The sequence below is a fragment of the Ixodes scapularis genome, unplaced genomic scaffold (assembly GCF_016920785.2).
Source record: "Ixodes scapularis isolate PalLabHiFi unplaced genomic scaffold, ASM1692078v2 PGA_scaffold5__190_contigs__length_132052651, whole genome shotgun sequence".
Classification (NCBI taxonomy): Eukaryota; Metazoa; Arthropoda; class Arachnida; order Ixodida; family Ixodidae; genus Ixodes; species Ixodes scapularis.
In genome coordinates this window covers 89158227-89230315 of record NW_024609880.1, presented here as the reverse complement: position 1 = coordinate 89230315, position 72089 = coordinate 89158227, and the positions used below count along the sequence as shown (strand labels likewise).

At 47.1% G+C, this 72089-nt stretch overlaps 1 protein-coding gene across 1 annotated transcript; it reads left to right on the top strand.

The window, feature by feature from the left end:
• The first annotated feature begins 14126 nt into the window (after positions 1-14126).
• Positions 14127-29537, top strand: LOC120841147. Its single transcript, XM_040211999.1, has 6 exons — positions 14127-14264; positions 15446-15597; positions 15669-15748; positions 16876-16917; positions 18267-18356; positions 29398-29537. The coding sequence occupies exons 1-6, from the start codon at positions 14127-14129 to the stop codon at positions 29535-29537; spliced, it is 642 nt and encodes a 213-aa protein (XP_040067933.1).
• The last annotated feature ends 42552 nt before the right edge of the window (positions 29538-72089 follow it).

Below are 72089 nucleotides of genomic sequence, written 5' to 3'. Positions count from 1 at the left end.
GCAATATGTATTCTTTTGAATTTACTCATTAGGTATGCAATTGAGTTTGGTCATAAGAAACTCAATATCGATCCTATTGAATTTACTCATTAAGAATGCAATTGAGTTTGATCAGAAGAAACTCAATATCGATTCTATTGAATTTACTTACTATGAATGTAATTAAGTTTGGTCGTTTGTGGATTACTGCACCGAAAAATTATTGCTTATACCAATGTTTTTCAATTATTCTATTAAGTGATAGAGTCCAATGACGTTGAAACACTGTTTATCATTTATGAGACTTCCAAGGAGGAAATACCAAACTGGGAACCTTGATAAACGCTGATGTGGTCACCGGCCAAATGAATACCTTTTTTTTTTTTTTTTGTAGCGTATATGAGGCGGTGGGTGGTAGTCAAGGGGAGTACGATTAGTCGGTTAAGAGTGCTCAGTTATGATATTTGTGTTCGTTTCCTCCATGTGATTTGTTTCCTTCATGTTGCTTGCTTTAAGGAATTATACAAAAAAAAATCTCAACTAGTAGCAAATTTTGTTTAAACGCTGTTTTAATAGATTCTATTGAAACGCGTTGCAAAAATTTAAATGAGACTCAATTGCACTATTTTTATTGAAACTCAATAGCAAAAGTTCTATTGAAACGCTATTGCAAAATTCAATTGTAATGCAATTGCTAAAAATTCAATTAAGACTCAGTGGCCAATACCCTGGTACGGTTCAATAGGGACTCATTAGAAAAATTCATTGGAGTTTCAACTGAGACTGAATGCGGTCTATTGAGTGAGTACAATACACTTTCAAATAAAACTCAATTCATTCTTTCTTTTTTTTTTTTTTTTTGTAAGGGGATTTAGTGGGGAAACTTTTCCGCTAGATTTTGCGGGGAAATTTTTCCGCTAGGTCTAGCAGGGAAATTTTTCCGCTACATTTAGCGGGGAATTTTTTTCGCGAGATTTAGCGAGGAAATTTTTCCGCTACATTTAGCGAGGAAAGTTATCCGCTAAATTTTTCCGTGCACATTGTATCTCTCGGTGACGGCAAATACTGCGTTTTTATTTTATCGTTTCATGCTTTTGCTGCCTATACTTCGAGCAGCAATGGCTCTCGTTGGAGAGACAAATCGTGTTGTGGAACCACAAGGCTGAGCAGGACAACATACGAACTACGAACCACGTAGAGGGTTGGTACAGCTCCCTGAGCGCGAGATTTCCGTGCCAGCCAAGAATGCCTTTAGGCAAATTCATGGTCGACTTCCAGAGGAACATCCACCATACGACACAGGTAAAAAAAAGTTATTCATAAGCGTCAACTTAGAAGTGATTGGCTATAAAGCGTGTACGTCATCCCGAGCAAGGCCCTTCGTGAGTTCAGGGCCGACGCCGAGGTGGAGCGCATGCTCTTTTTTTTTTTTTCTGCCAACAACGAAGCTTGCAGTTCTCCGCCCCTGCCCATTTCTATCTGGATGAGTATCGTAGCGACGTGCGTTCGTGAAATCATTACTGCGTGGTGCACATCAGAGACCCCAGGTTAGCGGTCGTACTTCGCTGGCTTATTTTCTCATCTAAAGCGTGAAATTGTGTTGCCACATCTCAAAGGGAGGCAGACCTCATCTTGTGTAAAACCTAACCTGAAATTTTCTTTACGCGTTTCTGAACTTTGAGGCGTCCAACAAAATATTGTAGGAATGCGCACAAGAGGTCACCAGTGGAGTGGTTTATATCATCAGAATTGCTTTGGGGTGTGACGTTCTGAGCGGGTAATTTATTTTAGTGATTATGTTATCTATTTTCAACATATTTACCCCTTCTAGGTCAGAATATGACCACTCCGCAACGGAGAGGTGCCAAACACGAGCAGGCCAAGGTACCCGGCAAACAGCGACACCATCAGCACGCACAAGGCGAACCTGGAGCGACAGTGGAGCTCCATGAGCGCCGCAGCAGGAATGGGAGCGGCCGCCAGGTCGAACCTAGAGCACAAGTTCGCAGACGACATGAACGCCTTCCTTGATGGGGTGTCCTGGCTGCTGGGGCTACACAGCTAAACAAAAAAAAATAATAATAAACTTAAAAGCCTTTTTTTTTTTCATGGCGTTTATGTTTTTACTATTTCTTAGCCTGAATGCATCTTCCTTCAGCGTTTCGCTGTACAAGAAATTAAAAATGAAATTTATGAAATCAACCTCACTTTCGTAGCCGCCCGGCAGAATCAGACATAACTATTTTAGTTGAAAAGCAGAAAATTGAAAAGACGTAATAAATTTTTCACTGAGCTCTTAACAATTAGATGATTATTTGAATAAAGGAATGTTGTACCAAAAAGGCGCCCTAAATTCATTGCATTTATTTGGAAATGCGTGCGTGCGTGCGCGCTTGCGTGCGTGTGTCTGCGTACATGATTCAAATACGCAGATGAAAGAACTACTGATCAAACGAACAAGAATTATAAAGCGCAGAAAATGCAAATAAAAATGTGAAACATTCGGCTAGGCGAGGCCGGCGTACCGGCTGGTGCCGGCCGTGAAGGGTTAAAACAAACTCGAAACAGCAGTATTCGCAGTCACCGACAGATACAACTGTTAAAAATGCCCATACGTCTACTTTTCCGCAGAACACTCGGAGCGCCAATCATTGCGATCTGCGAAGAGACCTCGGCGAATGACGAGACTGAAAGGATATTAAGCTTAAACCTGAGTTGTGATACTGAGAATGACGTTTAATCCGTCATGCTCAGTGTGGCGCCACCGAAGGCGCGTGGGTATGATTAACGTTGGCGGCATAGGATAGGCACCAGGCAGGGATGGGCAAAATACATGCAAATATGTATCGAAATACAAATACAAAATACTTCGTCAAAAATGTATTTAATTACAAATCTAATTACATTTCCAAAAAAAAGCATTTAAGTACAAGATACAAATACAACCAAATGTATTTGGTCTCCTCCAAATACTTTTTCAAATACATTCCTGAAAATTTGCGTCAGCGACTTCAGAGCACCTGCAACGGTTTTCTGGGTATCTCATTTTAATTTTGCATCGCGCACTCGGGAGTTAGTGTGCGAGGCCCTAGTAACGAAATAGAAATATAATCACAAAAAAAATGTAATCAGCTTGGACGTAATAGGTGAAAAAAGTAAAGAGCTTCAAGCAGCTTTTTTTTTTTTTTTTTTTGTCCATTACATTTTGGTATAGACCAACAAAGATCCGAGACGACCAAAACGCGCAGCACTAGCTAGGGAATTTTTTATTGTTGCAACTCGCAGCAGTTACGAACATCTGGACGACCAGCGCATTTAGAATGTTCCAGGCAAAAATAGGGATGGAAATCAGGCTGGAAAGCATCACACGTTGTCACAGGCACTTATTTAGCCAGTCTGCCAGCGAACGTCGATTTCGTCACTATTCTTGCTTTGGACTAACATCGTAATCACAAAGTCACTAAACGCTTGTGCTTGATTGAGAGACACTGCATTCGGTGCAGAACGTGGTTTGCTTCCTGCTCTGGACAGTGACAATAAATTTGAGGGATGTATTTTCGCCCACAAAATTGTATTTAATTACAATTGTATTGAAACATCCACGTTTTAGTATTTAAATACACACTTCAAATGCATTACCCAATTTGTAATTAAATACAAATGCAAAATACACAAAGTATTTAAAATACGTATTTCAAATACTTGTATTTGAAATACTGCCCATCCCTGGCACCAGGTCACGTGGCCGCTTGTTTTGGCCCCCAATTGAGGGAATAAACGATGCTCAAATTTCTGCTTTTTTTGTTGTTGTTTTTTTTGCCTAAAAAGAAATTTTAAGGCAAAATTGTTCAGTTATTAACGTTAGGGAGGGACTCTAAGTAATATTTAGCGAAAGCAGGAAAATCGTTTCGTGACTCCTTTAATGGTAATATATACTTTTTTCTATTTTTTTTTTTTTTTTGTTTTCTTTTTCTTTTTTTCAGGCGAGAAGCTTGAGCTTGGAGCATTAACTTTGGCAGTTGCTTTTGTTGATCGAGAGTTCGCGCCGCCGAGATCCATCCTTCAACGAATAGCTTAATTACGCTTGAATTAGAAAGATCTGGGAAGCAAAAAATAAGGCAAAACAAAGGGCAAATGAACACGAATAAGTATGAACTATGTGGATACGTTAAAAGAGCACAGCTACGTTTCGACAGAAATTGAATCGGCGAGATGAGATCGCTAGGGCGTATGCCATTTCTAGCACTCGAGATATGGAAACCCGGAGTCGTAGCCAGCTGGGCCTGCGGGCCGCATGCGATTCGCGAGCCAGGTGTTTCAGATCCCCTGCTGTGGAATAACTTGCTTAGAAACAGTAAAATCTTCCATTGCGGAGTTCTTCCACCGCCGGAGGTGCGGTGGCTGGGTGCATTCACGCTTCGCAGCTTGAAAGTTATTTACAAAATATTCCGGGATGCATACTCAGGCGTTCGATTTCGTTTGTTGTATTGTCACTCCTTCTCAATGTCAAGTTTAAAGTAAAAAAAAGCTCTACGAAAATTTAAAGAGACAAATGCTGGAATGAGTTGCTACGGCGTCCTGCGTTTTCACTGTAGTTGTACAATTTAGCTTGTGCAGTACAACAGTTGACTGGGGCCTTAAACATGCATCGGGCAATTGTGGTTACGCTTCCGCAAGCCGGCACGATGCCTATTCAAATCAAAACGCGCAGCGGCAGGACAACCAGACTTGCGCCTATCTCAAATACTCTAGTCAAGATACTGTGTTTCAAATACCTCTTGAAGTATCTTGGTATCTTGCAAATACCTTTGATCGAGACTATTGAATACTCTATTTTAATTACTTGTACTCATTATCTTAAATACATTTTTGACATTCTTTCATTTTCCGAATTTTTCGATGTGAAGTTGCGTGGGCGTAGCACGAGCAAACGTAAACATTCTTTCGAGCAACTAAATTTTGTTACTAGCTCCGATTAGCTACGGTGACTTTGATTGAGCTCGTGAAAGCATCGCTTTTTTGCCGATTGTGACTCATAGTTCAGCCCAAAGTTCGTACAATGAAGGTTCTACCCTCACCTTCCCAAAAGGCGCCTTCTGTTTCCATTGAGTTTCCCTCAAAAAAATTCGCAAACAAAAGGTATGGTTTTTCGGAAGTAAAGATGCCACCCTGAGGAGCAACACAGACTGGGAAACGACCTATGACAAAAAATGCAGACTTGAGTATCATGAAAATAACAAATAGAAGAGAATAAAAAAAATGTGCATACTCAGAAAAAAAATACATTTCTGTTTTGTTTTTTGTATATTTAACCCCGCTAGGCAAAAAAGCCAAGGGTTTTCTTCTTATTTCTTTTCTTTATGTCGTCAGTCCGGCACTTACTGCACTCGCGAACACTGTCTTGCAAACATTGATAAGCAGAGAACAGGACAGGAAACGAGCGCTGAGTGCCTTTCTGAACGCAACCTACTTGAAGAAGTGCGACCACTGTCGCGGATATTATGTGGGTTCTCTTTGTTATCCATTCACTCATATCCGTATCCCAAGTTCGTTTATAGTGAATTCCCCATATAGGAAATGTGGATTGCGTCTAAAATACGCTGTAGGACGTGATATTCAGCGATGTCAATATTGGCGAGGCGCTCTGACCCGTTTGTCACCCCCACACCTTGGTGTTTACCCAACACAAGGCCTGTGCGCATGCCCACAGGCCTTTTGGGCATGTTTATGTCATCTTTTTTCAATAGACTATTTCCATAAAGCCCTGCATGCGACACGGCGCGCGTTGCACTCTGGGAACTAGTTGGCCAGGGAGGAGGGTGGCATGGTTTCGGTTTCGATCGACACGTCGACCAGAGATTGTTTTCTGGTCCCGAGAGCGTCATTCGTGGTCTCTAAACTAACCTAAATGGTCAGACCTCGAAGCTTTAGCACAAGCCCGAGACGTATAGCTTGTCTTAACACATGATTGTTGTATTTTAGTACTTGAGCCTTCCTGTTAGCGTTCCAATCGAGGTATGTGGACGAGCCAGTGCTGGGAGTCTCGACGCTGCGAAGCTCGAGGATCTTGCTTGTGTACAAATCAACAAGCTGTAGCAAACAATAAGTATGCATGCATCGAGCTCACGCCTTTACATTAGTGTTGTTGATCAAGAAGTTTGTTTGTTTCGTGCGTTCATAGGCAAAATGTCACTTTTTGCAATTACTGTTTTTCTTAATGTGCCTGAGTATGCGAGGTAAAACTCGGAGGCGCCATTAAAAAGCTGAATTTTATCACACTTCTTATCTCTTATCTGTACTGACCCGCAGTACTGCACGAAGTGAAGTCCCCACCCGCTTGCATTCCACTAATATTCAACATCGCGTATGCGCATAAAGTTATCCTACAATCATATAGGCAAATTCACGCATACAGACCGTTTTAAGAATGCAAAAGTCGAGCTCTTGTGTGAAGCATGTCGCACCGTTCGCCGGAAGTGCGTCAGACGGACATGAACCCCTATGCGCACCGCATTGGGGTTCATGCCCGTCCGGCGCACGGTGCGACATTCTTCACAGAAGTGCTCGAACGAATTCAAAGCGCCTTTGACGGTTGCTAATGGCCATAATATTTGTTATGTGTTTGCTTTCTTCCTGCCTGAGTATGCCGAGATAATTTCAGACACACCGTTCCCGGCGCAGATCTCGGGCGTTAGTAAAAGCTCGTCCAAAAAGGCTTAGCGAGGAGTAGGGGACGCTTGTTAGGGCCTCCGTCGTAGCTAGCCGATCTCGGCGTTTGCGGAAAGTTAATCTTCTATCACCATAAAATTTGAGTGGGAGATATATGATGACACGAGGAAGACACCATAGTAATTTGTGTGCAGTAGTGAGGTTAAATTTATTGCGTTTCCTTAAAAGTTCATGCGTAAACGCTGGGCTCAACTTTGATACCGTGTGAGGATGCGGCTTGCTTTTCACCCAATGAAGTAATAAGAAGCGGATGTTTGGCAAACAAAATACGTGTAAGGCTGCAGACGAACAAATTTCAGTTGTAGTTCACTGGTACTAGACGGGATTGCTGACATTGAGCTCAAAGATGCACTCGTCGGGTGAGGTGACTAAGCCACGACTTACTACGTTCGCATACGCACGCACAATATCCGGTGTATCGGGAACCAAGGAAAGTGCCCCGGTCTTCGTTTTGTATCGCTCGAGAATGAGTGTATTGTACGTTCGTGAAAAGTCAGATAATCGAAAACTCAAGCACCGCGTTCGGTCGCAGCGTGATAGCATGAGATGAAGCTGCTCAGTCGAAACCGAAACTGAGTGGCCAACTAGTTCCCAGAGTGCACTGCGTGGTATTTCGCCGCAATGGGGCGCGTCGGTTTTGGAAGAAGTCCATTGTGCGCGGGGCAAAGTGTAATGAAAAAATACCACCAATTAGTTAAGTGACGCTAAGTGCCGGATCTCTCCCGAAAGCAGTCGTCAGAGGATGGGAGGTTGACCCACTTGGGCTTTTGTGCTGGGCTGGGCACCGTGCATGCTGCATTGTTCATGCACGCCGGAGTGGCAGCAAAAGAGCCCCTCCTCCCCCTCACCGGAGAACATGAACTCCAGCCGAACGCTGACGCCGCGTTCGGTGAAGCTAGCCGAGCGCTGAGCCATTGTATGTGTTGTCCCCATCCATCTAGTTCTAAAGTTAACCGCTTGGGGCGCCAAGGTCTGATCTCCTCCCCAATAACTAAAGCGACCTCTTTCTTGTTGTCCCATAAACATTTTGTAACATCATCTATCATTTATATTGCCACGCAAGTTTCCCGGCAAGCGCGTGGCCCAATGGTTACCGCGCTTGGCTCTCGCGCTTGGCTCTCGCGCGGAGGCTCCAGGTTCGATTCCAGGGGGCAGACTTCTCTTTTATTTGTTCTTTCAACTTGACATTCTCGTAAGTTCTAAAACTTTGTCGTCTGATCGACTTAAGAATGTTCTGCGTGCCGAACTTTCTACGCTGAATGTTCCAGAAACACACGCGGGTACAAAAGGTGCTCCGAGTGGCGGTCTGGAGTCAGTCTCGCCCTAGCGCTCGATCCTGCTGTTTCGCCGACATCCGACCCCTGCCACGCTAGCCTTTCTCTATCTTGTATTGGGCACAAGTTCGCATCATTAAACCTTTAGTTTCTTCAGTTATTCGCCGCCTCATCATTTGCCATTCGTGACAATATTTTGCTCCTTATAGTTGGACTGCATAAAATAGTACGATACTTTTTCCCCCGTTTTGTGTTGTTGCCTGCTAATAAACCTTTTTGGTAAACCATATTTGCGCAGCTGTATAATTGTCGTTGTCACTGACGTCGATACAAATTACGCAATGCGGAAGTATCTTCAAAAGTAATTGAATTACATTTCTAAGTATTTGTACTCTACTCAAGATACTTTAGAGCGGAACTTAGTTGAGTAGTATTTTAAATACTTTATGAAGCAGGTATTTAGTAACTTAACTTAAATACTTCTATCGAGTATTTTTTCCAAAACTGAGGAGAGCAGACTTGGGAATTATGCGTGAGTTCAGTATCGCGCGCTTTCGCTCCACGTGCTCCGAGTTGCGGCGCGCTTATGCACTCGGTAATCTAAATTGCGTTTGGCGTTTCAGGCTGCCGCACCGTACAACAACATAGCTGTTCGTATGAATTGCCGCAAAGTACTCCATTTTCATTGCAAGGCTGTTCTTCGGCCTCTAAAAGAACTGCACCATATATGACATTCGTCCCTTACGAAACTTCATCTCCTGGTTTCCATTTTTGCTGTCAACCCTAATCAAACAAATAGTTATCCTTTACAGTAATTTAATTGCACTAAAACTAATATCCGCTGATCTCAGTTTCTAAGTTTCCGGCTGCAAGAAATATTTGCGATGACAACCAGGCGTGTGAACATAATCCCGCTCCGATGTGTTTTCTAGTTGTTTTGGCTTCAGCGTAGTGGGCCTCTACCAGCTCGCCGCCGCACTCACCTGATTGCACACTTGGCGCTTGTGCGTCCGCCAGAAATGGGCCATGAATTATTTATTCGCTCCTATAAACAATATTGATGATTGTGGAATCCACCTGAGCGGGGACACGAGTTTTTTCCCTGGGCGGTTACACGTCAGATCGTGCAATGATGGCCCGGCCGGGACATATTTTTTGTGTTATCTAAAAATATATGTTAAAGTAATGCGCTTTTGGAGAAGCATTCACCTATATGCGAATGCCGCAGCTAATGTTTATCCGGAGGTATAAAATTTCGAATTTTGAGGCGCGGAGGTTGCCCAGCCTTTCGCTATGATAATTTGCACCACCGTGAATTTTACATTGAATCATGCACATAGTAATACTTTTTTCTTCTTATTTTATGAACGGTATACGACATTAAACAAAATATTAAAAATTACAGTACCGATTTTCTTTGCAAAAAAAAAAAAAGAAAAGTTGGGTACACGTCAAATAAGAACATTTTAAAGAAGCATCCACATATTTTTTACAAATAGCCTTTTTCATATAAAACGGCGCAAAATGCATCAAAATGATCATTTTTAAATTCCTTTTGCGCATATAAAAAATATGCTAAGCCTGTATTGTAGTTTTCATATTATTGTATCAACTAAATATGGCAAAATTGCATGTCGATATTAAACAAAACTTAAATTTAAGGTATTTGAACACTTTTTAACCGTTTACAGTCACTTGAACTAGCTTGTGATGGCATAACATTGAGTAACGCATAACATTATTTAGATAAAAACGGCAACTAACCTTCACTCATTATGAACTAGCTTGTCTTTGTTATAGGGACTCTGCCCCACGACGTCGGCTCCAAGGAGATATTTTCTAGAACCTACCTTCCAAAACTGCCTTCCAAGACGCTATAGCTACTGGAATAGCAAAAACTTACTTCCGCGGTTGTGTTCAGCTACCGGGAAATACATTCGGTATCGCGTAAGTTTTAAGCGACGCAAGCGCTTGCTAGACAATGGCTGCGATACTCTTCAGGTAATAGCAATACCGTAATTACAATAAGAAACGTCTAAACATTCCAAGACACCATATTGTCGTCCTGCCCTTTACCTTAGGGGAGGAATCATGAGAGAAAGGTTGCTTTTACTTTGTAGGAACGTGTCATAAAGTAAATTGCGTCAGGGAATCAAACACAAAACTCGAAATATCCTTCCGTCATGCGTGCTCCTCTAGAGCTACCACCGAAGTTATCCATGTTTTGAAGAAATCGCCTAAACACTATAAAGGTTTATTGGAACCAGTTATTCACCTCTTCATACCCCTACACAAAAATTTCACTCCTGTTTTGAGCAAATAGTTTAGGGACTCCGTATTTCAAAGAAACTGCTGAAAATTTTAAATATAAGTGCTAAACTATAGAGGTCGGCTAGATGGTTCAACATATTGAACCAACTAGCCCACTTCATCCTTTATCTTTCTTCTTCCTTCAAAGTCGTGTTGAAATAATGATAACAGTTATATTTTCATGTTCCGCACTGGCTAAATTGTATATCTACAGCTGAGACACCAGACGCCCACTGAGGCAGACTTTATAATTTCAATAAATTCAAATATAAGGTTTGGCAACATCCAACGCGCAAAGCCGAACTTAGTGGGTAATGGTTTCTGACCGATGACTCTGTCAAACCCTAATATAATCTTTAACTGAATGCATAAATCTCGAGGGGTTTCTTTGTCCCCGGAAATAGGGAAGATCTTTACCCCTACCAAAAAGAATCCACAGTCCTTAGGAAACTATGTCACAGAATGCTCGGTCATGCCAACATCAAAATAATTGATCAAACTTCTTTCAACTTAATCAAATAAATTTGATGAACTACACTCACGGTGAAGACGTGATATCAGTTGTCTATGTTGCCGCTGATCGCTTAACTGCGCGTGTCTCCAAAAAAATATAGTGATCTTTAATTGTTTTTATATTTAAAAAAAAGGATTAAGAGATTTTTTCTTTTCTTTTTGGAAAAGATTGATTTTTTTTTAAATAAACAATAACAAAGTGAGCATTTAAAATTGACATGAGGGGTCCTTAGGAATTTGAAGCAGAGGGAGGGTGGGGGCAGTATCGGCGAAGCTTTACCCCATCGGTTATGTCAGCCTAATACCAGGGGTGATCAATACGTTTTGCCTCCTATGATATAAGTTTGTTTTTCAGCGATAGAATAGCGAGATGCTATATTCTAATTGATGTCTGGATTCTCCTCTTTCCCAAACGTGACTGATTAATAGAGACCCACGGGCGGCGATGCACTTTTGATATCGGTGCACTACCGTCCGCATGAAGTCGTAGACGATTGAGAGAGACAGTTAAAAACACCAACGGCGCACTGCATCGGCAAACTCGTCATTGGACGAAAGCCGTGTACTCTTCGAATATTCCTTTATTTGAGGAAAACAGCCTAAAAGTCTGATAGTCAAAGATCCGTGGGCTGTAAGGTGAAATAGGCAAAACATTTGGAACTCCAGTCTCTCTAGCGCTGCGTTAGAGTCGTCAACAACGGCACTCAATCGCCTGCGACGGCATGCCGAGAGTAATGCACCGATAGGGAAGGCGCATCGCCGCCGGTACGTACTATATTGAAAAGCAACAAACACCTACGAAAGTATTCATCATTTTCAATAGACTGTAGCCCCTTTCGAATCCATCACTGAATAAAAAAAGTTACAGCACAGGAGACAAAAACTTACTAATCATCCTCATATTTAAAACTTCGCCAAAAACTAGACATTTCATACGAAAAAAAGGCTGGGGTGTGTGTGGCTTTCTAAAAAAAGAAAAATGAGACGTTTACAAATCGCTGTAATACGAAATTAGAGCGCAGCTTTTGTAAAGGAGAAGGAGGAGGGGCTATGTCCCTCCTCCTCCTCCTCCGTACACTCCCCTCCCCTCCGCTTCTTCTGCTCCCCTCCCCCTCCGTAGCCCCCCCCCCCCCTCTCCTCCCACAGTTGCTTCGCTAAATTTAGGTGGAAACTTGACGCCACGTAACCTTAACACCAATTCATTTCCCCGCTAAATTTAGCGAGGAAGCTGAATTGTTGCTGAGGTCATGTGACGTCAGTTTTATCACTAAATTTAGCGGGGAAACTAAATGTGCAGTATTGCATTATGGAACGTCACAGACCTACACACCAATTCAGTCTAAAAATATACGAGTCAGACGAAGAGGACGTACAGGACAAACATCACGAAAGATGTTTGTCATGTCCGTCCTCTACTCTTTCCTAGATTTTTGAATTTATTACCAACGCGCTCAATCCAAGTTTATCAATTCAGTTTGTTCGTTAAATTTAGCGAGAAATTGAATCGGTGCATAAGTCTGTGGCGTCCCATCATGCAACGCGCGCGGTTACGCCGACGGCTATTCCGCGAAGCCCGGGAACGAGCGCCTAAGCGCTGGGCTCTAAGAGTGGCCCTTGGGGGGATCTAGGGGGAAGGAAGGGAGGGGGTGGGGGCCTCACCCTACCCCACATCCCTGAAATCCGCCTTGATTTGAAACAATTAAAATATCGACGAACATATTGGTACCGTTTATATTCATCGTTAAACAAATGGGAGGATAGGCTATGTCAGATCCGTCTAAACTAAGAGTGAAATCGGTTTTAGATATAATTGGCCGGGTTAACTTTAATCCACATTGAAAGCATGCTGGCGAAAATCGAAGTGGTCGTTGGAGGCTTACATAGCGGCAGGTTTTTTCTGTCCTCGTGGCATGACCGCAGGCGTTTGGCAGCAGATGAGAAATTTAGCCAGCGCTTATGGACTTCCAAGTTGATATTTTTAACGCGCATCGGCGCAGAACGATAAGGGAGTTTCAGAATAGCGCAGGCTAAAGCTTTGCGTACGCAAAGAATTTCATCATCGCCACTGCACCTGCGCCGAACGCTAACCACGTTTTGCGCTTTGTGTGCGCTATGTTAACGTTTCTAATGTTCGGAAATTGCGTGCGTATACGCAAAGAGTCTTTGCGCTCCTCCAATGAGGATTCCTGATAAGAAGTTGGTTAAAGCCAAGACGAGCACAGTTAAAAAATGGCGGCTGCCGGGATCATGGCTGCGGCCTCTTTGGCGGCGTCGTGAGCCCCCCATCGGCGACATCCTCGCGACTTCAAGTGCCAATAAGGGACGACGTTCCACTCGGTTTGGAAAACCCAGTAAGGTGGGCAACGATCACCGGAAATTTGGTGTTTTAGACGCGCGAACATTCCTCGGCGAAGGTCAGTATACACGAGACCTCTCTTGTCGAGGCGACGCAAGCGGACATGACCGGTCAACCGCTTGCGTCATATCCTCATGTTTAAACAAATCTAAAATGTTACTCTGAACAAAAAGAAAAAAGAACTTGCGTTTTCTCAAGTTACAGCATTTCGTGTGTGAAATAAAAATGGTGACTGTATTCTGGAGGCGTTGCAAGTGCGAGATGCTCGGGCTTTTGCTTCGCGTCTGAGAAACGCTATTCTAAAACACTCTTACGTCGTGCCCTAACGCAAGTGCTAAACTTAGCGCTAGCGTGCGCTAAAATTGCGTGCGTTATTCTAAAACTCCCTATAATTTCACAACACACGAATGCACGACGCACAATTTAATCAAAACATGCAGATGCGGAGACCGAAATGGGTTTCTTGGTAGAAAGCAAAAAGAAAGAGTGCAGTGCACCTGCTAACTCAGTATTTTTAAGGCGCGTTATGCAGTAGCGATTACGAAAACGCACGCGGGTGCAAAAGCCAATACGCGTCGTAAACAACAAAGTGATATTTCAAATCGCGACGATGGAGTGTGCAGCCTGCGCTTTCGTTCCATGTGCCGCCGAAATGCAGCGGATTATCACATTTGGCCACAGTATTCTTCATAATTAACTTGAAAGAATGCGATGATGTGGGAGCGTTCGGTACCCTGGAACAAGAATGTTTCCATCTGTTCATTCGAGGCCTTTTTTATAATACTTTGTTTATTAATCCTTTGACGGGAATTTGACTGACGTTCGGCAGAAGACAATAGCTCACTTACCAATAAAAACTCTCAAACGTTCTTTTTTTTACGTTACATCTACGTAGTCAATGTTTCTAAGAACGTACAAAAAGGGCGATATTTTAGGCGATATACGAATTACGTTCGAAACATAAAATGTCTCTCTTTTTGATTGCACTAGCAACCTTCCTCGTGGCAACCAGCCAGCAATTTGGGCTTTCGACCACTGTGAGCGCCCAAAAAACGCCTTACGAGGATGATCCAAACAATTTTGAACACCAACATGCAACTGAGGTAAGTAACTATTAAAAGTTCTTGTAAGAAACCGCATTCTGGCCTATATGTTGTAACCACCGGGAATTACTGGGAAACATGATTAGAAAGAACTAGAATTTGTGTTGCTTTAGGTGGGAGCAGTGGGGATCGGTGGCCGAGAGGCTAGCGCACACCGGCTCGGAGCACATGAAGCGAAAGCTCAGGCTGCAGCACCCAGCATCCTAAGTTCAATTCCCACCCCTGCCCGTTTCGATCTGGATGAGCATCGTACCGGTGTGCTGTCGTGTAACACTATTTTGTGATGCACGTTCAAGACCTTAGGTTCGCGGTTGTACCGCACTGGCTAAATTGCTTATCTACAGCTGAGAAACCAGATGCCCCCTAAGGTAGTCTAACTTCCGGCTGTATAAACATATACACAACAATTTCCTTTTTTAGGTGGGAGCATGCGATACCAGCTATTGCCGTTTGCGCGTTTCTAAAATAATATTTTGTTTAAAGGGGCGCCTTAAGGACGCTTCTGCTTTCGATTATTGTCTTTGTCTTGGCTATAAAAATGATTGGAAGGAAACTGTGGTCTTTCTCAGAATTTATTAAACTCTTCTTTAATAAACTGCTCCCTCCTCTACAGTCATGCCCCTAAGCCTTATGGATTTGTGTTCAGATTGAACAAATGGGCATTTACTTTTCTGTTTTTCTTTTTTCATGTTGCAAACACAAACATAGCAATGCTACCAGTTTCTAAAATGCGCAGGGGTTAAACATATGCATGTCACCGCTTACGTCGAGAGAACACACACCAGCGCAATCTAGAAGGTACTCGAAGAACGCTTACGACCTGCGTATAACTACTGACCGAAGGTGTTGTCTTATTGGCGACATTAAATCTACGCTCTATCGATGAAAAAAGATTGCCTATAACAATGGCCAAATTATTTGAAGCCCACAGTGGTCATTAAAAGATTCGGAAATATAGACGCAGACGGGGAATGTCTCTGGGACACCGTGTATATTGACGGTGCAAAAGTGTTATTTGGTTTGGAGCAGTCATATTTCACGCACGCATACTTCCCTCAGATATTCAGTAGGCTCTTTCATATAGATGTTCTGCGTGAAAAAGCAAGTTGGTGAGCATGCTGCGTGATTGTGTGCGTGAGAATATATTTACGTGTTAGTAAGTTAATCATATTTATTTGCAGCTCCTGTGTAGCCGTTACACGTACTACATGTTGAGTCACACATATACACCACAGGCTCAAATTGAATGCGTATCCGTGAAAGTTACGTCGGGACTTCGTAACGGAACGTATCAGGTTCTTCTCAGCCACCGCTTTACCGGCTCAGAAAAAATGTAAGCGTAAAATATTATTAGTACTTCTAAAATGGAAAACGCGACATTGATATCTTATTCCAAAATTCTAGGTACAGCTTCCACGCAACGGTTCATCCATTCACCTCCGGATCACACACTGAGGACAATGCGCTTTTCTTCACCTTTCCAAGTAGTAAGTATTCATAAAAAAATCATAACGTTTCCTCACTTTTAATAGGCCAAACAGAAAGTTATCAAAATCATTAAAAAAGAGCCTTAGTGTTACCTCAAGAAGCAAGGGCTAATGTCGCATCAGTAAACAAATCAGGCTTTCTCAATTATATTTATCTTCCGCAACAAAACGAGTTGTATTTTCTTTTTCGTATGAAAGGGTTCGAAATTGGATTTAATTTCGTTTCAGTTTAAAAGAAAGCTAAATTTCTTTAAAAAAATGTGGTTAGGAACTAACTTTTATAGCTTTTTGTCACGTCAATTCAGTTATCGCACTTATGTCCGCCAAAAGTAACCCTAAAACGCATTTATTGTGAAAAATTAGTGCAGCGATTGCCGGCGGGCGTGCGACGATTCTTTCTGCCGCCTATTATCTGTCCAACGCGTCGTGACCTCATCGTCGCCAACCAGCTTAGTGGCGAGCAAGGGTACCCGGCTGGTGACGTCGCATTGGCTAGTTTTTCTCTGCGTCCTCACGCTTTCCTACCCTCGGCGCGCCGCAACCGGCGGTTCTACGCATCTACGTCGAACGTTTAATTTGCTATTACGACTCCCCTACTAATGAGATCGAAAAAAACTCAAGACACGTCATTTTTTAACTGTATACAGTACAACTGCTACTGGTTGTTTGAATTCAAGGACCTTTTTAACTCAAGTCCAGACGGAGCTGGCACTACGAACTGATCGGAGCAATCAGACAGCGTCGAAAGCGTACCATCGTGGTGTTCATCAAGTCTCTGTACGTGTTCCATCATCGCTGAGCGATTCATAAACGAAAAAGGTTCAGTGACTTGCGTTTTTGACGCTTTTTGATTGGTCCGATTAGCTCGTTGCGTCGGCTGCGCCTGGACGTAAGATGAAACGAAGTATGGCCGTAGGATCGTCGTGAAGGACAAATTAACTGTTGTTTCGTAGATGATTGGGTACAACAAATAGCAGAACTGGCCCTTGGGAGCCGTAGTTGCGACAATACCTCGTTTCCTATTGTGTAGAGTCCGGCGTGTCGTTATTTATCGCGGTTGAGGGCGGTTCTCTTGAGATTGCAAAAAAAAGCTTCTGCAAGTTTGGGTCGTCGTTGCTCAACAGTGAAACCCGACGTGGTTGCTGAAGCAAGAACGGCAATGGAAGGTGTAGGGTCGCCTGGACCTGCCGAAATAGGATTGCAAGATGAGAAGTCAGGTACGTAGTATCAGCTGTGTCTCGACTTCAGCTGAAACAAAAGAATAGTTGGCAATGAATCATCAAATTTTATAATGAAAACATTTACGATATGTGTTTCTCTTTCGTTTTTTTGTTCTTTTTGGGCATTCACGTGAATGGCGGCATAAAAAACCCTGGCCGTATCCTATTTTGTTCGCGCTTGTCGCTTCCTGATTCATTGTTCGGCGGTCTTATCGCCTAATGGTGCAATCTGTTTGGATAAGGAGCGGTAAAAAGTTGTTCAGGAAACGTAATGCCCTGAGTTCTTCGTGCTGCCAAGGAATAGAACTTCAATTAACTGGACCGAGTTTATATTCTGTCTTTTGCAAATACTCAAGTCCTCGCATGCACCCATTTATTAACTGACGATTATAACAGTAAACCTTGTTAACAGTGTCAAGCGGTGTACGTTTCACCCACTAGGCTAACCATGGAAGATTTTTTCGTCCTCAGCATTACAAAATGCTACTGCAAAAGAGGTGGTAAGACTAAGGCCCCAGTGAAGATCACTTTTAGAGCACTTTGCCTTTATTTCTTGACGCTCCTTTACCACAGACACTGCGTCGATCAATTCATTTTATTTTTCAGTGGCAAAGTTTTATAATGAAGTTTGGATATTTCTGCCTTTATAGAGAAGGTACTTTCAGCAAGCGGAGTATCGACGTTAAAAGCGAAAGATAATATAAGTGTTTTTCAGTAACAATTTGACTCAAAATTTCACTGAGGCAAAACGCAGTGAATTGGCGTGACGTATTACAGTGCCCAACCGTCCGTCTTAAAGACCGACGACCAGACTCGAGATTCTGCAAGGCAGAAGATCCTCCTCGCCATGGGGAGGAGGAAACACGCAACGCTGGACAGGGTAGAAGGGGGAGAGGAAGAAGCGAGGGAAAAGTGGAAAGCGCGAAGTGGTCGTTAGTTTTTAAGCGCATCAGTTTTGTTGTTTTTGTTGTTTTTTTTTTGGGGGGAGGGAGGGAGGAGGACAAATAAATGTTTGTCTTTACTCTATAGCCTTCCGCTGCAAGAGGTATATAGAAAGACTAAAAGAAAATATACGCACATGCGTCGCAGCATTCCGCGTAGACACAATTTAAAGATCTAAACGATGTGTGTGATAAACAGTTTACGATTTATGTTGGTTCGTTGTATACACTCCTCTGGGTTCAAGTAACCCCAAGCAACTAAATACATTTTACTCGTTTCTTCGGATTAACTTCCACTTAAAGTTATTAGTTTTATGCACTATTTAACAATCTTTTTTTTTTTTTCGTATTTAGGTCCTCAGCCGCCATTGTATAAATTTTTGTACATCAACTCAGACAAGACGTGTGCTGTTCTGCGCGCAACGCATGAAGAAGATGGGACAGGTAAGGAAAAGTTTACTACCTTTCATGGTATCCTTCATTTTCAAAAAATATACTTTTTACCTAAACGTATTTAAAACACTACAGAAGCTTTCGTTCATTCTCCAGGTAACCCCTTCCATGTCCTGCAAGTGCGTAATGTTTGTTTAAAAGGCAGGAGTGACAAATATATTGAAAGTGAAACGCGAAATATCTTATGATTCAGGCTAATCTGGCGGATATAAGTCTTACAAACAAATATTTTTTCGTTGGCATAGACGTGCCGAGAAATTTTACAAAAACTATACGTTTATCTTGTAATTATCACCTGGACTTTCGCCATAGACCTCCTTCGTCTAGACAGCCCAGATTCTCCAAAGAGAAAAGGCGAAGGCAAACGATCGCGGGTAGTTTGATGCGGCCCTAAAAAAGCCACCGACTACTCAGTTTTAATTCCGTTTTCAAAATTAACTTCTACAAAATGCGTTCTTTATGGGAACGATAAAAGGAAAGCGTACTTTTTAATTAACTAATTTCTATCAATATATTTCTGTCACCACGAGTTCAAATAGTATGGCTTACGATTAACCGGCTAACGATTAAAAAAGGCAGAGAACCACCCCAGTATTTTCGGATAAATCCAAAGAAATATCCGTGAAAATTTTTGTTAAACATTTTGCCTCGTTTTTTTTTTCTTTTTTTTCTTTCGAAAGGTCAATTTTTTTGTTTCCTACTTTTTATAATAATTGATTTCACATTTGCATTACTCAAACACTCGAATGTATGCCAACGCCCGCTTCAGAAAAATCAATTTAACGTCGCTGCAAACATAGTGATAGTGAGCAAAAAACTAAAAAGAAAACGCCTAAAGAAAAACAAAAAGATGCACCCCCACATTGCCCTTTTGTCCCTGCAACTCTTCTTTTTGTCCTCAGTATTTTTAGCGTTCTTCTACCATTTCATTATTATGTACCAACAGACGAACGTAATGTTTCCGCGGAATTTTAGACCAGTAGTATTTGGCTCACGCCTTTATTAACATAAATATTGGGTCGTCTGTGACAACAGTTTGAAAACCGCGAAGTCAGGATGCGTCCCTGGATTATATAAAATATTTTTTATATCTTTGTTTGACATTCAACAAATATTGATGGGACGTTCCAAGTATACGTTTTACTCATTACCGGCTATTCATTAACTAATAAGCATGCATGAAAAGGCTGACACTGCTAATATGCTGATCGGCTGTTTCGTAAAAACAAATAATACAAATAACAACGTAAGTTTACACTAAACGAAGAAATAACATCACGTTTACCCACACAGGCTCAGACAAGGACCACGATAACAATATTATGTTGTTTTTGATGCACTTGTAAGCTTGTAAAGCATATCTGAAAAGTTGCGAACAGAAAGGTCCTTTTTTTCGTCTCTAGGCTTTCGTGAATATCATTATTCCTATTGGACTTGTGACAAAAACACATTTAGAGTAAAGACAATGTTTTTTTAATTGGCCGATAAACTGCAGTAGCATGTCGCTTTTTTTTTTCCTTTAGAATGGCTAAGCATTGGCAAGACAAGAGATAACAATATTAGGGGCGAAGCTCCTTAGGGTCTACCCTTGTCCGACCGTCCGTCCGTCCGTCCGTCCGGCCGGCGTCCGTGCCCACATGAAAAGAAAAAACGTTTGCGCAGTCGACAGGATTCCAACCTGTGCGGGGAGACCCCAATGGAATTCTAGTCTATCGCCTTAACCACTCGGCCACGACTGCGGGACGAGTAGGGGGCTCTGAGATGGGGTATACCCCGAAACAACCCGTTCACGTTTGAACCCCTCCCGTTTTGACCCATTCCCGAAACGACCTTCCAGTTTGAACCCGTCCCCTTTCGACCCATTCCCGAAACGACCTTCCCGTTTGAACCTGTCCCGTTTCAACCCGTTCCCGAATCGCCCTTCATATTTGAACCCGTAGCCAAGACATATTTTACGTTTGAATTCGTCCTGTTTGAACCCGTTGGTATAAAGCCCGCACATCTCAACCTCTCCGCGAAAAGTGTCCATCGTTCTAATCCTGGTTTGCGCAGTTTTTCTGCTTAAGAATGTGTCCCGAAATCATGTTAATGCAATTAATGCAAAGTTACAGTCGAGCAATTCAGTTATGTTGTTAAATATTTTGCTTGTAAACGTATTCTTAAAATATGCAATACTTTCAGACAAGCTCCAACGAAATATATTTCTACTTGAACCACTTAAAATGTTTCTTTCAAGATGATCCCCAAAATATGTAACTGGGTGATTTCAGATAAGATCGACTAAAGGGTGGCTGGTCGACATTTTTAAATCAACTGATGTTTTTATATGACATTGTCTAGTGTCTGGTATAAACGAATCCACACTAAGTTTTGACCAGAAAAAAATTTGGAGACAAGAAAAATCGTAAGGCAGGGAGAGGTGGACAGTTGCAATAACGCGCACTGATGGAGGGGGCAAGTTTGAAAGTGAATAATTAAAACAATAAAATTAGGAGAATTTTAAATCTTTTTACAAAAAAACTATGGGTACAATTTGCTTGTAATATAAAGTAATAATATTTATTAAAAATTTATTTAGTTTTCTAAAAATTGCCAAACATGCCTGCTCGAACGACAAATGGCAAAATTTGGAAATCTGTATCTCATGAAATAATTTAATCATTATTACATAACTTGCAGACATTATTTTACTAATATATGGCTATTATTTAAAAAATAAATAAGGTATCTGAGTGACACAATAGTTACAATATATTTAGGCAAACATGGGGAAAAAAGTCAAACAAAGAAAAATTCCAATGCGAATAAAAAAAAAACACCAGCTTCGATTTTTTTTAAATTTGGGTACCTTGTTACACTCTATTTCGGCATTCATTTCTATTAAAAACATGTTGCATCATTGCACTGTGAAAGAAGAAACAACTCCCCAAAGTAGGGTCCTTTTTCAAAGCTTGTGTAGGACACTTAGCAGTGTCCTACACAAGAAGTGACTCTGAGTTCCAGTTTCATGAAACTTGCACAAATCTTTTATATACATTTATTCAGATGAGGTCATTGATAAAAAGAGCGATCGGTCACACAGTAAAAGGGAGGAGAAACTATATACAGCATTTTACATAAGCGTACAAAGTGGTATCATATTAGAGACTAATGATTTGAGAAAAGATGATGCAGTGTGAAGTTGTGCCTTAAAGTATATTTTACATCTAGAGTAAAATAAATAACTTTACTTCCACACACAAAAACAAAGATATAACAGTAAGATATTTAGGTTGGCTGTGTATTTACGATTACAAACAATTTCAGGTGACGGATGCCATAGTGCCTAACTGGAGCAGCTTCGATGCTCTCGGTGTATGAATGAATCGTGGCAAGCCGATATGTTTTATCCTGCTCGAGGATAACATTTTGGGATTTTTTTTATAGTGATCAGATAAAAATTATTAGTAACCACCAACAAAAACAGTAGGTTAAATAGCCCGTGAAGAAAAATGTGATAAATAAGATGTCCCTGCATTCAAAATGAGCAGTCCTTGGGAAATCAAATTCGGCACTTTACGCTAAGGTTTTCCTCGCTGTACCCATTTAATAAAGTTGCTTCCAAGCAGATCCGACTGTCCGTGCTACATATACGTCACAGGTCCCTTCTGTTGATGACTTGCTGAGCCGCCACTCGTGCCAAGACTGAATGCCAGGGAAGGCGCGCACCGTCAGCCACTCTTCCTTTTTTTGTTCACGATACCGAACAACCTCATTTTCGTCCAGATATATAAGATGCACGCCTTTCAGTTTCTTTGATAGAACGCTCACCATTGTCCTGGCCGTCTGAATTGCGCTTACTGAACGTTCTCTAAGGTTGTTCAGCGTGGCCTGGTGCTTCACGAGTCCGCCAACTCCGTCACATGCATTTTTCCCATGTCCAGATGCAGAAAATAACCACTGGGCTTGTGGGCAATCGTCCTTTGCAAATTGGTGAAGCTGGTAGCGATTCTTGAAATGACTGGCGGCGCCGTCACTTACGTACGTCACGTACGAGTATACCGCAACGTTGTCTTCAACCCACTCCTTCACTTTTTCTAGAGCCAAGCAAGCGTGAGCGGCGTCGTGACACAGGTCCTCACTGATGATGGCAAAGCTGTTTGTAGATTTTCTTGTCGTCACTACACATGTAAATATCGAAACTTGTTTTTTTTTTTTTTCCAGTGATATGCTTGCACTCCGTCAGGAAGCACGATGGTCCAGTTTTCAGCAAAGTCAAAATGAAAGACAATGCTCCCGCGTTGCATGCACTGTTTTTCATCGTAGATCGCTTTACCTTGCGTTTGCCGGATATGGTTGTGAAGTACCCAACTTCCAACCGTCACTTGGATGACTTTTAGGAAAGTCTCAGGTTCCAAAGTTTTTTTCACAAGGTCGCCGGACTCCCATGTTGCAAGCACAATCTCTTCATCCTCTGGGATATCAAGTTCCTGGAGTGTAAGAAACTGGCCTTTTGGGCAGTGGTCACAGTCTCCTTGAAGGCACAGTTCTGTTGCTGGGTCGCACAGAAATGCCGAGTTCATTTCACCAGTGTTGAATGTTGAGCCTGTAACGTTCTCTAGAGCGGCAATACAAAGATAATAATTGGCGCAGCGCACACAAACGAACACTTCCTGGTGTGGAATACATTGGACCCATCTAGGGCGCAACGAATAAAATTTCGTTAGCCCAACGCCGGAATCGGGATGCTTGTCTTTGTATATACGGAAGGCCTCTCGTATTGAGCGTGTCATGAAGCGCTTTGGCACGAACGTTTTCTCTCCGTTGAGCATGACAGAGATGACGCCCTTCTGGTTGGGACTTTGGCGCGAACATTGTAGCTCGTCTTTCGTGAAGTACTTTAGGGCAGCAGACAGCTTCTCAGGGCTCACCTTGCACCTCGTGTAAGGATCCGGCTCATACCACACGCCATGCTTTTCCTTGAGTTTTCGGGATTTACTGATCAGGTACATTGAGGCCTGTGGAATCATCTTTTGAACCTCATTCTTCGTCAGTGTTGACGGCAGGAGTGTAAGCAGTTGACAACGTTCCCGGAGAGAGGTGGCGGTTTCAAAGGCCTGCCGAAAGTTGTCCACCCACTCGGTGCATGTGGAGCATGTTGGTTCGGACGACCCCGATGGTGCGTCCCTGTCGTACGCAATACGTAGCCTTGAGCGTATATTCTTGACAGCAACCTGCTCCAGTTCTGTCTGCTTTCTCTTGACATAGGCAGGCCTGTCCCGACTTCTTACGACGCTTGGTTGTCTCAGCGGCGACACATCTGTAGGTAGTATGCTGCGATTTAGATCTTCAATTGCTTCTTCAGCTGGCACAAATATGTCAGGGCACTGCTCTGAGCTTCGCATCGAGATCTCCTTAGTGATGTGCATGAAGCAATGGTAGCACAGGTAGTCCGTCGCACTCACTTTGGTGGAACAGTCAGGCGGAAGAATTTGCTTCAACGAGTTTAGGTCCAACTCGCCAACACTTCGAAAATTCCGCTGCTTTGGTATAGTCTTTTTGTGTTTGCAAAAGTAATCTGCACAAAACACTCGTTCGGAGCTCCAGGACGTCTTCATAATGTATACATAAATAATAGAAATTAAACCCCAACTGATGGCATATAATTGCCAAGTGAAAGAACTACTGGGTGCACAAGTGACAAGTCCGAGGCTGAGGAGCTCATTCACTGCAAACGTACATTTGAAAGGAGAGGTCACAACTGAGGCTGTCGGCAAAGCTTGATCCACGTCAAAGGAAGAAAGAGGGAAAGTCTCCAGACAAAAAATTGTGGTCAACGGCCTTCGAAAAAGACTTTCAGGAATCGCACTGTCGTCCCTCCACGCGCTGATATGAAAGCACCCGAGCTTCTACCACGTGGTTCATGACACAGCCTGAGCCATGTCGGCGACCGGTTCGCGAGGGGCTGGCGGTGGGGTTACGTTGATGGTCACTCGGATTAGCCCTTGCTGTACTGAGCTACCGCCTGCAGTGCCTTATCGCCGGCTGGTGTCAACAACGAGAACACACACACCCTGTCTACACCAAAACTACAAGCGTTCACCGCACACGCGTCGCCGCCGCTTTTAAGCTTTTGTGAAATTGCTTTCTTTTGCCGCGGAGAACCGCCTTATCTTAACTACGCGCCTGAAATCCTTCCAGGCGGGCGTACACAATATCAAGCGTTTCGAGAAATGCCCGTGGAGTAGAACTATGGGAAAATTCGGAGCCCGCGATGTCGATATCGTCGCCGTTGTGTTAGTACGCCGTCGCATACTGCAGTCCCCCGTTGGGGGAGGGGGGGGGCGGTCTTACTACGATAACATGGCGACAGCGTTTACACTCTATGTATTTACGCGAGGCTCGAGTATTTGGGGATAATGCTGCCGGTTGGTGTGCCCCTTTGTGCCTGATATTATCGCCCGTGACGCCAGCGAGTGAGATGGCGACAGGCGTGACTGCTCAGTAAACAGGCGTCGGCGGCCATGTTTTGCTGGTTGAAGCGAACCCCCTTGTCCTTGACAGCGAGCGGGGAAATGCGAAAAAAAAGATTGTATCGGCCGTTTTGCCAGAACTAGCGACGAGTGTCGTCTGCGGTTTCCGGCAACTATTTTGCCATAATCGTGAGCTTAGCGAGGAAATGATTTTTGCTAGCCACAGAACACTACCACGCAGAAAGGGAATGCTTGAACATGCTTTTGTTCTGGATATATATCAGGGATATATATGAGAGAGAGGGAGAGAGAGATGAAGGTAGAGCGGAAGAGGGAATAGCATATAGTGTCGCAGGAGAATCAAGTAAACAAAGTTCCTAGTGGCCGATGGCTGCATGATATTTTCTCGGATCACTAGTCCGTAATATGATACCTCTTTGTACACAGTAGTTTCTCCTTAATTTAAGTGTGTGAACGATTTCTTTAGTTATCATTGGCCTCATCTGAATAAAAATATATAAAAGATGTGTGTTGGTTTCATGAAACTGGAACTCAGAGTCAGTTCTTGTATAAAACACTGCTAAGTGTAGGCTTTGAAAAAGGACCCTACTTTGGGGAGTTGTATCTTCTTTCTCAATAAAATGATGCAAAATGTTTTTAATGGAAATGAATGCCGAATTAGAGTATAACAGGTTACCTAAATTTTAAAAAAATCGAGGGTGGTGTTTTTTTTTTATTCGCATCGGAATTTTTCTTTGTTTGATTGTTTTTCCATGTTTGACTAAATATATCCTAACTATTTTATCACACAGATACTTTAGTTATTTTTTAAATATTAGCTATATATTAGTAGAATAATATCTGCAAATCATATCATAATGATTAAATTATTTCATGAGATACAGACCTCCAAATTTTGCCATTTGTGGTTCGAGCAGGCATGTTTGTCAATTTTTAGAAAATAAATAAATTTTAAATAAATATGATTACTTTATATTACAAGCAAGCTATACCCATAGTTTGCGCCTAAAACGTATTAGAGTTCTCCTAATGTTATCGCTTTAGTTATTCACTCTCAAACGGGCCCCCTCCATCAGTGCGCGTTAATGCAACTGTCCACCACCTCATGCCTTACGATTTTTCCTGTCCCCAAGAATTTTTTCTACTCAAAACTAAGTTTGGATTCGTTCATACCAGACACTAGACAATAACATATAAAAACATCAGTTGATTTGAAAATGTCGACTAGCCATCCTTTGGTCGATCTTATCTGAAATCACCCAACTACGAAATGGACTATGTACACTGCGGAACAACGCTAACTCAAACACGATGTTGGCGATTTTTTGAATTTTACTTTGACATGGTATTAGAAGGTAGCACATTTTACCGCTTACGTCAGTGACCCAGATGAGTACTTTCAAACACACTAATAATATTGATGGCAGTCTTCTGATTTTATTTTAGACAAACAGCTTAAACCAACAATCGTTTGTTCGCGCTAACGGTTTCGCGCTCTGTACAATAACAGGGAGCTTTCGTAGACTCTTTTCGACGTCACGCGGCGCTCCTACGCAACCCGCTACGATACCCAGAACTCTACAGTTAAGGCCATCGGCGCGCAGTCGCAGTAGCGGATTCTTCGTTGCGGAGGGCTTAGCGAAAGGGGAAACGCGGTCTACGAAAACTCGCCAATAAGGTCTTAGAGTAACGCAGGCAAGCACTTTGAGTAAGCAAAAATTAGCGTTGCCTAAGTTTTTTTTATCGCGACGCTATTTTTATGTTACCCAAAACGCTTGCGTACGTTATTCTAAAACTTCCTTATAGTGAACGGGATATTTTTAAAAGTGATAATTCAGACAGGCTGACGGGCATATGATTGCGACTTTATTTTCTCACAACTTCAAACAAAAAACGTCGCGTACACAAGCAGAAGTCATAAACCACAAAAATCTATCGTCTTGGATGAGGGAGTCGAGCAGGAAAATTGCGCCATCAGAAAGGCGACACTCCAATGGACCTTTTCCACATACCGACGGCACCAGGCGGTGGCTGCACGAACTAAAAATCGAGGAAGTGACCTACCTGCGCTACCAATCGATAATGGGAGCTACGCTACCAGTTTCTTCGCACTCGGAGCAGCTGCGCCTGCCCAACGCAACTTTAAAGAGGGGCATCCATGGCGTCCACCCAAACGTCGTGTTTTTCTTTCCGTCGACGTTCTTTTTTTGTGTAACACAATTATATAGATGCTGCAATTACGTGTTCTACTCGCTGATATACAGCCTCCTTCCGAATTTCCTTGATTTTTCGTTCCGACTTCCGCCGCTTGGCATCGGGCGCTCGCGCGTGCGCAGAACGCTTCTCGGAAAAGGTCCATTGTGATAGTTCGCGGCGGTCACCTGGCCCGCACGGCACCACCATTTGCAAGCTGCTGCAGCGATATCCTTGTCAAGGCCTCATCCCGTTTGCAGGTCGATGAAGTTGTAAATGTTCGAGTGAGCCCTCCCTGACACAGCGTTTATCTTACGGTGCCATGTCTCCGAGGTAGTTTCGCGAGAGGAAAAAGTGATGTGAGCAAGGAGAACGGACACTGGACACTTGAGCCTAATCGACTGTTAACGAACAATACAAACGAACCGAACAATGGCCGAAGCGGGAAGGTTGTTTCGGGAAAGGGCGAAATGGGAAAGGATGAAACGAGAAGGTCGTTTTGAGCCGGGTCGAAACGGAAAGGTACAAACGAGAAGGTTGTATTGGGAATGGGTCGAAACGGGAACCCCCCCTGAGATATGGTAGTAACTCAAGAGCTGGGGTTTCTGTCATGGATGAAACGTTGCATGTAGCCGCTCAACGTCTATACAGGAGAGGGCGCTGCGGTCAAATGCGTATATAATCGCGTTAAACTTCGCACGCATTGGCTCAACTTTTATAGACGAGAGGGCGCTGCGGTCAAATGCTCAAATGCGTATATAACCACGTTCCATACCACACAATCTCTTTCTGACATGGACCGTTTGTTGACTTAAGCGGTGGACATGCGTTCCCACGGCTTCTAGCGGATCCAAGCTGATCCGTTAGAAGAACCACTGGCTCTGCATTTCACCGATCATAAAGCAGTAATAATGAAGTCGAAACGCAACCCGGAACTCAGCACTACCTATGAGCAATGAAAAAAAAAAAATCAGCACCATCAGCACTACCTATGAACAATGAAATCAGTATCATAAGCACCACCAGACCTTCGCCTCAATCAACGTCATTCACCACGTGGGGATGCGGCCATTTTATCCTTTATTTCCCAATAAACTTTATTTAGGTATGTGTCATAGCATTTGACAATATGAACATGAATGTAAACTTTTCAACTTTTACACTTAAGTGAAACGTTTACATTCAATTAAAAACCATAAAATACATGCATAATATGGCAAGCTTATGACTCTAAAAAATAAATAGGAAGCGTTGATTCCGTAACGGCGGCAAAGGGGAAACTGACTGCCTGTACGGCGCGAGAGGTTTTCTGCTCTTTGCTCACCTCGTGCGTTCGTTTAAGGCTCCAATGCGCCCGCTAGCTTTTTTTCCCCCCCGATCTCAACCAAGCAATCACAACGTGCTCTTGGCCATGTCGTCACCGTGCGTTTTTTGCGCGCTCTTTAAGTTGCCTGTTTTGTGGCGTGCTCCTCCTTGCGTTCCGGTGCGATAAAAACAAGTCTTGCAACACGTGCTCTTCGAATTGTCCCTCATTCGATTTTTTAGATATTCTTCGGCCGCTTATCACCCACGCAAAAAGTACCAAGTGATTTTGGTATTAAATGAAGAGCTACGGCGCATTTTCCGAACTTGTTCCACCCGTGACAAAGATGACAACGCACAGAAGGCAATTATTTGTGTGGGCTATACATGCCAGACAATGGGGACCATTCTACGGTAATATATACATTTGTCTACATGAAACAGGAGCATTCCAGAATTGCCGTAAGAGTGTAAAAATAATCTCAGCTGTCATAAATGGAGAAACAGGCCATCCCAATGGGAAGCAAAAGCACTACAGAAATCGCTTCGCGCAACTATGACTTTGTAAAAGTATTTCGGTTAGAGGCAACAGACCACAAGACTCGAGAAAGTCAGTGAAACATGTATGCCATGGATGCAGTGACAGTGGCAGTTCCTGAACGTTTCAATGAATTTTTTTGACAAACTTTCTGAACCTAACAGACTCCGTCCTACATTTTTTTTTTCCATTTTACGTAAAATGGGGTTCTGGCGATTTTTAAACAGCGTCACCTGTCTCCTTACCCAATACCCACCATCAGTTGTTGCCACTAAAGTGATGCCCTTTAGTACCTGAATTATAATATGCAGTAACTGCTTGCTGCAGACCACCAAGGATACTTTTCTTCCGCAGTGCCAATAACTTTAAAAGAAATATACGAACACTAATTGTTACTGCGAGCGAAGAATTGGTAGGGTCTTTGAAGTTCTAATCGGAGTTAACTATTATTGCACCGACAAATGTTTTAATAAGTTGTTCCAACTAGACGTTTTAATGTATCACCTTTTTTGTGTTTGTTTCCCAGGTTGCGAATTGTATTCAGCAGGAGAAGGAGGAGCCCCTCTTCCTGTTCCCCAGGAATGTATGAATGTCTACACACAAAACTGCCCCACCACAACATCTGACGTATGGAAAAAGGACTGTATAGAAGGAGACAAATACTAGAAAGCGACATCTTCATTTAGTCGTAAATGTTTCTTTGTGTTTACCAGTATACCAGTATTTTAGAAGTATATTTCCTTTGTCATGCTATCACCAGTTCAAGTCTATAATTAAGTGGTTGTGTTAACTGTACTACAATTATATGATGGCTAAAATAAAGGATGACGACTGGGAGCAGACCTGTAAAGCCTCACGTTGCAAAATCGAGCACTGTTATGTCTCTACCACGACGAAGCCGAGCTGGATTCACGGTAGACATATTGCGATGGTCCGTAACACCATCGCTCTACACGACCCTCTTGAAGACACGAGAAAAAGGCTTTCCAACGTCAGCCGAAGTTAGCAGCATCAACGGCTCTCCACCTTTATTTTCTTCTAATATAAAAATTAGTATATTCTGCGAGGACATAAACCTCCGGGCCAATCACAGAGGCTGTCGGACCTAAACTTCATGGAATTCGCCAACAGCCACCACCAACCAAACCAGGATCCCGCCGGTGACCCCAAATATCCTCAGGTCACTGCAGCTATATATGACTTACGTTGAAATCACACTGACGGCCATTGTGGATGCCTTTATACAGAGCGCGTGTCGTCTGGGGCTTACAATGCTCACCATTTAGTTTGTTTTACTTGGTACGAACAACTAGGAATGGCCACCACTAGAATGTGATATGTCCTCACGTGCAAGCCATGTATGAAAGGGGTATCAGCAAAGACGCGCGGTTGGGACAAACTGGGATTTCTAACGCTACTAACAAATATCATGACTCATTAAAGGAGAACTGAAGCGGTTTTGTATTTGAGGAAAAACCCTTAAATCATCTTCAAATTTGACCTCCAGCATCATAAATATCGAAATTATTTTTCAGTTTGGTGCACAGAGGCTGCAGAAAATCATTTTCAAAGTACCGCTGAAGCCCCTCCTTCCCGGAGCGTGATGTCATATCCTGAGTTTTCGAAATCTCCGATCTCGCACTTCTTCAGCGCCAATCAAAGCTATGCACGCGTACTCTTACTATTTTTAATACGGTCAGAAAAATACGCCACGACTGGTGTCAGTGCGGGGGAATGCACCTCGCAAGCTTGCAATTGCACGTGCTGCCCACACGAGCCACACGCGCTTGGCGGCCGAAATATCCTAGTACGAAGTCAGGTCGGAGGTTGCCCGTGTTTTCTCGCGTTTAATTACATCTTCGGCAAAACTGTACGTGATATATAGATTCACGGGATAAAGAAACGCCTAAATTCACCTCTAACTCGTTTTATTTATTTATTTTTTTATTAAAAGACATTTTAGCTCTTCTTTTTAAGACATAATACGAAGAAAACACAGCCCGAAGCCGGTATGCCATTTGCCCGCCCTCTGGGCCTTAACAGTACGCGGTAAAGGAATAAAAGCTGGAAAAACAACGATGTGCAATAAAATACGACAGTGGCAAAGCGTTCAACCTGAACTTCGGACAAAATGCCAGTCGTTAGAGATTAGGTATATTTAAACGTCTATCACTACCCACAATGTAAAGAGGTTGTACAATTAAACAATGTTTTCGGTTGGGCAAAAAAACGTTTTGCGGGCTTCAATGATTTTCACCAATAAAATTTTCTCTCTCGTGTTGCGTCAGAAAAAAGAACAAGAATCTTCAACATTTGCATACTATAGGATATGCCTATTTCATCATTAAAGCACCTCCGCCACGCATTGTCGCATAACTTCAATGTCGATTAGTTTGAGGCAAGTGGATAATATAATAAAAATAAGCTTTTTCTTCAATCAGCAGTATTGAAGCTGCGTGAAATGTAGTCCGGTTTCTGCTTTTTTCTTTTTTTTGTGTAAGACGACGGAATATCTCAAATTTGCTAGGATATCCATACTTCAAGCCGAGACAAAGCGAAATTGAGCAATTGACACACACACATACACACACACATACAGTCAAGCGAACACACAAACAAACACACACACACACACACATACACACACTGTCTTAAGCTTAGCAGATAATTTATTTCTCAAAATCTTCAAAGGAACAACATGGAACAAATATAAAGGATTTCCTGTTCTCCCTCTGCTCAAGAAAATCAACAAAAGCAACAGCAAACAAAAATCATCAGAGCCAGAAACGGCAAAATTACTTTTCAAAAGAAATTAACTAAGATTACTAATTATTTTCATTAGGTGTATTCAAAAGTAAATAAATTACATTGCAAATTATTGTAGACAAAAAAATTACATTGCATTAAAATTATTTTGGAAAAGTAATGAAATGACTTCGAAATTACTTTAAAATTACTTTGAAATTCCTTTAGACAGTAATTCCTGCCCGGGACGACGGGAGTGTTAAACATAAGTAGAATATGACTAAAAAAGACAGCTCACCGGTTTCGCTGTTTATGCAAAGGTGAAGTTGATCGGTTAATGCCTGATGTGATTGCGTACTGCCCATTTTGGAGAAGTCCTCCACTTCGGTTGGTTGCGCCATGGCAGCTCGTTTTTACATGAAGTCGTAACGACTGTTGTGACATGTTCTAAAACTGCCCCTTATGAGGGCTGTGGAAAACGAATCCATCGTTCCCGAATTTATTTTTCACAAGGTTGAGGAAATGCCTAAAACTTCTTTCTTCTGATTCGGACGCAGTCGTATCGTTTTCTCCCAACAGCACTGGTCGACACATTCTCGGACATCCTTCTTGAGGAGTATTGTTCCCTAACAACAGGAAAACGCTAATTATCGCGCGTTGCCACGCAGGGTTAACGGATGTTTTCTGGGGAGAAACGCCACCAGAGATCAAAATGGGTGGCGGGCGCCCTCCTTCCCCAACGAACCAGCGACTACATCTGCGCGTTTGCTTTTCTCCGACTTAAAGGTGTCCAGTGAGCTTTCTGATGTAGCCTAAATAAGCCAATAACTCACTATGCTGGTTCCAAGCATCCTAGAAAATCCTAAATCATGACGATCCGAGGCCGAGTTCCATATTGAAAAAGCAATCCCAGATCGCAATACACCGATTTTATTTCTGGCGTGGGAGGATTCGAACATGTTCCGAAACCAGGACCATTGTGAGTAAATGGCAAATAAACGATCCTCGCGCCTCCTACCGGTGGAATCGCGGAGGGATACTTCGCACGCGCGCGGCTCGCTGCCCATACAGCCCGGTCTACGATTCAACTGTAGTCGGTTACAAGTCAAGAGGGTAGGAGAACCTCCTCCCATAAGCGTGATGCGCACGTTTCAAATCCCTCCGCAGTCGAAAGAAGAGTTCCCTAGAAACACCCCTTGTTCCGCGCCATTGGATAGATAATGGCTACAGAGTGATGCCAAGTTGTCTCCGACCTCTACTTTTTAAGAAAGCGACCTTTGTATGCATCGGAGAGGGAACCGAGCCCCTGAAAACGGCCTTTGTAATCATCGGAGAGGGAACCTAACCCCCCAAACCCCCCCCCCCCCCCCCCCCCGTAAGTCGTATTTGTTTCCATCGGAAGGGGAAAACTCTAATCTCACTCTCGTGGCTTAAAGAACGCAAAGTCAAAGTCGAAAGATAAAGCACAGGATTCACAGGAAGGCGAAACCCTCACCCGCGTTGGCCACGACGTCACGGAAACGATGGGACGCTATTGAATGCGGAGGTGACAGAGGGATATATGAATCCCCTTGATGGGCATTTGCCGCTACCTTCTTAACCCATAACTTACCATAACCACTGTTAGCAAAAATAACACGCCCAGACGTGTAAACCGTTGTCCCATAGCGGGCACGTCGAAACGTGTTCGTTTTACACGAGGCCATCTGTGTTTTTTGTCTACACATGAGGTGCTGTGTAAACTTAACACGCTACACCGTGTCTGCCTTCCGCAAAACCGTTTCGAGCGTGTTTTTTATGAAACATGGCGGCCAGCGGCCGAGAACAGGCGAGAGACGAGCCCAGCCAGCCGCGCGCCTTTCAGCCGAATTGAAAGCACACAGGGCGCGTTAGTTCTCGTTCGATGTCTTTTAAGGGGTATCCACACGAAGGAGAGCTCCGCGGACGGATGTCGTGACGTCAACATCCCGAGAAACTACGTCCCCGGCTCCGCCGCGTGGACTCGCGGAGCTTTTGTTCTGTCAGCACAAAGCCTCCGCGCCTCCGCCACGGAGGAGAACGCGCCACGAGGCGTCGAAAAGGGATGACGTATGTCTCACGTGATGCACGATCCGCGGAGGAACGTGGCGGATTTCTCCTTCGTGTGGATACCCCTTTATACACAGTAAAGTCTCCAAGCGGCGGACGTAGCTACTTGCAAAGGTACGTACGTGCGTTGTCGGCGGTCGGCCGGGTCGGCGGCGTCGGTAGCTTCAACAAACCGCTAGACAAAAAAAAAAATCGAATGCCGGACTCACATGGATAAGTAACTTGAGCAAACTATTTAGAATCGGGCGGTAACTTGCGCCACCTATCGAGATTTCTAGCAGCATGTTTTAAAAAAAAAGACGAGTCCCTTAACACTGCGAACGACCACGACTACACAGCAACCCTACATACAACGCAGGCAACACAGCATACAGCAACACAGCACCGACATTTACACAAACACAACAACCGACACTACGCCCGACACTTCCTACTCAATATCCATTTCTCCCCGCGGCGCATATAAGCCTGACATGTGCGGGTGAGCTCTTTGGTCGCTGACCATTACAGATTTACAGAAGAATACACAAAACACGGCGCAATGGACAGCCGTGTGTTAGAACGTTTGCATTTAAAAAGTATGGAGGCAAAATCTATAATGTTAGTCTGTTGCAATAAATAACGATATGTTAACAATAAATCTTAAACCGGTCATGAAAAAGTTCAAATTTTTGTTATTTTCTTGCTTGACCAATGTTGTGAGCAGTGCGACTAGCTTGAATCCAGGGACTCAAACCGCAACCGTAACCGAAACCGAAAACCGTTTAGGAACGAAATTTTTTCTGTAACCGTAACCGGAACAAAACCGTTATTTGATATTTATAAAAACCGTAACCGTAACCGGAACCGTAAATTATTCACCGGTAACCGGTTTTAACCAATATTAACCGAAAAATAAACTATTAGTTTTTCTGAAGTATGACCAGGAGGAGGGATCTTAAATTGTTGTGGCCATTCGACAGAGTTACTGTCAGCGAGTGGTGCATCTGGTTACATATTTCCATTCAATCTGACTTTAGGATTAAGAATACTCAGATTGAATTAGTGGTCAAGCTTATAATTAAAAAATTATATATTTCTAAATCTGCCACACTCCTACATCGCTACATGTATTCAGTACGTGTCGCTTTCAGTGTATTAACTAATAACTTCGAATTCTCAGATGTCTATCCAACTCGGTTCTATCAAAACCACCGATGTTCCTGACATGCAGTAGCCAGTATAAAGAAACGAGGTAAATTGGCCATCATGCAGAGCTGGCGGAAAAGAAAACCTGGGCCCGTTTGCTCGAAGCGCTAACCGCGGCTAAAGTTAGCAGCAGTACCTAGGAGAGGGAGTTTGAAATCACGTGACTGGGGGCTGGGATGCCGGGAAGCATGGCGGCGCCCCGGTGCGTGAGCGCCGCTCGCTTTGTAACTAATATGTCGTTGTAGCTGCACTATCGGGCGCGTTAGTCAGCAACGAATGGTGCAGGAGGCTTTCGCTTTGCCTTACCTCGCTTAAATCGCAAAGCACGAGCAATGACTTCGCGGCATTTGTTGCATAGTCTTTCGATTCTTGCCTTTCTAAGCCTAAATGAACGCGATAATTGTCGGCATGGCAACGTCTTTGGAAAGCGGATTGCCTTGACTCAATCGACCGGATATTAGTAGTACACAAAAGAAGACCAGCGTCCCGCCCCAACAGACCTTTTTCTAAATTACTCAAGCATCGAGAAGAACGCTGGAAGTGTAATTCTATGGTCCGTGCTCGCTGTCCTTCCTCTTATAAAAGATTCGAAGTAAATAATCATTATAAGACTTGGACGAACGCGCGTGCAAGGCAAAATTTGTTTTAGACTTTTTCCTTTAGAACGATAGGCCCGTAGCTCACAAGTTTTGAGCAGCGCTGCAGGCGAGCAAAATGGAATATTTGGCTCGCGTTTCGAACATGCATCAATACGCTTCCCCACTAGAGTTTTTTCTACTCAGTTCCATTCTAAGTTCCAGCGTAGCAGAGGCTACAAGAGCGAGCTGCGAGCTTTCCGCGTCCCTGCCAAGCACGCGCGCTCGTGCAGTGCGAGCATCGTTCAGGATGACGCGCTTTTCCGAGTAGCTTCGGCTTCACTATCACGTAAAGTGAAATATACGTGCTCGCGGAAGCTGTGAAAGAAAGCAAATATGAAAGGAATGTTTAATGGAGCGCTGCGGCCGCAAGCAGCATAATTCTGCTCTTTTTTTAAAAACTTTTTTTAGTCGTTTTGTTACCGCACATCTACAGATGCTGACAGCGGCTTGTATTCGAACGTGGCACGTGCAAAATCGAACGTTACAGTGCCACACGGATGATGCAGCCAGCAAAACTTAGTCGCGTCTTGCGTAAGTCTTCCGGACGCGCTCGCGCTCCCTGCCCAGAGCAACGGGTATATTACTACTGCATACGCCAGCACGCGCAATGCCTGCCACTACACTCGTAGCATGCACCTCGGTGCTTGGGAAATTTGTGTGCTATCAATACAAGGCCGATTGAGTCAAGGCAATCCACTTTCCAAAGACGTTTCCATGCATGCCGACAATTATCGTGTTCATTTAGGCTTAAGAATGGCCAGAATCGAAATACTATCTAAAAAATGCGGCGAGGTCATTGCTCATGCTTTGCGATTTAAGTGAGGTAAGGCAAAGCGAAAGCCTCCTGCACCATTAGTTACTGACTAACGCGCGCGATATTGCAGCTACAACGACATATTAGTTCCGAAGCGAGCGGCGCTCACTTTGCGGGGCACCGCCATGTTTTCCCGCATCCTTACCGATCCCTGTCCCATGATCTCAGAATCCCTCTCCTAGGTACTGCGGCTAACTTTAGCCGCGGTTAGCGCTTCGAGCAAACGGGCCCTAAAGCCCCTGTATCCTGGGAAAAGTGGCGCCTTCATTGTTGTGGAAACGCGCGAGACACGTTCAGCGCGCCACTTCTGGAAAGAACATGGCGTCCGAAATCTAGCTCAGTGCTGCGCTGTGCCGCCATGACCTTCCCGAGGGATGCACGTTGCACGTGCCTCGTGCATCGACGCACTTTGCGCTACTTTTGAAACATAAAGGGGCTTTAATGGGCCCTGCTGTTCATTAATAATGTTTATGTTGTTCATTTAGTGTGAAACGTGTCGCGAGTGACGATTTTGAAACAACACAGAAAGAAAAAAAAAGTCAGGGGTTTGACATTGGCGTTTTGTATTATATATACAATATATATATATATATGCTCGGGCTGAGAGTGGTGGAAGGAGCGAGGAAACGTCAGAAGGGTGTCCGAGTTTTTTTCTTTTCCTTCCCGCGCCGAGACCCTTCTTCAAACCGACTGGCACCCGCCGCCTAAAGCCCCTTCATGTTTCAAAAGTAGCGCAATGTTCGTCGATGCACAAGGCACGTGCCACGTGCAGCCCCTGGGAAGATCATGGCGGCACAGCGCAAAACTTAGCTATTTCAGACGGCATGAATTTCCCAGAAGTAGCGCGTCGCACGTGCCTCGAGCATTTAACAACAATGAACGGCGCCACTTTTCCCAGGATAGAGGGGCTTTACCGTCGCCGGCACTGCCCCGCCTCTCAGCTTCTCAACATGACAAAAGAAAAAGCCAAGGAGAAGGATGCCTCCTCGTCAAACGCGCCAACGCGCCACCCTCTTCCAACAGACATTATTGCAATTTCTGCCTTTTTCGCCTGAACCTTGGGAGCTGCCCTGCTTCCAATCGTCGATGGCCTGGCCAATCTCGCCCCACACGGCCAGCAGTATCAACAGTCTCTCTCGCAAAACTGTGAACGCGAGCTATTCGAACGTCGACACAGTGAGCTCGAACATCCACAGACGCGCCGAGAGATCGCTTCCAGCATCGCCGGAGGCCTCCCCCTGCCACCGCCGGAGGTATGGCTTCTACGAGAATCATTTCTACCAGAGCCACCAGCGCAATCCAACTACCTCTGATAGAGCCCCCAACACCCATGCCGGAGCGAGGGTCCGTCATGCCTACGACATTCTGAGCGACCTCGCCCAGGACACCATAAGTTTCTCCACGAGAGATGTCCATGAGATCAGGCATCTCCCCCGCCATCGGGTCTACTGGGATGACATGCTCCCCGAACACCAGCACCTCATTTTCGATAGACTGGAACTCTTCCACGTCGTCGCGAGAGGGAACTGTAGGACGGCAGTCCTATCCCAGACGTCGAGGATTCGAGTCTGAGGTTTTCAGAGAGCTCCCCGACCAGCTACCCAACCAGCCTCGACGCGGACGCCACACGCCTCGTGCTCCCGCGCACACCAGCTACCGCCCAGACACCAAGTCGAAGAGGCCCCCTAATCGTGAGTCCGGCAGCTACGCTGAGTCTTCGAAACCCACCAGTGCCGTCATCGACGGCACAGTCGTCTCCTCGACGCTCCTGTGCGTTTTTCCTGTCGAGGACATTCTCGCCCATGCTCTTTGCGAGGCTGCAGCGTCTCGGCCGACCGTGCCCGAGCTTGATCTTGGATCGAAGAAAACGACCCAATGGATCCCGACTCGACAACCACCGCCACCGAGCGAATCCTGGAGTGGCTCAGCAGGACCGACAGTCATTGAGCCCCACGCCGATGACGGCTCTTTCGACACGTACGATGGCAAGGAGGAAAACCACACATACACAAAGGAACACACTACAGACAAACAAAGCGTCGTCGAATACTCTCAGTCGGACCTGGGTAGCACTGCCTACAAGTCAAAAGAGACGGGGCCTACACCGCCAGTCCACTCGACCCAGCAGGCACCTAAAGTCGACTGGGCAGTGTTTAGTGAGGCAAGTAGTTTTCACGGGCCGCCCGACTACGGCGGACTTTCCATTCGCTGCACGAAGGCTTCTTTCCTCACGGCCCGCCCAGCCCAGCTCTCAATTTTATTACTTCATTCCACTTAGCAGTATTTTACTAGTGGATGCAGGCGAAGACTCGCCTGGATGTATGAGGTTGAAATCAACTGTAGCGACGAGAAAGTGCGAATGGTTCTTCCAGCATCAAGTGGGAACTTTCTTAGGGTAATTGTTTATAAATGGTGCCAAACAACAGAGTAGCGGTGTTTATTTTAATTTTTATTATATAGAACGCGATGATCCCCGAGTGCTAGAAGTAACATGTATGCTCGGGCATCAAACTAAATAATGTAAGTAGATGTAGTGAACAAGAGTTGGAGCTAGGAACGTGTGCAACTTCTGACCAATTAGAGGTATTAAGACGTTTCTAGGTTTCTTGTACTTCACGTTATTGGATATCTGAGACTACTTTAAACAGTTTTTTCTAAAATGGCTGTCTAGCATTTCAATTAGACAAATTATTGGAAAAACCGAAATAAACCGGTTTTTATGAACGTGTAACCGGTAACCGAAACCGTAAAAATTAAAACCGTAAAAAACCGAAACGAAACCGTTATCAACAGGAAGCGGTAACCGTAACCGTAACCGAAACGTTATATTTTTCGGTTTGAGTCCCTGCTTGAATCACATAGGAAAACAAATTATTGGGATTTTGTCATTACGTATACAATAATAAATGAAAATGATCCTTGCGCAAAGCATTTTTTATATATTTTTGTAAAGGGCATCCGGACATCCGCCCAACACTTCACTTCCGCTAGTTGCAGCAGTTGTAGTACGGGAGCAGACGCCTTCACTTTTGGGGCGTTTTGATGCAGTTGGTTGTCGTATGTCGTGTCGGTGTCGAGAAGAGCGGTGGGGCTTGGGAGTTTGCGACCGGTGTTATTCGTGAACACTGGTGTGGGGCGCTGATGCGTCTTTTTTTAATACTGCCACCACCCCGAACTTTGAAGATACACGGGCCCGTAGCAGTGCATTATGCTGAATCGCGAGCTCCTTCTCTGTTGACGTCGCTTTCCTGGTACCACTCGTGGATACTGCAAGCGTTTAAACAGTGTGCACCGTCTCGCCTACATCCCCGGTGACGTACTCGACCTGTTGAAACTTATTGCTTCCGTCATTTTAGAGTACGCAAGGCAGTTATTTCGTTGGTCTGGTTTCGGTTATAAAAGCAGGGCAAAACGCTCGTAGTTCCCGCCCTCAGTACACGTTGGACATCTTCCACACTTTGACACCGGATAACTGAATGTACGAGGATTTACATTCACTTCCGAGGTTACTCTCGTTGCTTCCTCACCGTTGAGCAGCAGGATGAGCTGGCGACAAGCCGCGGATGAAAGGCTTGAGCATCAACAGCCCAAGCGCACTCGGTGCCGATGTGGGCGACGCGGGTTTCTGTCAACCGGGAGGCCAGCACAAACCGTGACCGTTCCAGCTCTTCGTCATGACACGGTGTTGCAGAGAGCAGGGTAAAATGCAGCTACACGGATCACCGAAGCAAACGACTGCTATCTTAAATCTTGGCTTGTGATTGCGCCTTTGTAGCAGATCATCTTATTCGTTTTGCTGGAGAGACGCAAACGACGGGCATAAGAAAATCGCTTGCATATTCCGCGTATCTCACAAAAGCATTTACCCTGTCACCTTGCGAAAAGCGCGAAACACGGAGTCCGCACCGTCCTAAGCTTCCCGTTTTTTACCTGCTTTAGAGCAGTTTGTACCTGCTGGTAGATATGCCTACTGAAACTGAAACAGGGCAGTGCCAGAGAGAAGGACACAAAGTTGAGAAAGCTGGCTCGCTCTCCAATTTCTCGACTCTCAAGTGATTGTACCATAATAAATGCACCAACGCGTCTTCTAAAATAAATAAAGAGCACTAGGTTCACAACATAAAAAATGGTCTCAGTACATGCATCTGTGGGCAGGTAGGAAACCTTGCCCTAATTTATTCACGCCGCATGATTGGCGCAACAAACTCGTTGCAGGACCGAATCATCTACTCGAGCGGTGTGCGTCACCATGCAAACGCAGTCCAACACGAAGCATAAAAAACGGCAGATTTAAGACAACAATCCGGAGTACATTATTCAATTAAAACAACGTAATTTTGTCGAAAACGCCCGCTGCTTCTTACTCACGGTATGTGTCGGGATACTTCCACAGTTTGAAACGGAACGAAGGAAGATTTACTTTTAAAAACGCTCGCTGCGTCCTCCCGGACCAGCTGGACCAGATCAGCTGACGACGACAGGACTGTACCCGTTGAACCTCCACCAAAACAATTTGCGCTCCGTGTTAAAAGCGTGGTTCAAACAGACCCGGAACACAAAGCACCGCATCACACACGACGAATGTTTCAGCTCTTTTTCGCATCGCCGGGTTGCACCAAGCAGAACGAGATCGCCGAAGTCAACGCCGCGCTGTCGTGAACCTTGGCTTGTGGTTGCGAACTCGTGGACCCTGTGAATCACTTCGCTTTCAAAGCACACACGACAATTACGAATGCTACTTTCCGTCTTCCAGGAACATCACAGGGGCACTTCTCCGGTCACGTCTTCACTATGTGCTCGCAAACTCCGAAGCTCTATGCGAAGCTTCTCGCGTCCTGTCAAACCAAAACAGTAGCGGCGCCATGCGTACTTGCCAGATTTTCTCCGGTCAAACAAAAACAACGAAAGCCAACCGGCGCTTGCTTCCAGCCTACATCGGCGTTGCGCTTGCGCCGTGGCCAAATCGCTTGCAGTTGAAGGTTGAAGCAAAAACGAAACCAACTGCAATGTCACGTGTTCACATCGAGGACACGCTTTTTATGTCCATTTTAACTGTTTGGAACGAATAATTAGACTCATGACTTTATTTGTGGTGTCTAAGAAACTGTTATCAGGACCCCTAAACTAAATTCAAACATGGGCGACATGAGGGAAACCGCATTGCCATCGACCAGAAGATGGCGGCGAGCTCGGTAAGGGCGGGTTTCGCCAACGTCCTGCGACATGGCGCAATTGCTTTTGATGCATATCTGTCTCCGAGACATGTTTCTTTCCGCGGCATTTGTCTCGACGGTCCTTTCTAAGTGTGTCCCCAAGCATTCCGGTGCTTCGATAGCCGGCAATGCCGCGGTCGTCGCCGGGGGCGATGCGTGTTATCGAGGTCGGCTACACGGTTATGCGTGTATGACCGAACCAAAACACGTTTTTTACAACCTCGCATGATTTCTGAACGAATTATCCGTTACTCATCGTGTAAATTTATGGTAATTTGTGTAAATAGCGTGTTTTTCACCCCAAATATTCACCAAATACACGGGACTTGCTAACAGTGTAGGGTGGCCTACAATTCGCGACTCCAGCGACCTATAGGGGGCGCCACCACCAAACAAACATGGCGGCTGAGTCCAGGTCGCGTCGGCTCGGCCGGGCCGCCTGAACAGGTTTCGCGTTCAATTTAACAGATTTTCTTTTGTTTATTGCCCAATTTTATAGGTATTTGATCTGAGACGGTTAAGTGTAGCCGGTGAACATAAACTTGAAAAGCATGGTTTTGTTTTCCCGGTGTTTTTTGTTATTTACATGTCAAACTTTCGTTTCGGAGATTTCGTCCAAAACCGAAACTATGGGCTCCGGAGAGACGGTAATACACTAATCAGTTTTGATCATCTAAGGAAATAGGCAATGACTACAGAATTCTTCCACCGAGAGTAATATCCAGCTAACTCGCATGCCTCGACCTCTAGACTTCTCTGTCCGCGAAATCGAGCTTTTGTGCGTATCCGCGTTTAAGAAAGAGCTCCAGTCGTCTGCTCGGTCAACAACACAGGCTGCAGGAAAATTACGAACATTAAGCAAGCGCTTCTTGAGCCAAGGAGCATGTTAACTCGCCGGCACCCCACTAAGCAGCTGATACTCGTATTTCAATTCAGGTTTTAGTAGCAATCCAGAAGTCCTTTTGACGAGCGGGTTATGTATTATATTACGTACTATATGTCCCACTAAAGCGATATTAGTATATTCTTCGGGTTGAAATATGAGCTTAGTTGACTAGATATTAGGTGAACTGCCGAATAAAAGTCTATTTGACAGACAGAGAGACACTACTTAAACTTAGCCAAATGGTTCTAGCCGGCAGCACGGAGACAAACTGAAGAGAGTCTTCATCGGAGTTCACGCAGAACCTCTCTGCATTGAACTTTGCTTCGAATCCTAAACGAAGAAAATAAGTATTTTTTTTTTTTTTTTTGTGGCCGGTCAACTTGAGCAATGTAGACATATAATGCTGCTGGCTTCGACGGGGGTATAATATAAATATTGGAGGCGCGATAGATCAAAATGCCGTGACAGCTTCAAACGTTGCGAGAAGCGTCCCCCACCTTTTGAAAGCAGATAATTTCCCTCATTCATCATTTGCAGCGAGCAGGTTTTCCTGAAGCAAGTAATTGCGAAATCAGCCCAACTCCTTCAGAGTGGTCCAGAGGCGTTTTCGGCGAAAAGCAGCCAAGATGAATAGCCAACGCACCGACTGGCGTGGGTGGCTCAAACTTGAAGCTAATCGAACACAACCAAACTCAAGAAAAGCAGCTATCGAACCTTCCCATGCACTTAACTGAAACATTGATGTTCCCTCCAGTGAAATGCCTCGTCTGCCGTCCCCAGTCCACTGTTCTACATCCTTATAAAGAAACCCCTTATCAGTTATCAAGTAGTCGTCACTTTGAATGTGATTTGAGACAGACAAGAAATCAAAACGTTTTTCCGTGATTTCTCCCCATCCAAAAAATCGAAAGCGCGCGACCGTGTGTTGTGGAGTAAACGGGCTTTTAAACACGTGATGGAAGGAAACAATCTACTGAGGCTTCACCACACTAATGAACACTCAGGCGAACTTGAGAAATTTTCGGACATTCGTCAAATTACACTGATCGCCATCGCGCCGACAACACGTGTCCGCGAAAGTCACCAGAGACGCGGAGGGGCGCGGAGCGACCTGGACCGGCTGGTTCCCGGTTTTCCCGCTTGGCGGCGTCCGTTTTGCTGGAGTCGCGAATAGGAGAGTGGCTCACAGCGCCGGCTTGCTCAGTCGGTGCATGTCTTAATTGGGAGATGGTTCTCCGTTCGACTCCTCCTGAAGCTTTCTCGCGCGCTACTACGATCGCATGCGTATCGGCGCGTGTGCGTGTCGGTGCTTTCTTCGTCAGATAGCTGGGAGGGTTCGGAAGAATCGTAGTAACTGCCTCGGCCGAAAGCATTAGTTTCCCACGCTGAACGTGTATTTCTTCGCCGTTTCTGACGTGCATGTAATTTCCAAGTACGCATACTGGTTCAAAATGTTATTCGCACACAGTGGAAGTTTCATTCAACGTCTAGGCCGCTCGATGCAACTTCTTATGCCAAAGCCACTGCTTGTGGACGGGTGCACTCCAAAACATAGGCGGTGTATAGGGATAAATATACCCCTAGTCCCATGTCTGACACCCCAAAACTACGATTCGACGTTCAGTCGATAGACGTCGAACCGACAATACCAAATTTCAAGAGCGGCTTGACAGTCAACCAATAAAACTTATTAAAATAGCTAACGTACGCACTAAACGTATACAGTAAGACATTCACGGTTTTCTTGGCTCTGCTGCAAAACCTCAGTTTTTTGTTGTTTTTTTTGCTAGTCTTTGATACGCACATTAGTTATTGAGTCGTTATATCCAACAGCTCTCAAGCCGCTCGTAAATGTTGGTATCGCCAGCTCGACGTCAGTGGACCGAACGTCTAAATGTAGTTTTAGCGTAGCGAACAGTCGAGCACTCGAGAGCTGACGACGGGACACATCGCTCCCGCGGAAGACAAAAGGAAATAGTTTGCTGTTTTTGAGACGATTATTGCACTATTATGTTACCTCTCCGCAAAGAAAGTACCATATTTCGACTGCTCTTTACTCGCTTGTATCATATACAAAAGCATACCGATTTTGTAGTAACAGCGTTTGCAATCTCAAGGAAGTGTCGCGTTTTTATTGATCTCATCCCGTCCTGGCTGCCGGCACAATGCTCCCCCCATCGCAGAAGATAATTTCTATCTCTGACTGTTTTTTTTTTTTTTTTTTTAATACCGAAATTGGCCGCGCATCGTAATGATTTATGGATTCTAGGATGCTTAGAGATCGCAGATTATCTCAGAAACCTCCTAAGGGCACTTTTAATCCAAAGGTGAGCCTACTTTGGTCGCTTTTGGTCGTTTCCGACTATATACCGTTCACCCCTGAGCTGATAGTGCGGTGGTAGCTACGCGCTCGTCGGACTAGTCAACTGTCTTTCTTTCATCTTCTGACTTCGCTCTCTGTGCTTGGGTATTGGCGGCTGCGTGAACAAGTGGCGAACGATCGACGCACGACTGCTTCAACGAGCGTGCAGCTTCCACCGCTCTGTCAGTTTGGGGGTGAATGAAACATACGAAAATCATCTTTACCTACGGAGGATAAGGCAACTCACGAGAAGTTCTGAACCTTTGGTATGCAATTTAAGATTAGCTCCTGACTTCTCGTCACAGGTTTTAATATATGTTGACCTTCGTAGTGAGTGACATGCCCTCCACATTGTAGCTTAAAAGAGTCCCCTTTTACTTTTCGCTGTGAATACGTCATGAATAAAGTTTCGTGAACCCTGGCCTCCCAGCTAGTTCTTCACTCAAATTGTTGTCTTAATCTGCTCCGCCTTTCGACCCCGTCTTTGTGTGTTTGTCTCGCTCTCGACACCCGCGCCAGAAATTTTGTTCTCAGGTGTGTCTCAGAAAAAAGTAATTACGAAACTCATGAGTTATTTCCTCGAAATTACTAAGTGAAAGTAATATATTACACCACTTATCACAGAAAAAAAAGTAAATTAATTACAGTAATTTCACTGCAGTAATGTCAATACTACCACCTCTGGACAAGCATCCAGAAGAATATTTCAAGTTTGATAGCCATGAGCAAAGCGTGGTGATCGGTTGCACACTTAAGCGGACGACCAGGAATATAAGGTTTAAACTTGCTGATATCTCAAATTACGGCATGGCATTCTTTTTTTGCTACCGCCACAATTTATTTCCGCTTTGGGCAAAGCGCGACTGTCATTTGCGACATGTTCTCGTCTGTCACGATTTTTCGACAGAGAGTGCAGAGTCAAAATGATCCAAGACTGGCTTGGTAATGAGTGCAGCCTTGAGGGTCTACAAATCATTTTCCTTTTGTATAAATTATATAAAGGTGCGATCTTTCTTGAGACGATATAGTCTAACGGTACAGGTATTACGACAAATTCACGAATAAAACGGCGAAATATGAAAAGGAATGAACGCAAGATCCGTTGGACGGGAAAAGTCAGAAACAGCGCGTAGTTTTTTTAGGATCCGGTGATATTCCATGACGGTTTACGAAATGTCCGAGGATCTTTATTTTGGTTGAGTTTTAGCTGAGTTAAAGACCTGAGGCAAGATTCACGAAGCGATCTTGTGCCAAAAATGTGCGTATACGACAACACGTAAGAACAAATTCGTATTCACGGAACGAAGTTATCGTAACTTTTGCGCAGGTTACGTTGGAATCCTACGACAGCTTCGGAGCTGTCTTACGCACTTTTTACTATCAAATCAACATGGCCAGCAGCGTCACTCAATTACTTGGTCGCGACGATCAACGAACTTTTATTTTTCTACGCGCTCTTCTCGCGCGTCCCGACTTCAAGCAGCAAGAAAAAAGAGAGGTACTTGAAACCGACCACGACGAACATGAACATATAGATGCACAAACACCTAGAAATTGTTACAACGGCAACGATCCCATGAACCAAGCGAGCTCGGCAGTATATATGCTTAGCAGGCACTCCGACCTGCACTGACGAAGCGTTGCACCGACGATCCCTCGCCACGACCGTCTGCCAAGAACCGGCTGTCTTGCTGAATGAAATATGCACGTCCGACCCTTCCGGACCTTTCCGGTATCAATAGTTTAATCGCTGAACTAAATTTTAGAAAAGAGGTCAATATCTTCCTCTTGTCTTCTCCTTGTTTTCCGAGGTGACGAACGCTGTCGTCGAAAAGAGACTCCATCGATTCTATTTCCTTGTTCTGTGTGATATAGAGCCCAAATAAACGCCGTATGGATTACCTTTGCAACACGGTATGTACACATTGTTAATAGGGAGTTGTAGTAGATCATTTTTCTCCTCCGCTACGGTATCCCCGAAGAAAACGCCGCTCTGCGCATGCGCGCCGCCAGCCTTCTCTGCATAGTTCAAGGTCTTGTGCAACACCACCTAGACAGAAGGCCTCCGCATGGTTTCCTCTTCCTCTATGAAACGTCATCACAGTCGGATCGCGCTCGGTCGGCTATTGGACCCGAGCCCGACCCTCGACGCGCTGATTGGCCACGAGCCGCAGCCGAACAGTGACGCAGCACTCGTGCCCAATCTCTCGCCTCGATCAATCTGACTATGATGACGCGTGTGGAGGCCTGTCCAGGTGGTGTTGTCTTGTGGCGGATTACGGAGCGCTATCCGGGTGCTTAGTAGGCTGCGGGAACGGTCTACTACAATTCCCCATTAGTATGCCATTTTTAATCTGGCACGACGGTACGTCATTGTCGAGCTATAACAGCCCGTGGGAGCTACATGATGCCGGTCCAAACTTTCTTTGCCGAGAGTCACGTCAGTATCGAGTTGCAATCGTTGCAATCGCAAAAGATCGGGCCCGAAGCGCTTACAAAGTTGCGGTCAAACATTGCGAATCCAGCACTTCGATCAAACGCGCGCGTCCGCTCCGAGTGTGAACAGGCATTTACGTGGCTCTTGCTGACACTCTCGTAGTTGAAACATATATTCTCTAACGTCGGTTCATTCCTGCATCTCCGAGGCCGTGAAAAACGCCGCGGCGATTTGTTCCCATCTACGTCGCTTTGCAAACGACTGGTACTGGCCGTCTTTTAGCAACGATGACAGCTGTGTTGATTTCGTAGCGATCGAGTTCCTTGCAGTCAACGAAGGCGGTTTTTCCGGCCTCGGCATTTAGCCGCGTTTAAATCGTGTTAGCGTAGGCATATCACTGCACGGACACGAAACCCAGACAAGCGATGGCAGAAAGGCCGCCTGTGTCTGTTTTAAAAATCCACATGCTCCGAACTGCTCCGAGCCATGCCGAGCTCTCCGATTGGTTGTTCGTGCTGCCCAAGACGCCGTCGCCATAGCAACAGCACCGGTAAGTTCTAGTTGTAGAGCGCAGCTCTTAGGGGCCCGTTCCCGGCTTGAGCGGCGTCGGCGTCGGCGTCGGCGTAACCAAGGTCACCTCAAGGTCACGCGACCCCCCAAGGTCATCCTAAGGTCACGTGACCCCCGAGGTCACGTGACACCCGAAGTCACGTGACCCCCCGAGGTCACGTGACCCCCCCCCCCCGAGGTCACGTGACCCCCCCGAGGTCACGTGACCTCCCCGATGACGTTATCGTCACTGATGACGTCACCGGCATCCGCATCGTCATCGTCATCATCAGTGACGTCACTGATGACCTCACCGGCATCGGCATCGTCATCATCACTGATGATGTCATTCGTGATGATGACGATGCGGATGCCGGTGACGTCACTGACGACGTCATCCGGGATGATGACGATGACGATGCGGATGCCGGTGACGTCACTGATGACGTCATCCGTGATGATAACGATGACAATGCGGATGCCGGTGACGTCATCAGTGACGTCACTGATGACGTCACCGACATCCGTATCGTCATCGTCATCATTGCTGATGACGTCATCGGAGTCCGCATCGTCATCGTCACTGATGACGTCATCAGTGACGTCACTGATAACATCATCGGCATCGTCACGTGACCCCCCAAGGTCACGTGACCCCCCCCCCCAGGTCACTTCACCCCCCGCCCCAGTACCCTTCCCTCCTCCTCAAGAGCTGCGCTCTAATTCGGTGTTACAGGGAGTTGCAAACGGCTTTCACTTTTTTTTTCTGTACGAGAATGTCGCTTTCCTCCTCTCACTTAAGAACGCGTTCGTGAGTGCCGATTTCTCCTCTTCTTACGATGCTCTTAACTTTCGAACTTCTTAGATAAGTTGTCGTAAACTATAAGAAGCTGTAACAGTAAGAAAGCACAAAACAAACAGAGGGACAAAAACAGACATGAAAAAGCTTGTACATGTCTGTTTTTGTCCCTCTGTTTGTTTTGTGCTTTCTTACTGTTACATCTGTCCCAGCACGCTCGTCAAAGTCTTTATAAGAAGCTCTTCGTGAATCTGGCCTCTGCATCGCAAAAACATTTTCGGACAGTTTTTTGTCGCGATATGTGTTCGGAAAAACTGGACTAGAAGACGACAGCGTCGTCGAGATAACAAAGACAAGTTGTCCAACGCAAGCTATGGAGTAAGGAGCCCATCATACGCTCAAGGGATGCCAGGTCGTTGCATATTCCAAAGAGCATGACATAGAATTGTAAATACACCCCACCCCCTTTCTGAAGAAAGAAAAGATTGGGCACCACATTTTCGTCGCGAGACATATCGGGTGTCCCAAATAGCGGCCAAGCTCTTTAAATCGACAGCAAAATCCGGTTTCTTAAAGGGGACCTGCAACAACTTTTTGAAAGGTTTCTAATTTGCACCGAACCTGAGCGCACTGAACGTAGGGACTAAAGAAACTTTTCTTTTCTCAAATGTTGCTTTATTTTAAAAGTTATAGGCAAATTAGAATTACAAATACAAGCAAAAGATAACCTCCTTCATGACATCGTAGGTCCTGGCTTGAGTGGCCGTAAACTAGAGGAGGAGTAGTGAGCTCATCGAGCGCTCACGGCTGCCGCACTCCGTGTCGACGGCTCGAGAGGGTGCCACTAAAGCACGTGTTGGATAGGCTGTATGAAGCGGGCGGCCAGGGCGGCTCGCATTGCATTTGCTGCGCGATTAAGGACTAATTTGGCATAACACTTCATTGGCCACAAACGACACAGTAGATGTTGGTTCGTTCGTTGTTGGTACTTTGGTCCTGCCAAGTTTGGTAGGTCGATGGTCGTTGAAGTTCTCAGGAGGCGATGGAGACTTTGCGAGTTCTTTGGCGAACCAATTTATTTTACAAACTATGTACATGTGTACAAAGTAGGGGAAGTTGGCATATTCGGATCGAACAGGTCTTATACAGATGTCCAAATCAGTCCAAAATGGACCTCCCTCGCCCCGTCTGAGGCTTTTGAAGGCACTCACTCCCTCGCCCTCAGGGAAGTCTTAACCAATGGTTTCAAACTTTTTCGAAGTCACGGGGCGTCAGCCCTCCAATGGTCACCTGGGGTCGACCCGGCCGTTCATCAAGTTTGCAACGGCCACGGCTGACAGCTCCGTAACATTGGCACAGCCTTGGGTTCCAGACAGAGTGGCGCCGCACCAGAGCTGCTGGCCCGAAACTCGATCGTCGCCAGCGAATACCCTGTGGGACGCTGGAGCACACAAGAAAACACGCGCACACACAAAACAAAACGTCCCCTTCGCGGAAAAGACAACGTCTTCGCCGCGGGGGGCCTGCCCGAGAGGACTGCGGTCACCCGTCGTAAGTAAAGAAAACAACGACAGCCAGGGTGCGTCCGCTTCCCTTCTTCCCCACACCCCCGCGCGGCCGTGGAATGAGGACCACCCGGTGAGGGGGTCCCTAGCGACTCCTTTAAGCGCGATCCAAACCAACGCTTCTTTTTGCGCCTGTAGGTCGTGCGGCTGCGGATGTGACGTATTTTCGTGACGTCGCGCCGCTTCTTCACTCATTCCGGGCGCGCACAAGAAAGTTGGTTGATTTCAACTTCTTTCTCAACGCGCACAAAAACGCGCGGTGACGTAGTAGGACGCTCCTGTGTCCCGGCCAATCGGTGGAGGGCAAGCTAGTTCCGGCTCCGCGTTTCTCGCCGTCTGGCTGCCCTCTCCTCCCCCCCTTTTATTCTCTTCCAATGTGATGATCGCTACCGGAGGTAGCGGTTACACCACCCTTGGGGTCCCTTTTGGGGTAGAGAGGAGAAGAAATGCCACGAGACTCGAATTTAAATTAGGACGTTTATTGTCCGACTGGGGACGTAAGGTGTCCGCTCACCCGCTTGGGCCGGCGCTTGGAACCTGGCAGGTTGCACGTCATTCTCTTGTGTCGTGGCCTCTTGTCACACGGCACGGGCTGGTGAGGTCGGGCTGTGGCTGCTTGTCACCCGGCACGGGCTGGTGAGGTCTGCCTGTGGCTCCTTGTCAGCAGGCACGGGCTGGTGAGGTCTGGCTGTGGCTGCTTGTCAGCAGGCACGGGCCGGTGAGGTCTGGCTGTGGCTCCTTGTCAGCAGGCACGGGCTGGTGAGGTCTGACTGTGGCTGCTTGTCAGCAGGCACGGGCTGGTGAGGTCTGGCTGTGGCTGCTTGTCAGCAGGCACGGGCCGGTGAGGTCTGGCTGTGGCTGCTTGTCAGCAGGCACGGGCTGGTGAGGTCTGCCTGTGGCTCCTTGTCAGCAGGCACGGGCTGGTGAGGTCTGGCTGTGGCTGCTTGTCAGCAGGCACGGGCCGGTGAGGTCTGGCTGTGGCTCCTTGTCAGCAGGCACGGGCTGGTGAGGTCTGACTGTGGCTGCTTGTCAGCAGGCACGGGCTGGTGAGGTCTGGCTGTGGCTGCTTGTCAGCAGGCACGGGCCGGTGAGGTCTGGCTGTGGCTGCTTGTCAGCAGGCACGGGCTGGTGAGGTCTGGCTGTGGCTGCTTGTCAGCAGGCACGGGCTGGTGAGGTCTGGCTGTGGCTGCTTGTCAGCAGGCATGGACTGGTGAGGTCTGCCTGTGGCTCCTTGTCAGCAGGCACGGGCTGGTGAGGTCTGGCTGTGGCTGCTTGTCAGCAGGCACGGGCCGGTGAGGTCTGGCTGTGGCTCCTTGTCAGCAGGCACGGGCTGGTGAGGTCTGACTGTGGCTGCTTGTCAGCAGGTCGCTCGCCGACGTCCGTCCCGGGACAAACTTCAGTCGCCGAGCCCTGACGGCCGATGCCTTTCAGTCCTTTGTTTCGTTCCCTCCCTGGCAATCGGGGCAGGCCTCGATTGAGACGCTCTTGATCTCCTCTTCGTTCTCGAGCCTTTTTCCCCTTCCGGAACCTCCGTGACGCTCTTCATCTCCTCCTCGTTCTCGAGCCTTTTCCCCCTTCCGGAACCTTGACGGACGCCAACCTCTAAACCTGTCAGGGTCACCAATTTTTACAGTCCCCGGAGACGCCACCCGTCGAAGATGATCCGCACGTGCAACACAAAAAGCGCGGAAACGCGCCAGACAAAAATAAGCCTCGCGTCGCCAGACAGCCGAAAGTTAGCCCTCTCCTTGACCCCATACCTCATCTCCTTGGAACGGAGGGCGCGCTGAGGATTAAGATTAGCCACGGTGTCCCCGCGTCCGGTCACGGATAATCCACCAAAGTTGTTCTCGGGGAAGGTCCCCAGTTTGTGCGCACTTCACAATCGCCACCACTTTTTTTTTTTTTTAAACAGTGTAGTTAAGCTTTTGTTCAGGTGACAACATCAACAACAAAAAAAAAACCACATCACTGCACGTCGCTTCGCTGGTTTTTCCCCTTCTTTTGTAAGAGCGGAGACACACAAAGTCCCCAGTCTGACTCAGAATCCAAAGAAAAGGAACACGTTTGGTCAGGTGCATTAAAAGAAAGAAATACGCTCTAAACATACAAACATGCTCTATAAAACTATCATGCCTGCATCCGAGTAATGAATCTTGAAGAATATGTGCAAACGGGCATAGACACCCTCCATGTACTTCTCTATTGTGGAGTATAACTCAGTTCCCAAACATTCGGATCGATCGCGACTGCGTGACCCTGTGGCTGCTCCAAAGACTCTGGAGCTCCTTCCGTCTGATTCGCCGTCGGACTTCCCTGCTCCTGAGACAAATGCGCTCGCCGCAGCTCACGCTCGAACTCCTCGACGGCCTCAAAAAACTCCCGGTCTGATGAACGCGGAGGGCTCTCGTCGGGTAATGTTGGCTGTTCCCGCTGAAAATCTAGCTGCCTTGTTCTTGGCCGGTCGGCCGCGGGCGCTTCTCCGTCGGCCTGAGGGTACGGGCCCTCATACATCATTCTCTTTAGCCTGTTGGCGTGAACGGTGAATGTACCCCTTCCCCCGTTACTACACCTCAAACGGTAGACAACTGAGCTCAACTGTTCCACCACCCGATAAGGACCTTTCCACTTTGGGGCAAGTTTTCGGGACAGGCCCTGACCGGTTTGCTCCACGCGAAGGTAAACTCTTTCTCCAACCTCGAAATCGGCAGCTGCCGAGCGCTTGTCATATTGCCCCTTCCGACTCTCTGCTGCCATGGAGGAGACCTCGCGAGCCAGCTCATGAGACACCCGCAGACGAAGTTCAAGCTCCTCCCTGTAGTTCTCGAGTGTGCCGTAGTAAGGAAGCTGAGGGCGCGTCAACAGCTCCTGCGGGAGATCCGGGTCTCTGCCATACACAAGGTAGAATGGAGTCTCGTTGGTACTCTCGTGTGTAGCGGTATTGTACGCAAACATTACATAGGGAAGCCAAACGTCCCAGTCTTTTTGGTCCTTTGCGACCAGATGTGAAAGCAACCCCTTTACGGTCTAGTTCAGCCTCTCGACTGCTCCGTTAGCTTCGGGATGGTAGGGGGTTGTCCGAAGCCTCTCTACCCCAAGAAGCTTGCAGACCTCTGTCATTAATCCCGACACAAAGTTACTGCCTTGATCAGTCAGAAGCTGGTGCGGTACCCCATGCTTTAGCACGATCTTTTCAACAGAAGCCCTCGCCACCGTCTCCGCTTTCTGATCAAACAAAGGGAGGGCCTCGGCGAATCTCGTGAGGTGGTCGACGAACATGAGGATGTATCGGTGACCATCGGCCGTACAGGGCAACGGTCCCACAATATCCATTGCCGTTCTCTCAAACGGCCGAGTCACCTCAACGAACACCTGCAGAGGCGCCCTCTTTCTCTGTTTCGAGGTCTTCCGGAGTTGGCAGGATTCGCAGCATGCGCAATAGTGCTTAATTTCCTTCCTCATGTCACTCCAGAAGAATGACTTTTCGATCTTTTGTCGTGTTTTCTTTTCTCCAAAGTGACCTGCGTACGGGGCATTGTGAAATGCCTTCAATACGTCAGGCACCATACATGCTGGCACAACGAATCTCTCCGAGAGGCACCCTCGGCGACTGCCCTCTCGCTCTTGGGAAATCTTGCAAAGCAAGCCCTGGTCATTCATTTTGTACTCCGATTGGAGTGCTGGCTCCGAGGGAAGTCGCCTGAGCAAGGCCTCAAGAGAGGGATCATTTTGTTGTTCCTCCCTTAGCCTCTCTTCGCTTATGGTTGGGACGTAAGATGTTACCAACTTAACGTGGGCCGGAGGGTCACGCTCGGGAGTTCTACGGCTCAGGGCGTCTGCATTAGTGTGCGCTTTTCCCGCTTTGTGCTCTACCTCGAAGTTGTATTCCTGAAGCTGCAGGTTCCACCTCGCCAGCCGAGAACTCGGGTCTCGCATGTTCATTAGCCATTTTAACCTCCTGAGACCCTGCGTCCACCAGTGTGGACATGGGGTTTTGAATTGTTGAAAACAAACGGCGCCGCACACAAGAAAGAACTCCTGTCCACCGTCATGGACATAGTCTGTGCTGCCATCTGGAGCAGTGTTGAGCAAACAGCACTGAAAACAACTGATTGCTCGCTATTCCCAATGGCGACCTAGAGCGCTCGCACGTTCTACGGGTGACGCCAACATATGTAATCAGTTCGCGTGATTTACAGAAACGAAGGCTGTGTTAATTTATATTTCTACTGTTTTTGAAAGTTCACAGATGGTTTATAATGCTTAATATTGACAACAGTATTAGTATGGGTTGCGGTAGTCGCTTGTCAAACTGTGTGTCCACGTGGGTGGACACTGGGACCCAAAAGTTGTGACATGAATTTCACGATGACCATGTTTTGCTCACCATCAATGTCAAACATTCGTGAAGTGAAAACAATTGGTTTGATTGATTGTGTTCAATTTTTCTGGACTAACAACAAGTCAGGCGAATGCCATTTTAGACAGGGTGTGCCGGTGCCACACGTTCCGCGCAAGAGAGTCAAGCCGCTGCCAAGCTTGCTAGTCAGTGTGGGGCAGGCACCTCACATGGCAAAGAAAGGCGATATCAAGAATGCTGCAAGAAGCAGGTACCCTGGCCGCTCAAAAGAAAACTCCTCACCGCTGCACGTCCTGTGATATCTTCCTCTGCATTGAAACTGACTGGCACTGCTTCTTTGAATTTCATACCAAGAAATGAGCATCATTTGTTTGCCGGAATCACTCCAGATTTGTTATTCTTACGCCCGAAACCTAACTTGCAAAAATTAACTCATAAAATGTTGAATAAAAATGTATTAATTTTGCTGATTTGAAGTGTAAAGTCCCTCTGTCCATGTGGGTGGACGTCCATTTTTACTAAACCTGCAAACTAATACTGCAAAAAAAAGTAAAAAATGCTCAAACTTACCCCTAATCAAGCAACTAAGGGTATTTCTTATTAAATACCTATGCCGGATTTTTCTCGGGTCCCACGAGGTTAGAGGGCGGCAATCCGTGGTGATCTTAAAATCGCGACCATACAAGTAGCATCGAAAATGCCGGACCGCCCATACCAATGCTAAACATTCTTTTTCAGTCGCGCTGTACGACTGCTCGGCCTTGTTCAGCTGGCGACTTGCGAATGCCACCGGGTGCTCGTGCCCACTGTGTCTCTGGGACAGAACCGCCCCAAGGGCGTACTGTGACGCGTCTGTGGCGAGAACAAACGGAATACGGAAGTCGAGGTACCTCAGGATCGGAGCCTCGACCAGTCTCTGCTTTAAACTTTGAAAGGCGCCCTCGGCATCGTCAGTCCACTCGAACTTTACATTTTTGGCCGTCAGGCGTGTGAGTGGTTTCGCTTCCCTAGAGAACTGGTTGATGTGTCGGCGGTAGTACCCTATAAGGCCCAAGAACTCCCGGACCTCTCGCAGGTTCGTCGGGCGAGGAAAGCTCTGCACGGAGCTTACCTTCTCTGGGTCCGGTCGAACTCCCGCCGCGAACACCATGTGTCCGAGGTATTTCACCTCCGCCTTCAGGAACTGACATTTTTTTGGCTTTAGTTTTAAACCCGCGCCCCTAAGACGCCGAAGCACACTTTCGACATCTTCCATGTGCTGATCAAAGGTCTCGCTGTATATGACAATGTCGTCCATGTACACGTGGCAGACCTGGCCCACCAGCCCTTCTAGCACCACGTCCGCAGTACGCTGCCACACCGCGGGGCTATTTACGAGCCCCATAGGCATCCTCGTCCACTGGTAGTGCCCGTTAGTCGTGTTGAACGCTGTCTTTTCTTTGTCAGTGGGATCCATTTCAATCTGCCAAAATCCAGAGGCCATGTCTACCACAGAGAAATATCTGGCCGACCCCAACTGAGACAGCGTCTCCTGGATATTTGGCAGAGGGTATGGGTCCACACGTGTCACGCTGTTCAACTTCCGGTAGTCGACGACAAATCGAAACGATCCGTCCGCCTTCTCGACCAAGAGCGCCGGCGACCCCCAGGGCGACTTGGAATGCTCCACTATGCCCGCCTCCATCATGCCTCCCACCTGGCGATCCATCTCCTCCCTCTGTGAATACGGAATACGGTACGCCCGCTGATACACAGGCGTGGCGTCACCGGTGTTAATCCGGTGCTTGATCTCCCCGCACTGCCCTAGGTCTAGATTGGTCCTGGCAAAGACGCCCGCATATCGTCTTATCACCTGCCGGAGCTCGACCAACTCCTCTCCGGTCACATGAGCAATGTCGAAAAGGGAATCAATCTCCGCGTCTGAGAATGCCTCGGCGGTCTTCTGAACTGCACGAACGCATTCCACCTCAGCACTGAGCTCCGCGCCATGAAACAGTGCTACATTCTTGTTCCGTAGGCAGTGTCAACTCTTCCAACGTGAAATTGGCTATCCGCACAGGTACCCGGAGGTTTTCAGTTACGTGGACCAGCGCCGATGCTCCCGCGAGTTCGTGTACCGATAGCGGGCCGGTCTCCACAACGCCCAGCTCTCCCGCAGTGATTGGTTTGGCCAGTTTGGCCCAACACACGACTTCAGACATCGCAGGTATAGTGCAAGGACTGGCAAGGCGCACCGAAACGCCCGCTGGAGTAACTCGCCCCGCACCAACACTGTCGCCATGCTCAGTCGCAGGAGCAGTCCGCCAATTCCAGATGGGGATCTCGTTTTCATCGACCCTCAAAACTTTTCGCGTTGTGAGAAGGTCGATGCGCTGACTGGAAAGGACGTCTTGACCCAAAATCCCGTCAACGGGAACGGCCGGGCCGTCCGCAACCACGTAGCATGCGTGATCAAATCGGTGCTCCCCCAAAGCGAACTGCATCAAGAAACACCCTCTGATGTCAATTTCCTCCCCGGTTATTCCTACTAATGGCCCGTGGCTCATGTTCGCAACGGCCGGAGATTTTTCACTTGCCTCAGTTACCTTCTGCAGCACGCTCTCACGAATCAAAGTCACCCGTGATCCAGTGTCACCGAGCAAGTTAACGCCGAAACCATTAACACTGCACGCGATCACGGGGCTCGTCTCCCTTGAATACCGGATGACAGCTACCGGCTTCGCGACCACCTTGGGCGCCGGTTCCCCGCGCCCTCCTGCCCTGTCTTTCGCCCTTTTTGCGCCTTTCCCTTTCCGACTACTAACGACTGCCGCCCCCTCTTCCTCCCTAGCAGAGGGGACGTCTATACGTTTTTTGGATACGTTTGCGAACGATCCTCTGCGGGTCGCTCTCCACAGCTGCGAGCCATGTGCCCGACCCTGCCGCACGCATAACAGGTTGGAGGGCCGGTCGACCTGCCTGGGCGTCTGTTGAACGACGGCAATCGCGTTTGTTCCATCAACATCTTCTCGATGTTACTTAGCCTTTCTTTGAGTTCCTGCAACTCGGTTTTCTCCTTTCCGTCACCCTCACTCACTAGAGGGATTCCCGCGATGCCGTTGCTCAACGACTCGTTCGCCTACTCCCTAGCAGCAAAGTCTACCGCGTCGTCGAAACTCTTAGGGTCACGTGACATGACAAACCTCCGAACGGGATCCTGGAGCCCAGCCACAAACTGAGAGCGCACCTGCTCGAGCAACAATTCTTGTCTCATTTTCGACTTCGCGTCCGGAGAGCCGTCCGAATCCATCACCGTAGCCTGAGCGAGTATCTGAACGCGAGTCGCGAACGTTCGCATGTCTTCACTCGGGAGCTGCCTCGCCCCCATAAACCTCTGCACGCGAATCGTTAGCGGTTCGGTGTCGAAACGGCTCAGGAGAACCTGTTTGAGCTCCGTGAACGTCTTAGCCGACCTGGCCTTCGCGTCATTCCATACGAATTCTTTCGCAGCCCCCAACATCTTACATTTACATAAGCACAGCGTGGTGGCGTCATTCCACAGCCCCATAGTAGCCACTTGCTCCACAACAGTCAAAAACTCTTTAACTGAGCCGTCACCCCCAAAACTTGGGATTAGGTTGCTTAATGCAAGCAGACTAGGAGCCATTGCACTACTGCTTGCGGCAGAATTCCCGGAAAGAGCCATGCCGGCCAACACACAGACCAAACGTGCTCGAAATCCCGTGGCACTCCTCCAGCTCTCTCTGGCAAAGGGGATCCAGACAAGTCGGGTCAATGCCAACCGCCAAAAGTTAAATGGATCCCACCGCTGCCACCAATGTGATGATCGCTACCGGAGGTAGCGGTTACACCACCCTTGGGGTCCCTTTTGGGGTAGAGAGGAGAAGAAATGCCACGAGACTCGGATTTAAACTAGGACGTTTATTGTCCGACTGGGGACGTAAGGTGTCCGCTCACCCGCTTGGGCCGGCGCTTGGAACCTGGCAGGTTGCACGTCATTCTCTCGTGTCGTGGCTTCTTGTCACACGGCACGGGCTGGTGAGGTCGGGCTGTGGCTGCTTGTCACCCGGCACGGGCTGGTGAGGTCTGCCTGTGGCTCCTTGTCAGCAGGCACGGGCTGGTGAGGTCTGGCTGTGGCTGCTCGTCAGCAGGCACGGGCCGGTGAGGTCTGGCTGTGGCTCCTTGTCAGCAGGCACGGGCTGGTGAGGTCTGACTGTGGCTGCTTGTCAGCAGGTCGCTCGCCGACGTCCGTCCCGGGACAAGGTTCAGTCGCCGAGCCCTGACGGCCGATGCCTTTCAGTCCTTTGTTTCGTTCCCTCCCTGGCAATCGGGGCAGGCCTCGATTGGGACGCTCTTGATCTCCTCTTCGTTCTCGAGCCTTTTCCCCCTTCCGGAACCTTGACGGACGCCAACCTCTAAACCTGTCAGGGTCACCAATTTTTACAGTCCCCGGAGACGCCACCCGTCGAAGATGATCCGCACGTGCAACACAAAAAGCGCGGAAACGCGCCAGACAAAAATAAGCCTCGCGTCGCCAGACAGCCGAAAGTTAGCCCTCTCCTTCGTCTCCTTGGAACGGAGGGCGCGCTGAGGATTAAGATTAGCCACGGTGTCCCAACGTCCGGTCACGGATAATTCACCAAAGTTGTTTTCGGGGAAGGTCCCCAGTTTGTGCGCACTTCACACCAACATGACAACGCGATCTCTCTCTCTCTCTTTTTCTCGCCGTCTCGCCGGCCAGTCTGTCGCAGTTGCACTTTGCTTGTGCGCGCGTGCCTGCGTGAGCGCGTGCGCGCTCGCCCGAAGTTTCGCCCGTCCAAACCAAAGCGCACGGTTCTGACTCAGAAAGCGCGCCCGGAAACAGCAAAAACGCCACGCAATGCGTCACATCCGCAGCCGCACGACCTACAGGCGCAAAAAGAAGCGTTGGTTTGGATCGCGCTTAACACCTCCCCGCCAAGGCTGTTTCTGGTCCTTCTTGGACCTGCTAACAGTTTTATTACCCCTCCCCCAAGACAAAAAAAAAACAAAAAAAAAAACACGATAACAACAACAACACAGAGCTGCGGAAAACCAACACGGTTTTTTCCGCGACAATCACAATGTCCGTACACATGGGCCGGCACAGCTTAAAACAACAAAGAAAAAAAAAATACACTTGGCGCGAAGGAACAAACGGCATACAACACTGACAGCAGCGCTCCCTGCTTCCCGCTTAAATGGAGGGCAACTCACGTTAAAAATAATTAAAAGAAATACGTGATTGCACCCACAAGCGCGCATTGTTCGGCGCTCGTCCTACCCCCCAGTTCGGAAGGGTGCCGGCCGTGTCACAGGGCTCCCAACGAGTTCTTGTGTCTAGCGCCCTTCCGGTGCACGACTTTGACGTCGTACCTCTGGAGAGCTAGAGCCTACCTCGTTATCTTCGCACCGTGAGGGACGCTCAGCGTCAGATACGTCAGGGGATTGTGATCGGAGACCACCGTCACAGAGTCGCCGAATAACCATACATCGAACTTTTTCAGACTCCAGATTACCCCGAATGCCTCTCGTTCGATCGACCACCGCATCCGAGTGGGCGAGAAGCGGTAACTTGCGAACGCGACCGGATTTTCTTCCCCGCCCTCTCCCAATTGCGCCAGACATGCTCCCACCGCGATAGCCGAGGCGTCGGTGTAAAGCCAATACGGCCTTTCCGAATCGGGCGTGTACAGCGTCACTGCATCGCACAGCAGTCTCCTGAGTGCTGCGAAGGCCCTGTCAGCTGCATCTGTCCAGGGCAGTCGGTTCGGGATCCTCCCACCGGTTAGCTCGGTGAGTGGTTTCGCGATCTCCGCATAGTTCGCTATGCAGTCCGTATAGTACCCGCATAGCCACAGCGCGCTACGCAGCTCCCGCTTAGTATAGTAAGGACCGAATGTCCCTCGATGGCCGCCAGTTTTGCCCAGTCCGGCGCGTGCTTGCCGGACCCCACCGCGTTGCCGAAGTACCTGATCTCAGGCTTAGCCACCTGGCATTTCTCTACGTTTGTCGAAAGGACGACCTCTCCCCCCAGCGTTTCCGGTATACGGTAGGGGTAGGCCCGCCTCGGCACGTGCCCCGGGTCTAGCGCTACGCGGCATTCTCCCACCTTTGCTATACCCGCATTAGGCGAGAAGAGCCGGCGGTGTCCGTCAAACACCGCGCGAACGATGTGCGCGTCTCTTCCGATGTGCGCTGTTTGACTATCAGGACGTTGCGCCTCTTGACACCCTCTCATTTTTCGTGGGGTGCATTATAAGTCCCCATAGTCATCGTTTTCCTGAAACTCCACGCCAATCCCCTGAACACGGCCCACGCGGCCGTTTTCCCAAGCCTCGAGCAAGGAGGGGTCCCCCAGTTGTTGTTCGCGGAACTTCGACCGCTCTGCGAACCCGTCGTCTGTTTCAGTTTCATCCGTCTGTGGCCAAGAACTCGTCTCGGCGCAGTCCTCAACCTCTGTTTCGGTACTGTTCCCCTTTGTTTTACGCTCCCCTTGGGCTCCCGTGCAGGGCTGCTGACCGCCGACGGCGCCGCCTCCACCGCCGCTACACTTGCCACCGCTCCGACCGGTGCCTCCGCGATTGTTGCTCCGTGGAGCGTCTCCCATGCCTCTCCGGAAAGTAGGCAATCAGTGCGAGACGTGAGTCGGTCGGTCAGTGCGCAGAGAATCGGCGCCGTCTCGCGAACTTCAGCAAAAGAAGAACCCCTGTTGAGGAAAGCCAAAGGCAGCAACACCAGGCTCGCCTCCACAGATTCTCCGAAAGCGGATTCTAAGGAAATCTTGCTGCAAGGCGTCCTGAGCTCATCGGGTACAATGGCCTCCCTCACTACGGTTATGTCCGCTCCAGTGTCGAAAACGGCGCCGATCTCGCGCTCACCACAAGATATTCGGGTCGTTATGAGCCCACTGGGTGGCAGCGAGCGCAGCTCCGTGCATGGTGACCCGAACGGTGAGCTTTTCGGTTTTAGATGGTGCTTTGCCGCTCCCGTTTGCACCCGTTGCGTGTGGACAGTCAGCTCTTAGGTGGCCCGAGGAGCCGCACCCGTAGCATTCTTTCCGCCGGCCGGTACCCAGTCTGGCGGCCGGACTTCCCGTCAATTTCGTCGTAGCCGCGGCTCCCCCGTTTTTTGCTCTGCCTAATCCCCCTGAGTCCTCTGCGTCAACACTCTTTAACGCAGCGCCTCTATCCTCGGCCTGCTCGTAGAGCCTCATCAGCCGGCTCAGCTCCGGCGCCCTGTGCCAGTTAGAGTCCTCTTTCAGGGTGACGTAATTAACTCAGCGCCTCAGGCGACATCCTTGCCTTCAACTGGTCAGCCACGAGAAGGTCAATTAAGTCGTCTTTAGTCTGAATTCCCCTCGCTTCTTAGCTGCGCAGCCGCGTGGCGAATGGCATCCACGCCTCTTCCTTCCTTTTGGTGGCGTTAAGCGCGATCCAAACCAACGCTTCTTTTTGCGCCTGTAGGTCGTGCGGCTGCGGATGTGACGCATTCCGCGTCGTTTTTGCTGTTTCCGGGCGCGCTTTCTGAGTCAGAAGCGTGCGCTTTGGTTTGGACGGGCCAGCTACGGGCGGGGGCGCACGAGCGCACAAGCAAAGTGCAACAGCGACAGACTGGCCGGCGAGAGAAAGAGAGAGGGAGAGAGATCGCGTTGTCATGTTGGAAGAGAATAAAAGGGGGGGGGGGGGGGGAGGGGGGGGGAGGAGAGGGCAGCCAGACGGCGAGAAACGCGGAGCCGGAACTAGCTTGCCCTCCACCGATTGGCCGGGACACAGGCGCGGCCTGCTACGTCACCGCGCTTTTTTGTGCGGCTTGAGAAAGAAGTTGAAATCAACCAACTTCTTCGTGCGCGCCCGGAAGGAGCGAAGAAGCGGCGCGACGTCACGAAAATGCGTCACATCCGCAGCCGCACGACCTACAGGCGCAAAAAGAAGCGTTGGTTTGGATCGCGCTTTAAGGAATCGTTTTTGGTACTCACCGGGCGCGAGCTGCAACTCTTCGAGTACGGTCTCTTTAACTCGAGCGTAGTCGTTGAGCTCCGCCGCGGTGAGTCGCGTGGTCAAATACCGAACTTTTTCAACCACATGCGGGAATATCAACTGGCCCCATATAGCCCTGGGCACGCGATACGTCACGTATATGGTCTCTACCGCCTCGAACCACACGGGCACCTCGGCCTCGGATGGGAAATTCTGAATGACGCCCGACAATGCTTTAGAGAAATGTCGCAGGTCATCCTGCTCCCCACGTTCGCCTGTCTCCGCCGGTCTGCCCCCCTCGGCGCAGCGGTTGGCCGACCGAACGCGCACGAGCTCCATCTCAAGCTCGAGAAGTTGAATTCGCTTTGGCGCTCGCTCACTAACGTCGTGGTGCTCCCGCCTTCCCCCGACGTCCCTTCGTCGTCCATCGTCCCTCCGGTGCGTTTGTCCGGATTGGAATGCCCGAACCTCGTAATCATGCGCCCTGCCCCGGCCTACTGCGACACGACCACTCCCCTTCCAAAAAGGGAAACAAGACCGAGCTTACTACTTTGCAGGTCCGCGTGGGGTCCGTGCCAATGTAGCCTGCTTGCTGGTCGTCCGTGCCGCCGGCTCAATGACTCCGTCGGGAACAAACTGAGCCCCGCAGGATCAGAATTTCCCCCGACGAGCGACTTGCCCTGGGACACGCACAGGACTCTGCTGGCCCTTGCCACCGGCTCCTCTGGCTCGGCTCCCAGGATCTCGCTCGCTTGGACGCACAACTGCTTCGGTTCGTCAGGAAAGTTTGACTCTCGTTCCCGGGACGTAGCTTCCCTCGGGTCAGGTTCAGGACTCCGCTGGTCCTAGCCGCCGGCTGTGCTGGCGCGGGTTCCCGGGGTCACGTGATGGTCCGCCGTGGGCTCCGTTTTCTCGCCTGCTCTCGAGTCTCCTTCGTGATCTTCAGTCGCCTCCGCAGTTCTCAAGACGATTCATGCCGACTGCGCCAGTAGATGTTGGTTCGTTCGTTGTTGGTACTTTGGTCCTGCCAAGTTTGGCAGGTCGATGGTCGTTGAAGTTCTCAGAAGGCGATGGAGACTTTGCGAGTTCTTTGGCGAACCAATTTACTTTACAAACTATGTACATGTGTACAAAGTAGGGGAAGTTGGCATATTCGGATCGAACAGGTCTTACAGATGTCCAAATCAGTCCAAAATGGACCTCCCTCGCCCCGTCCTAGGCTTTTGAAGGCACTCACTCCCTCGCCCTCAGGGAAGTCTTAACCAATGGTTTCAAACTTTTTCGAACTCACGGGGCGTCAGCCCTCCAATGGTCACCTGGGGGCCGACCCGGCCGTTCATCAAGTTTGCAACGGCCACGGCTGACAGCTCCGTAACATTGGCACAGCCTTGGGTTCCAGACAGAGTGGCGCCGCACCAGAGCTGCTGGCCCGAAACTCGATCGTCACCAGCGTATACCCTGTGGGACGCTGGAGCACACAAGAAAACACGCGCACACACAAAACAAAACGTCCCCTTCGCGGAAAAGACAACGTCTTCGCCGCGGGGTGCCTGCTCGAGAGGACCGCGGTCACCCGTCGAAAGTAAAGAAAACAACGACAGCCAGGGTGCGTCCGCTTCCCCTCTTCCCCACACCCCCGCGCGGCCGTGGAATGGGACCACCCGGTGAGGGGGTCCCTAGCGACTCCTTTAGAGACAGCAAACACGGTGTAAAGATCAGTTCAGAACGGGAGCCACTTCGCGCTGCTATACCGCCAAATGACCAAATCGCCAGCCAAGCCCGCGCCGAAAGCCTTCGGAACGCTCAGAACCGGTCGGATCCTCGAGCCGGTATACGACCGCAGCGCCGCCGCGTACATCCGGGACCTTTCTACGCTCGCTGTTCGCCGGAGCATAGGGTTATTATAATGTACGCTAGAGGTTCAAGTGGCGCTAGTGTGCTGACGCAAATTGAAGCAGACAGCAACCAGTCCAAAACTGATCTCCGGTAGTGCATTTTTATGGGAAAAAGTGAGTGCATTTTCTCTCTGCGCTCGATCATAAGAGCAAATATCACAAATAATTCGTACGTACTAGGTAGCTTGGAACATTTCTCAGTCAGGCTGACGAAATAATTGGTCAGTTGCGCCGTTTTTTCTTTCAAATTCATCGCATTAAAACGTTGCTAAAACGGCTTTGTACGTGTATTTATGTGTACTGTCGGACACTGTCTTCGCGAACACGACGTCGGCGCTTTTCAGCGTGGGGGATATACGTGCCAAACGAACGAAGAACATCTGGAAATTAAGAAAGACGGCAAGAACTATACGCAGTTACACTGAATCAGTAACTACACGTGCATGCACGATCACAATAAATTGAAGGCCACGTAATCTATTCCGATTTTAAATAAGTAAGTACCGCTTTATGCTTTCAGCTCTGAGCGAAGCTGCTTGTTGTGCGCTTAAAACATCACCCGCACGCTCGAAATCTTTGAGAGCAAGTGCCCGATAAAAGCTGCCGGCAGAAAAAACAACACGAAGAGACACCTTTCATAGCCCACGGACTTTATTATCTTCGTTTTAAATGCTTTTATGCGCTCATGTACGACAAGGTCATTTTCATATAGTGACAGGACTGGCATATTGTCAATATATAAGCGTCACCGGAATGCTGGCGAGCCTTGAACACACTCTATATTCCTTTCGATTGTAATTTTGCTTCGAATCGTTGCTTGTTTTTACACACCTGCTGCGGAACACACGTTTGGGACTGAAATGAAGCGAAGTTAAACATCGTTCACTGATGAAGAATAATGCGCTAACTAAAGAAATTACTTTTACAGTGTCAATCAAGGTACATACTATTCGATAAGACCCAAATAACCAAAGTGTTCCGTGTTATTTTTCGGCAAAGAGGCAAATTGCACGCGCTTTTTCCCATGGGAATGCACGGGAGCACCGCAAAAATAGACTGGTTGCTGTCTGCTTCAATTTGCGTCACGGAAGTCGCATACACACTAGCGCCAGTTGGACCTCTAGCGTACATTATAATAATTCTATGCGCCGGAGCCTCATCCCACTAGCCTTTTCTAGTATGCGCCGTTTTTTTCGCCGCTTGGTGGCGGGTTTGTCGACGAGTCTTTTCTTGTTTCCGTACTTTATAAACTGCATTTGTTCCTTTTCTGATATAACATACCGAACAAAAACTACTTCCATACATAATTGAAACGGTTCGCGACACTTATATTTTATATTTCGACTAAAAAAAAAAAAAAAAGCTTTTAGCAGCTCTGACTAGTAGTAAGCCGAGGACCAAATACTTCACATTTTGCGCGCTTTCGGTACCGCGGGTCGCCCTCGTCGATGGAGAAGGTTTCCGCGTCGTCCGGTTAAAATATGGCGCACTGATATTTCGTTACTCTCTCCGTGCCCGCTGACTTGCCCAAACCCCAAGAGGCGTGGAAACCGCAAAAAAGGTAGACGCTTAAATATGATTGCAGGGACCCTTTGAATTAAACATGCAAAGGAAAAATACATTTTTTTCAACAGCCTGGTTGGGAAAAGGAAATCAGAAAACGAAATTTACAACGATAAAAGCTTTTAGAGCTATAATTACGGCGCCATACGAATTTGTAGTATGCGCCCGCGGGCGCCGCGCAAAAGTGGCTGCTATTTGTCACGTGACTGGCCGCTATTTGTCACGTGGTACTTGCGCTCTTTCGGAAGGTTCCTACGGTCTCTAAGGGTTACTAATTCATCTTCGTTTCAACTCCAACAAAAAACGAAGATTAATAAGAAACCTTAAGTAAATAAGCTCTTGAAAAAGCGCAAGCAGACTTGATTAACCTGTGCGCCGGTCAGATGACGGCACCGGCGCCGCGGAGCAGACGAACTTGTGCGGCAGCGGCGGCGGCGGCGGCGGCGGCGCCGGCGGCGGCGGCGGTGGTGGCGCGGTGGCGGCGCGACTTTCAGGCGGCAGCGGCGCCGCGCGACGGCGCAAAGGTCTACCACGTGACCCACTGCAGCTCCACAGGGCGCCAAATACAAATTCGTTTTGGGCCGTCAGCTCTAAAATGTTTTTTCTTCGTTGTAAATTTGTTTTATAACATTCCTTTCCCATCTAAGCTAAAAAAAAAAGTCCTTGGCATGTGTCTTTTAGCAGGACGCACGTATGTTGCGCGTCTAAACCCCGTGAGGAACAGAACCGTGGGCGCAAAGATGCGCTCCAGTAAGAAATTGAAACTATATATAGACACTCGTCCAAATGAAGCCTTCTTACAGAACGCGTAAAATGCTACCGCTGCGTCATATCTTTCTAAAAAGAGTTGATTTAGTGGTTTTCGATGACTCTCAGCAAGTTTCTAATTAAAACCATTTGTTCATTTTCACTAATTAAAAAGTTAATTAACAAATTTTATTTAATTATCCGACTGGCCGTTACGATTAGGCCCTTATGCTAAGTCCACTGGCCGTATAACTGACCTGCACGAACCGCATAAGTGTAGCTTTCACGAGAGTTTTAAACAAATATGTAAAACTTTAAAAAAAATCGCTCTGTGTACCAGTGAAAAGGCGATACCAGCATGGTGGAGCCATGTGGGTGAATGCTCGCACATTGCTTCATAATGATGGTATCGCCTTTTCGCTGGTATAGGATGTCCCATAATACGGCACGATTGTATGGTTCTGTCCGCCTCCATGGTTCCGCCTTAATCCACTACGCGGGAGCCGCCTTTTCGCTGGTATACATGGGATGCATTGACATCACGTCGCATACTTTTGAACACCATGTAAGAGGAGGAGAAGGAAGCTGCTTTTGTAAGAATTTTGAGTAGCGGGTTAACCTTCTATAATCGTTTGGGAGGAGAATAGCGATGTGTTTGCAAATGTGGGAGGCACAAAAGAGGATCCTGATAAGAGGGGAGCTCCTTCCCGTCTCTGGTGGTCATCGGAGAGCTCATTGAACGACGTCACGTGCAACTCACGTATAAGATGTCTTACATTACGGCACGCTTGTATGAGGCTTTTTCCATCATCCTTTCATCATCTCAATTTTCCAACAAGGTGTTTAAAATATATCCCTCTCTTTCGCAGGAGGCGCTTGGTAACATTGTACGACAAGCAGTGAACTTCCTGGCTGGAGAATGGGTCCACCTCACCTGGGCGCCAGGTTCGAGGTTACCCTATTGGAAAAACGTACAAGAAACAAACCTGCCGCTTTTACAATTCTGGTATGACACCACCTTAATTTCTTGGTATTATGTATGCAGCTAGTTTGGTTTGGCGTCATACTTGGGTAGTAATTTAATTACAGTAATTAAATTACTGTAATTTAATTACTTTTCCTGGTAATTTGTAATTTTAATAATTACTTTTGGCTAAAAGGAATTGTAATTGTAATTTAATTACTTTCTAGCGTCAGTAATTTCTAAATTTCATGCACAATTACAATTACTTTTGCAAGATTTTGCGGCGGCAGCACTTTTCCTCCCTGGCCACGGAGACGACAGTACAGCCAAAGCGACAGCGGAGAGAGTGTATCCCAACCTGCTCAAAAAGAGGGAAGGGAGGAATGGGAAAGAGAGGCTGGGATAGAACGAAATGACGGATTTTGCAGACTGTAAAACGATTTAATGAAGAATTTGAGAAATAATTTGATAAATGAGGGCTACATTCGAGTCCGTTTTCCTTTCTGTCGTAGTCGAATCTGACTCTTCGTCTTGTTTGCTTCCTGTTGCTCCTGTTTCTAGGGTTCTTTCTTATTTCTCATTCCCACACAGGGGCATTGGGGGTCGAAGTCGAGCTGGTTGGCTCCGATCATATCATCCGGTCGAGGCGGGAAGGTTCGAGGTTCTCCTTACGCGTCTTCGCCGCTAGCATATTCGCTTACATATTTCAGTCAAGTTTGGGGACTTTTTTGTGCATGAAATTATTCTCTTTTCTTTATGAATTTTCACGTCCTTCTCCTCTATCTCGTATGTTGGTACCACTAAGAGTAAATCGTGCTACCGTGCTACTCTAACATCGAGGCGAAGAAGCAAAGAGGCAGCAGGTCTCATTAACACGACTCACACTGCCTTACTTCCAACTGTTGTTGCTACACTGCTTTTCCTTCTCCCAATCCTCGTCTACCGTTTTGTATAAATCTTCATTATTTAGTGTTCGCTCTACCTAACCCTTTCAGCCGTTTGTCAGCCTGATTGGACGAAATTCCAAAACTTACAAACCGCGGCTTTAGACTGTAGGGAGCTTGTGTTTACATTTGTTGTTCGTTAAAGGCTTTTTTTTTTTTTATAGAGGGCTTGGCTTGCACTTTGTTTTTACACCTCTATCGTGACCCTCCACGAGTTGTCCTCTTGTCCTGGCCTGTGGAACCGTCCCGAGGCGCGCAGTGCTGCTTTGCATTGAGAACCAGCAATTCTTATCTACAATGGAAAAGGAAAGGCTGCCACGGCCTTGTTACAAAAAATTCTTTTAACAGATTAGCAGCAATCTAAAAAATATAATCGTGAGGTGCAAACTCTCCGCACCGTCTCTGAAAATAAATTCAACAAACCGAAAGGCGAGCTCCAATTTCCGGAAACATTTGCAGGTAGGCAACTTTTTGTCACTTTCAATAATACTTACAGTTATAAATAAAATATTAATGGCTCGTCTATATCTTCCAACTCAAACACGCTCAAGTAACTCATGAAATCGAGGCGTCCAAGAGGCCGCAGTTTTAGAATAATTCTCGGATTCTAATTTTCGTAACGCGGTGGGGTCGCAATATAGATTCCAGTGTGTTTACATTTTACCGGAATTGCTCGCGGGACTTATTTTTTGCGAATTGTAGGCGATTCGCGAAACTCGCGAAAATAAAGTCGTTTACAGTGTATCATCAACTTTTCGAGGTTGTTCTTGCCATGCTAGATTCAAATTGGTCTTCTTTTTGAGACGCATAACATCGATACAATCATTGCTATCCTTACGATTAGCTACATGACGATCCTAAATTTATTATCTATCTCAGGAGCTTTTTGGGTGTTACCGTGCACTGAATTAACTCAGAATCTCTGGCAATAAAGTTGCTGCTATTGTGACACTAGTCTTGTGGAAGCGACCACAGTTCGCGTGCTACGGTTACCCACATCCGACATGTTACAAGTCCACAGACAGGGAGCGGTAGCGAATCATCGTGGCTGAAATGTTTTCGTAAGTTGTCGTATTCTTTAAATGTTTGATGTCGTTTACAAGTTTCTCTTACTAGCCATTTTTACGTGAGTTTTATGATGCCAGTACTGCCGCATATTTGTTTCCTTGTATTATTTTTTAAGTTTATTTTTGTTGGTTTTACTTGGATACCATTTGCTTAAGCTCTAAGGAGATTCACCTCGCACCTGTGAATTTTGTCGGCATTTATTCTTTTATTTTTTGAAAATATAAGAACGCAAATATAAGAACGCAGGAGTTCATTACTCCAAAATATTAAGTTCTATAATCCATTTAACAAACTTCATAAAAGAAAGTACAATGCGTGACATTCATACAGCTTCCATATAACTCGTTTACAGTTATATGGCCCAAGGTGGGTAACTCTCACAAATAAGTAATTGTAAAGTAATTGCATTACTTTTAAAAAGTAATTTGTAATTGTAATGAACTACTTTCGCGCAGTAGTAATTGTAATTGTAGTTAAACTACTTTGGGAGCTAAGTAATTGTAATTGTAATTAAATTACATTTTGAAAGTAATTTACCCATGTATGTTTGGCGTTCTGCATAACTGGAGATACCGGCACCGCTATGGCTCCGGGTCTGTCTATACTGGCAGCCAGTTTGCTTGCCGATATGATTCCGTGTGGCTAGTATGATTTTGCGTCCGATGACGTAGGCGACCGCCTTCTTTCCAACAAAACGCTTACACCACAGGACCACCGTTAAAACTAAATCATACATGCAGAAAGACGACCGCCATCTTCCAACAAAAACGTCCATCGTTCACCACCGGTATCGTACATACACCATGTATGTCGAAAAAGAACATAAGCCGCGTTTACATGAATGCGACTTAGTCGCATTGAATCCAGTTGCCGCATTCAATATATGATCATGTAAACGGCCTAATGCGCAAAGCGCATCGCATTTTGGAACGGGAAGGATAATCGCAAGGCGCTCGCTGCGGGAGCGAGTGAACAGCTGAGAACATGGCGGCGGCCAACCTCGTCGGCGGCGCGGAGAGCGGTCCCGCAATTTTTTTTCCCGGGAACAAACGCAAGCTTTTGTTGCGATCATAAGTAAGCGGAATATAGCGGAGCTGCTCGGTGAGGGCGGCCCCGTCCAAACCTTTGCGAAGTACGACTTGCGCGTCCGAAGGGGTCACAATGGCTTCAGTGCAAGCACGAATGACACCGAGAGCTCCGAGCACTGTAGAGCACTGCATGGTAGCGCAGAACGAGCAGCTCCTACTTCGGTGCCGTTCCTGGCTGCGCAAGAGTCTCTCGGACTCGGGGTCCGGTTGGTCCGGTCGCGATCGGCGAGGTCTGGAGCGGCGAAACGCGGAGGCTTCCTCAAAGCGTGCGCACACACGTCGCCTCACGTTCAGAGTGAACCGGCGGCCCGGCCTGGAGTCCTAAACGCCTTGGTTTTGATGCTTCTTCCGTCTCGCAACTTCTTCCACAGCACCGAAGACAGCGGACACGATCTTTACTTTCACTGAATGCGTCGAAAGGACTCCACGTGCGATGCACCGGAAAACGTGGTGCGGCTGGTGCCGGAACGGAACTGCGGAACTTCGAGCTTTGAGTTAACGTGCACGGCAAGAAACCGATCGTAACACCAAGCCGCGGATACCGCATCGCCGGTCGACAGCGGCAAACGGCCCGTTGCTCGTACTCGGCAAACTCGGCGTCTTTTCGTGGCCCCTCGCGTCCTCGCAACCAGCCACAAACTCACCAGCCCGCAACCGTAGCGACCGTAGCCGGCGTTGGAGAAAACCGAAACCGAAACTTAAGGCTTCCGCCCAGTGGCTTCGGTGCTTCCGCTGCCGCGGCTTTTCTAACTTCGCGGCTTCCACTTCCGGTCGTCGCGGAGATGGCGAACAATGGCGAAGATAGCGCGATGTGGTTCGTTGGCTCGTTTACGGTTACGGGACAGATGTTTTGCGGTCCGTTTCTACTGCGTCTCTGGTTCTAAACTCGACGGTGCCTCTCATAGTTCAACCAGGTGTGGTCGGCCTGGGTCAGCGCGGTCGGCTCCCCTCGTCCGATCTCCGGACCGCCGGCGACTTCCGAGTTCTTTAGGCCTGGGATCCGAAGGCGTCTGTCTCCGTGAAACGGTAAGCGAACCTCGTCCCGTTTTCGTTCTACTTTTAAATTACGTTTGGTGCGCTACAGTGTAAGCATGCGTGCCAAGTGTTCGTGACAATTTTGAACTAGAATAATTGTGCTTCATTGCGGTTTGTCATTTACCGCAAATGTAAATCGAGCAATGAACGAGGAGTAAATCGAGCAATGAACGAGGAGCCATGCTTGAAAACGATGTATGTACGATGTTAACTTCTACCTGTGCGGCTTTAAAAAAAGTCAAGACTGGTTACGGTTGGATGCGAGGCTGGTCC

What these genes read in the sequence shown, in the direction of transcription:
- LOC120841147 (XM_040211999.1), top strand. Translation starts at nt 14,127, where the DNA reads ATGTCTCTCTTTTTGATTGCACTAGCAACCTTCCTCGTGGCAACCAGC. An exon ending in TTTACCGGCTCAGAAAAAAT is followed by an intron (nt 15,598 to 15,668) that starts GTAAGCGTAAAA and finishes CCAAAATTCTAG; the next exon opens with GTACAGCTTCCACGCAACGG. An exon ending in GCTTTTCTTCACCTTTCCAA is followed by an intron (nt 15,749 to 16,875) that starts GTAGTAAGTATT and finishes GTTGCTCAACAG; the next exon opens with TGAAACCCGACGTGGTTGCT.